This window comes from Malus domestica, chromosome 12 (genome assembly GCF_042453785.1).
Source record: "Malus domestica chromosome 12, GDT2T_hap1".
NCBI classification, from domain to species: Eukaryota; Viridiplantae; Streptophyta; class Magnoliopsida; order Rosales; family Rosaceae; genus Malus; species Malus domestica.
The window spans coordinates 25354662-25426406 of record NC_091672.1 but is presented as its reverse complement, the minus strand read 5'-3'; the positions used below and the strand labels follow the sequence as shown (position 1 = coordinate 25426406).

Below are 71745 nucleotides of genomic sequence, written 5' to 3'. Positions count from 1 at the left end.
GCCGCATAATGGGCTAGCCACTAATTAGGTGTCGAACTAAACACATATGTAAAATGTTCTTGCCATCTATATATATGAGTTGAACCTGAAACTTCTCATTTACAAATAAAGAAATACCACTAAACTTACTATTTTTTTTCTGTAGTGCATGATTCTTACTAGTTTTTTTTTCTGTAGTGCATGATTAATGATGTAATAAGTTTCACAAATGATATTTTGTTTTTACAAAGGCCTATTTGAGCGCATTGATTATCCGACATTATCTAATATAATTAAGCTAACATTTGTAACTATATGATTACTTGAACAGTTCATTGGCCCCAGCGGAAAGAGGGGAATATAGCTAGGGGATAGGACAAAGAAACAAAGGGGTAGAAAGTGCAGCAAAAGATACAATACGTATGAAATATAGGTCAGTAATCTTGCTCACTGCTTGTGCTCCAAGTTTGAATAGCTTGCAAGACTGCTTGTTCCACCGCCTGAGCATCTATGCTATCAGCCCCCTGTTCAGTGCAATGGAAATGCAACATAAGTAAAAAGAATTTGTATAAATTCTAGATGATCTCAAGCAATATACATACCTCGAGTGCCCTCGTTTCGACAAAGTTAAAAAACTGAGTTCTAACTCGCTGATTGAATTTTAAACCATGCAAATACAAAATTTGATTTAAGATATTAAGATACTAAATTATGAAGTCAAGTCATGCCACAATAATTGCGTCAGAGCTAGCGTAGTCGCAATAAGGAATACAGAAGGTGCAGTTAAGACCATGTTTGTACAACTCACGCGCGTGATGTTAATTTGTACAATAATATACGTACAAAGTTAGAGTGCATGACCCATATATACATATATGTATGCTGGCATAATATACACATTAAAAAAAATAAAAAAAATAAAGGGGCCAAAGTGAAGGGTTAAGTACAATGGGGCTAATGTGAACGAGACTAAGGGTTTTTCTATAGGGACCTGGCCTCTCTGCCCTCCCACTTCTCATACACTCTAATCCCCTCCTATTTGTGCAGTCACGATTAAGCTATGTCAATATTTTATATTACTATTGCCTTGTCTTATTATCTCTATAAAAAATCAATATAAAATATTGACGTGACTTAACCATGACCGCACAAAATAAGAGGGGATGGGAATGTATGGGAAGTGGGAGGGCAAAGAAGACGGTTCCTTTCTATAGTACATTGGTGTATGCACCGCTTTTTGGATAGCTAGGTTATGACGGTTGAAATTCAGCCATGCAAATCCTGTTGTCCACTACACTGATACATCTCATACTTTATTGCATTGTAGAATTTTTGAGAAATTAAATTTGATAATATAATTTCTTACTTCTCCAACAGCTTCTAGTTGGAAAGTGTCTGAACAAGAAACCCTAGCATCCAGCACATCGAGGCCCAGTTCCTCAAAGGCTTCGAGAATGGAGACCAGCAAACCCGGGCATTTCTTTTCCGACAACACATGAATTTGGAAACCCTTTTCCAGGGCTTGAACTGTTACCTGCTGGAAATTATAACAGGAAGGACAATTAATCAAATGAACAAGAACTATGTTATGATAAGGTGTCCCAAAGAAAATAAAACAATCTTCAGTAGTTTATTTGAGCAAATATGCACCGCGGGTAATGGATTTCGGGCAATCGAATTCTGGGAAGTTCCAACGCCTTGGCTCAGCATGTCCACTTTGCACTTCAACTCCTTGATATATTTGGATGCATCAACAATAATTGAAGTTTTGTTCAGCTGCCAAATCACAGAAAGCAGCAACAAATTATGAAAATTTGGACGAAATATATTGGAATACTTTATATCACTAATAAAATTTGGATATACATATATAGTAACTAATTCTGGCTAAAGTAAGTAATAGCTTATTTTAAGTTAATTACATCACTGGAATTGGTGGCAGCACGAAGTTGCAGCAATTTCTGATACAGAGCTGCTTTCTTTCGTTCCTTAGAACTCATGCTTCTTCACCCCTGCAGTCTTTCTTGATCTTATGATTGATTTGAGGGCTTTTAAAGAGAACAGGGATGTTGCATACTCTGGCCTCAATATTCCCTAGATTTTTCTCCAGTATATTGACGTAATTGACCTTTCTAGTGAACAATTCAATTATTTTGACATATAACAGGGCACATATTTTGTTTTTACAAGCAAAAACCGGGCGTTTTTGGTTGGCAGCGCATGTACTGTTAGTGATCATATTTTAGGCAACAGTATCAAGTAGTTACAAATCATGCATGCGTTGTGTGTGATGGGGGGTAAAACAAAATCATGTGATAGAGATTGAAGTGGGAAGAGAATATATAATGATATATATGTTGGACTGGATTATTGTAGTATCTATGTTGGTCGTATGAGGAAAATAAGAGTCATATATATGCATGAGCTGTAATTAGCATTTTGAAAAAAGGGTACTTAAACGCAAAGACGGTCCTATAGGTAGAAGATGTAAACCTAGTAGAAAGCGTGAGGAGGAAGATTTTGATTCAGCCCATGTTAGAGAGACCACTTATTTGGATTAAAGTTCATAAACAAATTGACGTGTTTGTTAGATTAGATTATTATGTGTTGATTAACGTGCTTATTTCTTATCGGTGATAAATCACACAATTTGCAAATTTGGTTTAAAAATTTAGTCTATCTAACATTACTCTTTGAAAAAAAAATGATCAAAAGCTCATTTCTTGTAAAAATTAAATATACATGTATATCTTTTTAATTTTTTATTATAGAATAATTTTCTTGTATGAGATTTGAAGACAACCTCCAACAAAGGTGGATTCTATAGCCAATTATATGGCCACTACACCAAATGGCTTACAGTATACACTACAGTAATATAACTTTAGCTTTGTAAGAGTGTTAATATGGATTTGAATCCTCTGTTTGAATGCTAGGGTCTCCTTGAATTTTCTTCTCCACATGCCACCTCATTTAAATAACATCTGATGGTTAGAAAACTAGTATCGTTAATGATCATCGGTTCTTTCTCAAATCAATTTCTTCTAACCTAGGGTTTAGTCTAGTGGAAAGTCAGTTAAGGTTTGAAACTTCAAACCAAGTTCGAACTCCTATGGATATTTTTATTGGGGCCACCGGCACTGCCTTAACAATACCGTTTCTCATTTGTAATGGGGCTTCATAGGGAACTATAGCTTTTCCCCGAGGAATTGTAAGCTGTGGACTTCGGGATAGATCTACCATAAATTAGTCTGAATGAACCAGTAATCTAGTGGCAGCGGCAATGGTGGCATTTCATTATCAAACGACATTGATTTTGTTTTTTGATCCAACGATGTTATCTACACTAAAGGGGTAGGGGAGAAAGCTAAGTCTCATAATGGGCCAATAATAATGTGGTTCAAATTCGTTTTTGGCAAGAATCGAACCTAAGACCTCTCACTTATAAGTGAAGGGGAATATCACTAGAGCGTTGTACTATGTGGCTCAAACGACAGTGATTTAAACTAAAGAAAATGGAGTGATGTTGGGCAAGTGAGAGCTAAGGACAAAGGGACGACGGCAATCGAGAGAGAATAAGTACGTACGTGCGGGAGAGAGAAGTGAAGAGAGTGAGTCCCGTGAGTGAAGAGTTTTGGAAGGATTGACAGCTAAACAACATTTGACGCGTCCTTTGCACCTTTTGGATGCCTCACTCACTCTCGTCCTCCCTCCTCATCTCTCTTCTGATCACGCGTAGATTCTCTTCCGATGTATTACTTAACGAATTAGTAACTTTTTCATTTGAATATTTTTGTTTTTTTTTAGTACTCGCCTTATATCCAGATCGTTTAATTTCTATGCAACTTTCTAAAGATCAACTCTGTCAATAACCAACCAATTCTAAAATTTCTTAATCATCTAATAGTAATTCAACAAATAGACAAACCTTGTTATTAACTTAAACACTAAAAGGAGAACCGAGAAAGTAGAACGAGAATGACCGACTGAAAATGTTGATAACTTTCTCATTTAAATATTTTTTTTTTACGACTCTTTATATCCGAAATTAATTCAATAAATATCTTAATCATCTAAAATTAATTCAATAAATAGACGAACCTTGTTATAAACTTAAGCACTAATTTTTTGACATTGTTAATCAAACAGTTAAACAATTTTCAGTTTTTTTTTTTTTTTTTTTTTTTTTTTTTTTTTTTTGCAGATATTTCATATTTGAAGTGTGAACTAGAAAGCAGACGGTTCTAATCATCGTGCAACATTGCAAGATGAAAACGAGAACCGAGAAAGTAGAAGGAAAAAGTCGGACTGAAAAAGTTTGATAGTATCTCCCCTTACTTATTCACCTTAAGTATGGAATATTACCGTCTGAAAATCTCTTTTGCACTTGCCCTTCGTTTGTGGTTTTTTTAAAAGATTCAATCATTCAAGAATCAAGCTGCAGTACTACAGTTAACAATTTCGACGACATGAATGTTCTAAATGTTTTTCAAGAACATGCAAATCACAACTAACAGTTTGCTGCATGTATACTACTCCTTTGCTTCAACTGAACATTAATTAAGGAACAATAAAGCATGAAAACCTATTACTAAGATATGAAAATGAAATAAAAATTCTCTAAGTTTGATAATCATATATAGCTAGTTAATTAGTAAAAGCGATTGAATATTTTGTTACTGGGATAAAAATGGATTTGGATATCTCAAATATATTGCTTCAGAATTGTCTTGCACACAAACAAATAAGCAAGTACCCCTATTCACATGTGTGCCTCTTTAATCATCACAACACAACAATGTACAAAGAACACATAGCAGCTCCGACCTTGTCTCTTTGCCTACTTTCAGTTTCTGTATTTCTTAGGACGGGCTTTAAGGATCTATCATGCTCTGTAGTCATTATATATACGTGTGTGTGTGTGTGTATAAATATATATATATATATATATATGAATTTTTTTCTTAAATTGTATCCTTTAAGTACAAGATATGGAGGTCAGACGATCGGACTGTGAGATCCCATTTTGGGCGAGATAGCTGGTTGACACCAGTGGACCGATTGTCTCACATTCGGAAAAAATTCAAATATAAATTTAATTTTGTGAGCTATTATTAGGAATAATCCTTTTTTTTTTAATTATCTTTTTGTTAAGTTTGTGATAAAACTGAAAATTTTAAAGAATGCAAAATCCTAAACTATAAGATTAACAGGAAAACTGACATTTGAAACCTTGAACTGTTATTTCAATTGACATTGACCCCCGAATTATTTTTTTGGTAAATTAACATTCTGAACTATTTGAAATTAGCTAATCAACCCCTCACCGTCAGATTCGATGAAATTTCATCAACTTTGCCGTCAGATACTGGTACGACTTGACCCCTCAAGAGTGAATCACGTGTTGGTTACATGCTAGTATTTAACAGTAGAGTGGATGAAATTTCATTGAATCTGACAGTGAAGGGTTAATTGACTAATTTCAAATAGTTCGGGGGGTCAATTTCAACTGGAGTAACAATTTAGTGGGTCAAACGGGAGTTTAATCTTAGATTAATACTTAGAATTAAATTCTTTCGACTCCTATATCACAATTTCATTTATTTATTTATTTTATATACCTATATCATACATTGTTCTAAAAATTCCCGCCTAAGCGCTAGGCGGCTGACCACCGACCTGATTAATCTCTAAGCGTTTGAAAATTAAGAAATGACGCTTAGACTTGCTTAGTCACTTAGATCCGCTTAGGTCGCGACTCTCACTTAGATAGAAAATAGATAAATTTCATTGTGCATTTTATTTTTCAATAAATTGTAGGAGACTTTTTGAATAATTAGATGAACATTAAATCTAAAAAACAAACTTGGAATTTTGAACTTGGATCTAACTGCTTTACATATATTTTGATCTAGAGTTCATTATTTAGTATATATACAATATTATCTCAATCAAACATACCAGTGTATATTATAGTATAAATACTCTGTAAACACAATATACGTGCTACGCACTAATTTTAGTCAAAAACATATATAAATCCTTGTTGCGGATCCAACGAGATGGTCCCATCATATATTGCATCAATACATTATGCAAAAGAACTTTGTTTCAAGGATAATCAGCATGCTGCACATGCTCTACTACCTTGACTTATGTAATGACATGCTATTTGTTGTTTTCTACACAGAAATTCCAATCTAAACTGCTACAAACTAGATAAAGTGACACATAATTGGACATCATTATTGGTCTTGGAAATTCAACAGCGGTCTTCAATCTCGTTTCAATTGTCCCAACAATCATGCATGTAATTACAAAGTTGTCAGCCAATTAACCTTCATTTTCTTATTAAATTATAATATATATATTACGAAGTTACAAAAAATATATTTATAAAGACCTAATAAAATACTCTACCCTAACATAAAAATAAATCAAATTGCTAACTTGCAAACTTTTTGTATTAGTGGAACTTAATTTTCAGCCACATGTACTGGTGCTGCATGGGTTTGTTAAACAGCAGAATTGATTGTTTCAAACCACATATTTAAATGCAAGAAGGATGGAACTGTGAAATGATTAGCTGTAGCATATTTACAATATTATTACAACAAAGCTAACAGGATCGATTTATATCTCTCGCGGTCTGTGTGTGTGCACGCCAGCAGATTGTGAGGTGCATTTTAACTGTGAACTAATTTTAAGTTTTACATGAACCGTGGGAAGAGTTCTTTTTAAGAAGCATGATTGGATGTCCAATCAGACAATACAGATATTAATACAAATAATGCAAAATTTGGAAATGTATCTCGTGACAAACCCTATTTCTTTCTGGATATAATTTTCTTGCAAATTGAGATTTCAAAACCTTTGGAAAATTAGTCACTTAATACCACAATATAGTAATATTTCTCTTCACTTGTAAGTAAGAGAAGTCTTAGATACAATTATCGTCAAAGATGAATTTGAACCACATTATTATTGGCTTATTGTGAGACTAAACTCACATACTCTTCTTATTTAAATAATATTGTTTATTCAAAAAAATAAAAAAACCCTTAGAAAATTAACGGAAGAAAAAACATAGCTAGCTAGCTCTATAAGTGATCAAATAGATTTTCGAGTTCGTAAACTAAATTATGTCTGCATACTACCGATCATAATGGGATCTTAAAATGGCCACAAAAAAAAACAACGAAATATTCATGCGGTTTCAGAGATCATATTATATAAACATGTACATGTAAAGCATTAGAAAATAATTAAGAACTATATATATCTAAAGGTCTAGGGATCAAAATTTTATTAATCCAGTCATGCAAAACTTTCACAAAACCAAATCATTATTAAGGCTATATAATCATAAGATCACAAGAAGAATTTATTGTAGGACAAAGTATGGCAACGGAAATTAGATAATTTAGCAGTTGCGAAAACACAGAAAGTTTAAGTTAAACAATAATAAAGGATAACTAGGATCACTCCAGGGCATCACACCCCTTGTTGGCATCTCAACAAGAATTTTGGCAGCTCACCAGAATCATCCCATCGCAGGATTAAAATTCCAATCTCTTAAAAACAACGCTTTTCTATTTATTAACTCTTCACCATTTGTTAATATGAATTACAAGGGATGTTTATAAAGCCTTAAACCTAATGAATTATGAAACCTTAAACCTAATGAACGCACAGAAAAGTAAACTTATTACAAGAACGAAATCCTTATTCAAAATAGAATAGAAAACTAAATCTAACCCTCATAATCAAACTAGAAAGAATGTTAATCCCTATAAGTAGGAAATCAAAAGATTAAAACCATAAATATTAAATTAAAGACTAAAACGCCCTTTAATTTAGGACAGCCACAATTTTTGTTCCACATCAAAATTGGTTTGAGGCTGCTTCCAAGTAGAACTCGGAAACACTGACTTGCATTTCTATTGTGAATCTGTGTGATGAACAACTCGGGGGACATTTGAGTTCACGGGCAAGGTTCTAGTCAGGAAAAAAGATTAACATAAATTTAATATATCATGTCATAAAACTAGATATGTCCCTAGCTAGATAAAGAAAATTTGGTAGGTTGGGACAACTAATATCTATAAAAAGGGACAAAAAAGCTTTAAAATATAATTTCCATCTCCATTGAATTTTAGAACTCATGGAATAAATATACTCTAGTACTAATTAGGCATTTTTTGTCCCTTTTCCTCACGTGTGGGATAGCCTGCAACATATCAGAGAACAAACCAAATGCATATGATAGCACAACGATCGATAAAACATCTTCAGACTTTTGAAAGATAAATTCTTGACTTGGGGCCGTGGACAGCTATGATATTGTTTGATCCCCATAAAATAGGAGCCCAGCCAATACCAATGTCTCTTCAACAAGACTTTGACAACATTAATATACCTTTTAAGGAAAACAAAGCACCATTTCATACAAAACACCATTTCAAACAAAAACCTAACTGCCTTGATAATTGGAAAACCATTTCAGTCAATTAGAACATATACAAGTTGATAGATGAGAGATTTTCTTCTTTTCTAATTGAGCTAAATGTGCAATCTAAAAGCTATAATTATTGGAGTACTTTTTCTAATTTATTATTAAAGAAAAAGTGACAGCAACTCCTTCGAGACATTCATCGCAGTGTATGATTAATAGTGTATCAAATTAATATTAGCTAGGTGAGACGAGAGGCCACCAACTCCAAACATATTGGCAGCAATTTGGAACTTCTAATTTGGGGTTATTCTATGAGCTTATGGTTTCAGAAATCATATGCATGAACATTAATGGTCATCTTGATCAGAAATGTATAAGGTACAATTCTTATCAAAACTTAATGATGGTTCTTGACCCTAAGATTTGAGGATAAGGTGTGTTGTTGAAAAGGGTCCTCTGTTCCCATCAATCATATATATCGGTACAAGGAAGGAAGGGCTGAAGCCCAACAAAACCTACGTACCTAGCTGATCTCGGAGAAGAACTTCCATGGAGTGGGTACGCAGTTACGGTGACGTCTTGTGTCAATACATGTGTAAATTTTATGTCCACATGTTCTTATTTCATTAGCACGAGACACATGGTGGTGCACCCGTACCATATAATTAATTAGTTGTTCTCCTGATCTAGACCAAGGGACCCCATTCATGTCAGTTATCCTATATTTTTCATACAAACCCTAGATAGTGAGTGGATTAGATTATCCTTCACATATCTTTAAACCCCAAGCGGTTTACAAGATTTGGCCATTGAAAGTTGTACCTATACCCATACAAAAGTTACATAACCTAACAGTTATCAATTAATTGAGTGTTTGCCCAAAATAATTGAATGTTTCCAATTTACAAGAACGAGAGGATGATCACTGTTTGTTCTCTTCTAGAGGGTGAGCTCCTATACGGATTTGGATCCTCTCCTGAGCCCAAATAGAGGACCCTCCTGACCAAGGAGTGTGGACCGTTGGATTTTCATCCAACGGCTATAAACAGGAGGGTCTCTTTAAAGTTATAATAATTATAGCCGTTGGATAAAAATCCAACAGCCCACACTTCTTGATCAAGAGGATCCTCTCCTTGGGCTCAAGAGAGGATCCAAATCCCTCCTTGGGCTCAGGAGAGGATCCAAATCCCTCCTGTACGATACTTTGTTTCTCTTCTATAATGTTTAGGATTGTTCTCAATTTTCTTGTAATGCAACACAATCAAATCAGACGTATGTATATGTAGAGAGAGAGAGAGAGAGAGAGAGAGAGAGGGAGGGAGATTTATCCTTAAGCAATGTGAGGGAGCAAAGTGTCAAAACCAGCGCCCAGACGCCGCATGAGTTCTGTCTAGTTCTTGACTTGAATGTGGAAGCGTATTAGGGTTCATGGTTTTGCGTATTAGGGTTCTTTGTTTTTTGGATCAAATAGTAAGGTTCTTGGTGGTTGTCAATCTTGGAATTGGGGGCCCCGCCCTAAATCCTATCCTCAAATGGGAGAATGGTAATCAACCCAGTGAACAACAAACAGTACTTGTATGATTGGGGTGGACATCTAGGTTTGACCATTGGACCCTAGCTTGGATAGTTGGGCTTCATATGAAACTACTAACTGCTGGTCTCGTGTATGAGTCGGGATTGTGGTCCTTTATAAGTGGGCTTCCCCGAAGTCACATTCACCTCTAAGTAAAGAGACAGTAGAATTAGCAGATCACCCATCACTCTAATTTCATCATTTGTTACATGATCAAGGAATCATAATAAAAGTCACTTAAACTACAGTCTAGCTGTATTTCTCTTTACTATTATTGCTAACCTATTGTGAGATTTAGCCCAATTCGCCACCCCACTTAGTGTAGATAATATCACTTGCTCAAAAAAAAAAAAAGTAACCGTAATTAAAATGTGTGTCCCATAACGACCTAGTCTTTAGTCTGATAGTATTTGTATTCATTTGATTGGAGAATGTATCAGATTTTAACTCGCATGGTAGCGATGAAGTTATATATTTGTGATCAGTTCAACACATAGTTGCATAGTTGCTCATAAACCATTGAAAAACTGAATTTAGCTTAGCATAAGCAATGTGGTCTCTTAACAAAGTTAACCCATTTAAAGAATAATATTTAAAAAATTGCCTAACCCAAAAACTGAAAAAACAAACAAACAAACAATTGGATTCGATTCAGGTGTTGCTTTGTAAATGTACTCTTTGAACTTAATCACATTGCTTCTTCTCTTATGAACGTGTCAAAAACAACCAAAATTCTGTTTCCTTTTCCTTTATAAATCGAAATCGAAGCCAAAAAAACAATGCAGTCAGTTGCTATGGCCATTAGGCAAATGAGTGTCTTCTTCTCTTCCTTACCAAGTAATATCCAAGCCCTCCAAAAACAAGAAGAATAATCAACCCATCAACCACTCCTACCAAGATCAAAACCCATTTCTTCAAATTTGACTTCCCATGACCCCCATGACCTCCCTTTGGAACCTTCACCATATAACTCAATAATCCACTTCCCTTATTCTCAACCTGTTTAACACCAATTACCATTCCATATATAAAGCACTCTTTTGCAGAAGAATACAATGCTGCTGTACAATTACAGTCCTCGAAGCACAAATTACCACATTCTTCTCTGCTCACATTAACAATCTTAGCACCTCCTCTCAAAACACTAGTAACACCCTTCAATTCACGCATCTCCACCTTCGTTTTCTTCCCTTTTTTGCAAAACCCTCCTGATGAAATTCCTCGTCTGCAGTCAGAAGCAGTAGTACTAGTACCAGTACCCGTCTCATTTTCGGTGGGCAAGAGTGGAATGCATGAACAAGCTCCGGACAATGTACAAACTCCGTAGGGCTTACACGCCAATGGAAGATCACATGTGGCGTTGAGCGCTTGAAAAGAAGCATCAAATTTCGACATACCAGGTGAGTAAAAATAGAGCCTCAAATTTCCTGTTTGGTTCCCCAATGCTAAAAACCTCATAGGCTGAAACTGAAAATTTTCATCAGATGGATGAATCTGTGCAATTTTCTTTTGATTATAACTGAATAACTCTAACCCCTTTGGACCCAATTGAATATAAGCAATGTTTCTGTTCTCGGTGGGCTTGAATTCCCAATAGGAATAGTTCCACTTACCAGAATTCAAGTAGAGAGCAATCCTGCTGGGTTCAATTTCGAGAGAATAGTATGAAGTGGAGTTGCTTGGGAATGAAGTCAACCTAGAAGCCACGCTTAGTCTCTGTCCCCAAAGCATTACATCAGTTGGAAAATTAAAACTCTGCCACTTTATTCTGCCTAGTGCATCAACTAGAACTAGATTGCCTGTCCTCAATATCTGTAATTTCTGCACCAAATTGACAAGACTAAAAATAAAAAAAAAGGAATATAAAGGTAGCGATTTTCACACTCCAATGTTAACCATCTACACTCCAAATTGAATAAGACTATTTTTGAGAAATGGTTTTCTAATTCCTTTTTTCTACTCCAATTCTCATTTTCTTTTTCTTTTCCTTAATTCTCGTTTGATTTATCAATACAACTGCTAAAAAGATAAAAGAGAAGTGCAGGGGAGAAAAATAGAGTGTGAAAGTGCATGAGGATAAAAGATGAGCGTTAAAATTATCATTTGCAGAAAAATAACCATTTTTACGGTACCACTTTACACTTTAACCATATGCACACTTACAAATGGAGTGTAGAGGTTAAAGGATGAGCGTTAAAATAACTTTATCGGTATAAATTTACCTGCACACCTTGTCCAGAAGTCCCACTTCTCCATCCCACTCTACCTTTTGGGCCCTTCAATCTCAAATCTCCGTCACGGGAGAGCTCAAGAACACATATTTTTGAAGTATAAAACTTTGAGTAATGGCCAGAACACCACACCTTGACATCTCCAAGAAAGACTTGCAAGGAGCATGAGTACTTCGCACTCACAGGTTCCACACTCATTCCAACTTTAAAACTTGGTTTGGTTTCATTGTTCTCAATCAAAAAAGCGCTGGATCCCACACTGTTCTCAAAAGGCACTGGCAACCTGAATTGGTATCCGAGAGGAGCATCGGTTTTCGAGTAGCCGTAAGTGAAGCAAATGGTGAGGGAGATGAAGAAGTATAGCTGCATGAGTGAATCGCAGGCTCAAGTTTCAAGCATGAAGGCCTTTTTATGGCAGGAATTTGATGAGAGACAGAGTGGGGGGAAGGTAGGCACGAATTGTGGAGCTTTTGCAAAAAGGGTTTGTGCTTTCATTTTGCTTTGTTTTTTAGCTGCGTTAAATGTATACAAATGCGGGGGATGTAGTGGGGTTGCTCATTCGCACGCTGGAATGGCTTGTGAGTGTGAATATTCTTGTTAGGGTTTTAAAAAGTAAATAAATATAAGGTGATGATTCTCTACTGGGTGTCCACGTGAGGTCGTTTTTGGTCACGAGGAATACCAATAACATCTTAACATTCTCCAAGTTTTTGTTCACTCTGAGGTGTGTTAGTGCCTTTTAAAGCTAGTGTGGACCCCATAGAATGAGAGTGATGTGAGAATTTATGAAGTGTCTAAAATACGGAATAAAACAACATATATCATTATATAATTAAAAAAAATTATTTAAATGTCCCTCAAATTGAATGAAAATGTATACTATTTAATATCGTATTTCAAACACACTGAAAATTTCTCGGTTACTAAGACCGCCCATCTATGATTCTTTTATAATGCGTTTGGTGTCAAATGAGTGCCAGTCCTCGTAGTGGGGGCAGCAGGCCAAGTTGCATGATGAAAAAGCATGGAGCCTCCTGCCACGTGTACGATCATTATGTCCTCCACATTTCCATGCTGACATAGTTCTCGCGCCACATTGACGTGTAGGGTTCCCAAAGGACCGAACCAATTGGGCGATTTTGGGCTTCATTGAGCGACCCGACCCGAGACAAATCCAGGTTCATCTGAATTCTTGCAGCTGACGGTTCGTATATTTCGGTGTCGGTCCGGCTTCGTCGTTTCGGGATATTAATGGAGATCGGATATGCGGCTCTTCCTCCACCGTACGACCTCTAATTCCTCACCGCCTCTTCATCGTTCGCTATCGCCGCCGTTCCTTCTCCGCCAAGTTCTTCCGCCGCGGAAGTGGATGAAGAATTGGAGGAACGACGGTCGTACGACGAGCTCTGAAGCGCCGGGTTCTCCCGTCACTCCCGGTGGCAATTCCGTAATTCGATCTGATTCCGTGAGTTTTTCGTAATTCTGTTTTTCTATTTTCAGAAAAATACTCTGTATAAATTTACCGCTGAATGTGCGCTATAAAATTAAAGAATTTATTTACTACATTATTACTTTACTTTCCATAGAGGATAAGTTGTTCAGTACGCCGGGAACACCAACTGTCATAGCATATTTTTTAAGTCTCCGGCCATTTGTGTTATGAAACTCGATATACAGGCCGTGTTCTCGACACGTTGAAAAATTAGAGTTTAGAAATTTTGTTTGGTATTCAAATTATATATGTGTATGGTATATGTTATCTTTGATGTTCTTTTCATTTCCTTGTGCTTCTTGTGTCTCCCTAAATTGTTGTTAATGTTATTTAAAAACACTCCAAGAACAAAACTTTAGAAAGAATAAAAAAAACGCACATAGCGAAAATGGTGCTTCTAAGGTTTTTCAAATTGGGAAGAACCCTATTTAAGAAAGTGTTTGATACTAGAAGTAAGCTAAGAAGTTCACTAAAATGTTGTTCAAATTTCCAGAGATGGTTTTTTGAATTCGCAGTATTTAGTTTATTCCCGCCACCCCTTACTTCTTTTGAATTTTAAGCAAAACTAAAAAAAGGGGACTATCTCTTGTAAAAATGAAACCAATGGAACACATTTTGGTTTAGAGTTTTTGCGAGATTTTATTTGTACCAAATTTACTGATCAAGTTACCAATCAATTTTTAGGCCTAACATGTGTTCGTGTTGTGCTTTAGCTGCTTCTTGTTGTAAATGTACAGATTTAAGGTTTGGTAGTTAGTACTACATTAAACTTTTATCTATCAGATTAATAGCAGCCCAATCATTGGATTCTTTTAATTATTACGTATTTGGATATCATTTTCTTAATTAAGTTCTTTTTCCTGTTCTTTAAACTCACAGGTGACCAGCTGTGGCTCTTCTTCAAATACTTACGATGGTTTTGTGAGTGGAAATGGCGGAAACTCAAACGAAAACTGGCAGATGATAAGGGTTGGAAGTTTTTCAATTGATTACAAGATTTTTGATGTCCCATCTGGTATTAGATCAACGCAACTTGTTCCCAAGTCTGCATTAGATCCTACTGATAAGGCACACTGCTACTCTCTCAGTTCGTTTATTCATTTCAATAAAAGGAAGTATCGAATCGATTTAAGATCAAAGCTAGTTAATATGGAAGATGCTGCTACAAGTTCAAGCTCTAAGAATATAAGTAAACTTCCACATGAAAGCTCAAATATGTCAGATTGTCAAAGAGATAACGATATATATTCATCTTTACCTACAGAATTTGGGAAAAAAAGAAAGCATGGCCTCCCAGAAAAATCTCAGTCCGCACCAAGAAATATGAAATATGTACCTGTTAGCAAGAACTCATATTGGTCTAAGGGTTCGCAGGAACCGTTTGATATATGCATGTCTCTGACCAGAAGTTCTGCACCTAAAGATTCTTGGCATGCAAGAAAGATAGAAAACCTGAATGAAGAGGAGGACATGGTGGAATTCGAAAATCCAGCACACACGGAACTCACAAGTTCAATAGTACTACTGAGGTCTGGGATGGTATTGTTGAAACATTTCGTCACCCTCAGTGAACAGGTTTTGCGTTCTTTCCCTTCTAGATCATAGATTAGCAATTCTAAACCGGAGAAGTAGTCTCGTATGGTATCAATTTCCAGTCATGATGAGCATTTGATCAGCGATATAGTATTAGTAGTGTATTTTGGTTTCCAAAATCATTACTGATAATTAGGTTTTGGATATTAGTGCCACTAACTGAATCCTTAGTTAACGGTTCAAGATCTTCTGATGATTCTGGTCTGTGGTGACACATTTTACAGTTTTTTGAAAATTGATTGTTTTAGATTTTGTACACTGCAAACTTGTTACTGATACCTTGGTAACACTTAAATTTATAGGTTGAAATAGTGAAAAAATGCCGGGAGCTCGGTTTAAGTCCTGGAGGCTTTTATCAGCCAGGTTACCATGATGGAGCAAAACTTCGTCTACAGATGATGTGCCTTGGCTGGGACTGGGATCCTCAGACAAGAAAGTACGGAGATAGGCGAACAGTAGATGGTACTCGGCCTCCTGGTATTCCTAAGGAATTTAGTTTGCTGGTAAAAAGAGCGATTGATGAGGCACATGCCCACATTAAAGAGGAACTCAGAGTTAGCAGAGCTGAAGAAATACTCCCTTCAATGACTCCTGATATATGCATTGCCAACTTTTATACAACAACTGGCCGACTTGGTCTTCATCAGGTATTTACTCAAAGTCTCAAATACACTTTCAATAAAACCAAACGTATATATGCATTGCAGGATCTTGAATCGATGTAAGTAGAATTATAAATTTACATTTACACATCAAGATTACTCTTCAATGCTGTTAATTCGGTTAATCTTATTCTTAAATTTGTGTCATTTTCCACGAGCCCCAATTGTTCCTGAAAGCAACAATTATTTTTTTATACTTTTTGGGTGATCAGACAAGCATTGATTTGCAGGATCGCGATGAAAGCACAAAGTCTCTCCATGACGGATTGCCTGTGGTCTCCATCTCTATAGGTGATTCAGCAGACTTCCTCTATGGAGATCAGAGAGATATTGCAAAGGCAGAGAATGTTGTTTTGGAATCAGGTGACGTGCTGATATTTGGAGGACCTTCGAGGCATATTTTTCATAGCGTGACATCCATCCTACCGGACTCAGCCCCAAGGAGTTTGTTGGAAGCAACCAGCCTTCGTCCTGGACGTCTCAATCTTACCTTCAGACAGTATTAATTAAACACCTTTCATATGTTACCACAGGTCTGGCATTCTACTTACACACCTTGTTTAGTTTTCGTCATTATCCCCCAATACAATTAATCGACTTTGCGATTTACGCTGTGACTGCAACTTGGTGCATTCACTGATCTAAAAACAATTGCTGCTATAAACATATTCAAATTTTGTATGGTATTAAGCTTCTTCGAGATATCAAGATTCGAGGCTTCATTCAATCGCGTAACATTCGAACATAAATCGATTAACTAAATGCTTATGAAGCCTATTTATTAGTTCCCTGTTTGTATATTAGGTTTGATGTGTACACCTAGAAGGTCATTTTTGGCTGTGAGGCTGTTTGATTGGTTTAGTTATGAGCTTAATATTCCAATTAAACATAATGTGATGTTGATCCAGTGGCTCATTATTTAATTATGAGTTAAGTGATAGAATTAGCAACATTCTACTTCTCAGCCGCTGCTTTTGATGCGTGCACTGCATCATCACTGTCCTGTTAGATGATGCAATTATCTTATGATTTTTATATTCTTGAACTTGTCAAAAATCTGTGTTAATCTGTGGGCTTATCAATAAAAATATTATGCTACTTGTGCAAGGAATCTAATTGGAGTTGTCAAGATAAGATATTTGCCTCAAGGACACAACATTTGGCTTTGATCTGACGTCGGCCCTTGTCTTTTGTTGATCGATAAAAATAAGGAATGATGGTTAGACACTTTCACATAAATATGTGGCTTTGATCTGACGCAACTAACTTAATGGTTAGACACTCTCCCAAAAATTCAACAGGATAACAGGTTCTCTCCGGATCTTTTTTATGATGATTTTGAAGATTCGTAAATCGTGTTTGTTCATTGTACATCACAGTTATAGAAAATAATGAACTTTGCTTGTGCTTATAGTTAGTTAAGCTACGCCCTATAGTATTAATTTGTTTTATGACGGGATCTCAACTTTTTTTGTAGTATTAGAACAACTTGTTCCACATGTGAAGCTCAACAGCTATATGCGCTCCATATCATCATATTCGTATTGTTTATGTGTTAGGCAAAACATGTGAAGCCCAACAGCCACAATCGTTCCCCGTCACCCTTTTAGTGTTGTTCGCATGTTAGACTTGAGAATTCGCGATACACGAGGGGAGGATGTGTTAAGGATCGAATCCCACATAAAGGAAAGGATGAACCTTGCATCTATTTATAGTTAGTTGAGCTGTCACTTAGTACTATGGTCTAGTGGTATTTTTCTTCACTTGTAAGTGAGAGATTTTAGGTTCGATTTTCGTCAAAGGAGAATTTGAATCACATTGTTGCTAGCCTAGTGTGAGGCTTAGCTCACTATCCCAGAGCAACTTGTTCCATGTGTAAAGCTCAACGGCTATGTGCACTTCACATCATCCTATTTGTGTTGTTCATGTGTTGGCCAAAACGTGTGAAGCCCAACAGCCACAGATGTTCCTCATCACCATTTTTGTGTTGTTCTCATGTTAGACTTGAGAATTTGCGACACGTGAAGGGATGTGTTAAGGATCGAATCCCACATAAAGGAAAGGATGAACCTTGCATCTGTTTATAGTTAGTTGAGCTGTCACTTAGTATTATGGTCTAGTGATATTTCTCTTCACTTGTAAGTGAGAGGTTTTAGGTTCAATTTTCGCCAAAGGTGAATTTGAATCACATTTTTGGTAGCCCAGTGTGAGGATTAGCTCATTATCCCAGAGCAACTTGTTCCACATGTGAAGCTCAACGGCTATATGCGTTCCACATCATCCTATTTGTGTTGTTCATGTGTTAGGCTAAACGTGTGAAGCCCAACAGCCACAGGCGTTCCTTGTCATCCTTTTTGTGTGTTCCCATGTTAAACTTGAGAATTTGCGACACGTGAGGGGATGTGTTAAGGATCGAATCCCACATAAGGAAGGGATGAACCTTGCATCTATTTATAGTTAGTTGAGCTATCACTTAGTACTATGGTCTAGTGGTATTTTTCTTCACTTGTAAGTGAGAAGTTTTAGGTTCGATTTTCTCCAAAGGAGAATTTGAATCACATTTTTGCTAACCTAGTGTGAGGATTAGCTCACTACCCCACTCCCTTAGTGTAGATATATCGTTTGTTAAAAAAAAAATATAGTTAGTTGAGTTGATTCTTATTGACAATTCATTTTATTTGTGGAGCTTGAACTTTCTTCACACTATGCATTATATTAAGGTACCATCTAACCTTACGTAGGTACAATTCTAGATGGACACGTCCCAATCTTAATTTGTAAGTTGCTCAGGCTCCCCAATTAAAGATTCTCCCGTCAATTAGCTTGGGCATCAATTATGCTATTCCATCCTTGATAACAATAGATGATTGTATCAAGTTAATGTGATATGTATTTTGTTGTTAGGCATGCATGTTATATTACTAAACTGTCAATTTAAAAAATTTACATATATGTATTTTGTTCAAAATACGCATTTAAAATTCAAATTAACGGTCTGACAACATAAATTATTAACTTACCGCTTTTTTTTAACGAATTGTTTATTGAGGAAAGATGTTTGGAATCAAAGCAACAACGGTGACATATAAAATAACAATGATAGGCAGGGATGTCTTTGAGATTTCGGAGGCCATGTGCGAAATTTGAAAGAGGGCCCTTCCTTAAGATAGTTTTTTATTTTTTTATTTTTATTTTTTAAATGTACTGATGCTAGAAAAAAGTCACTTAAATCAAAACAAATTTTAACACTCACTGAATGCAAGATTACAAATGTCATTAATTATAAGTAAAAAGAGTTACATACATAACCTTCACTAAATAATCAAAAGCAGTTCATTCTTAAATAACCAAACATGAAAAACAAAAAACTTCAAAACTTTTAACTTTGAAGTTTCACTTGAACATATAATATTATTATATATATCATTTTTTGAGTGTTATTACTGGCACACAAAATATCTCATTGTACTCCAAATTTTTATATTAGAAAGGAAATAATTACTCTTATAAGAGGTGCACAAAGAGATTTTGAAGTACTAACAAAAGCAATTGTTTTTTTTTTAATATAAAACATTATTACATAATATTAGATGACAAAATTTTTTAGAGTTCTTATAAATTTGGAGCCCTGCGTGACCACATCTTTCGTTCCCCCTCAACTCCCCCTTTACTGATATGGATGTGGAAATCCTACGCAGAAAACACGTAATGGTGGCATCTAATCAACTTGCATGTCAAAATCCATTTTGTTACTTGTAACTTGTAATTAGCATTTGCCTACACACTTTGTGTGTATGAACACATTTTTTTAGAAAATGAGAAGGAGAGAGAGAGAGAGAGAGAGAGAGAGAGAGAGAGAGAGAGAGAGAGAGAGAGAGAGAGAGAGAGAGAGAGAGAGAGAGAGAACGTGAGGGGAGTGAGAGGTTTTTTTTTTTTTTTTTTAATTTTAAATATTAGAGATATTTTAACATCACCTATAGGTGATGCTTCAATAAAAACAGTAAAATTTGAACTTGTAAAATTACATTATTGCCCATCATTTTTTTTTTTTGTGATAGAAGACTAAGTTGTCTTTTCACCCTCTTTTGGTTGATAAAAAGAATTTCATTAATTAATAGAGATGAAGATTTCGTTTGCACTTGGGTCATTGTGTTAATAATTATTTAATTGAATCTTCATAGTTTAACAGTTTAAATTGCATTATTGCCCTCCAAATACTCAAACCACAGCCACAACTTCAAACCTTCTTTTATTAAATTTTAACATGTACGTTGTTTAATAGTTCTTGAATATGATTAGCACTAATCTCCAAACTTAGAACTTACATAAACTTCCCACCTTATTAGTGATTGTATTCAAGATATCCATGGTGTCGTGACTCCCCTTAGATAAACCGATATTACGTAATGTACGTAATTAGCTCTCCTTTGGCTTTGATTTTCGACTATGTTCATCGGAGGATGGTTTACTAATTAATCCTATTTTGGGCTCATGTGAAATCTCATTCTTGGATTTCACTATTTAAAATTACGTATCTCACATTTCGTATTCATATTCGTAGTTTCGACGCGTTCATATTTACGGCGTATACAATTTTTATTCGATAAGTAAAAAGATGAAATTGCCCCTGTTGTGTTAAACAAGATTCTTTGTGGACATATTTGATCCTTTCATAATTTTTCAGATTTCTTTACATATTTGGATAGTACGTATTGATACGAACGCGTGGGCGCAAACGGAATGTAATTTGGAGTTATTAACTAACAAAGTCAAGGGCAAAATGGCCATATAATTATTAAATTTGGAAGGCTCCAAATTTGTTGGAGCAGGAATGGCTGGGATGAAGCCACGTGTGTGGCTGTGATGGAGAGAAGAGAAGAGAAAGGGGTGTAGAACTGCCCAATCGAGAGAAAAGGCGGACCAATGAGATGAGAAAGCTAGGAGGGGAATAATGTAATTTTACGATGGTTTTCAGTCAAATTTTCGATGAATTCTTCGAGCAACCACCTGGAAAACCTTCCTTGATCTTCCCTCTCCCATTTGCACCCATAATCGAAGAAGTTTGGCCCTAATTTCATGAAGAACGGAACTCGTCTGCATTAATGGGTGCACAACGGTGATTCGCCATTTCTACAAATATCACCATTGACCACCACCATCAATCGACTCCTCTCAACCCCAGGAGCAAGGCCTAAGTATTGGATAAGGCGTTGGAGTTTGTTTTGGTGACGAATCGAAGCTCACCCTTTTTAGGGTTTCCGACGCTTCGAGGGATTTTCCAGCCACTTCTTGACCGAACTAATCTTCGGCCCAGGTATGAAAAATGTTCCTCTCCTTGTGTTGTACATTTCTGCAAATTTTGGTGAATTTTAGTGTGGGTCAGAATTTGGGGTTTCCGTTCGTCGGAAACCGCCACCCGTAGCGGTGCGTGCTCAATGGGCTGACGCTGCCTTTTTAAGTTAAATTTGATGTTCTGATTTCAAATTTGTTAACTGTTTGATATAGTTCGATAGTTTGACCATAGTATAAAATACTACGCCACTTGATCATTTTATGAATTAACGATCAAACCGTTAGATCGTCACCAAACCTTAACACATTATAGTACATAATATTTGAGGACCATAGGAATTGACGGATTTGAATTTCTAAATTTGTAAAACCAAACGTTGATAGCAACATAATTCTAGTAATTGGCGGAAATCCAACCGTTGGATCGTTCCGAAATTTTATAATATTGTTCTAGAAGATAAATGAGATCCTTAGGAAGTTATGGATCAGAAATCCATGGGCAGATGTTCTAGATTGACTTGTATAGGTTTGTGGACCCCACCTTTGAGAGAGGCTTGACTTTTGGTCAATATGCTACGAATTGATCTTAAATATTAAAATCAGCATTACTAGAGACTATGTAGGGTTTAGTGGGCCTATATTGGTTAGTGAGTTACCCCAGACAATATATACATCGGTTTACGTGTATGGGACATCATATTGTGATATATATATATATATATATGTGTGTGTGTGTGTATGGGATGTCATATTGTGATATATATATATATGTGTGTGTGTGTGTGTGTGTGTGTGTGTGTGTGTGTGTGTGTGTTTAGTTATCTTCTTAATAATGTGAATGATAAGTATGATAAATGTTATGACAATGTGATCCTATAATCCTATTAGATGTATTCGGTAGAACTTATATGCTTGTTGACATATTAGTTGGTGGCCATGAGAAGTTAACGGTGCAGGTGACTACGTTGTAACACATAGGGGTTGAGATATAGGTAGGTTGTGTGTTGAATTTACTGCATCATGTAGCAGTGGTACATGGATGGTCCTGCTTGGTATTTCTGCAATGGAGGACCATACGTATTTCAAGGGTAATCATGCTTGGTATATCCATGATGGGTGATCACCGCATGCACGATTAGACTTTGCTTATGGTTCTGCTTGGTATATTCGCGATGAGGGACTATACTCATTTTAGGAGTGATCATGCTTGGTATATCCACGATGGGTGATCACTACTTGGTATATCCGCGATGGGGGACTGTTAGGGGTGATCATGCTTGGTATATCTGCGATGGGTGATCGCTGTCTACGTTATTAGACTATGCATATGGTTCTGCTTGGTATATCCGCGATGGGGGACCATACGCATTCTAGGAGTGATCATGCTTAGTTTATTTGCGATGGGTGATCACTACCTAGAGCTATATGATACAGTCCTACTTGGTATATCCGTGATGAGAGACATTAGGGGTGATCATGCTTGGTTTATCTACGATGGGTGATCACTACCTAGAGCTATAGGATACAGTCCTACTTGGTATATCCATGATGAGAGACATTAGGGGTGATCATGCTTGGTATATCCACGATGGGCGATCACTGCCTACGTTATTAGACTATGCATATGGTTCTGCTTGGTATATTCGCGATGGGGGACCATACGCATTCTAGGAATGATCATGCTTGGTATATCCGCTATGGCTGATCACTATCTAGAGTTAGGATGTGGTCCTGCATGGTATATCCACGATAGGGGGACCATACGTATTTCAGAGGTGATCATGCTTGGTATATCTGCGATAGGTGATCATTGTTTGCACACTTAGATTATGCATATGGTTTTGCTTGGTATATATGGGGGACCATACACATACTAGGGGTGATGAGGATTGGTTGTACTTGGAACATTTCGATAGGTGCCATATTTTAGTTGGATTCTGTTGAGTGGTCCGGAATCCTTGCTCTTACTCATTTTCATAAGGTTAGTTCGACCCTAGATTCGAGTGAATGGGGAGTAACCACAGTAGACCTTGTGAATATAAATGAAATTCACCATGTTATTACTTATAATCCAAGTGACGATTTATGTAGAGTTCTTTAATAAAAATCATCAAATGATATATTATTTCATTGATTGATTAACATAGTTAGATGTTAATATCATGCATCTTTGATTCATGGATTTGATTAATTGACGTGATTGTGGAGTGTTGTTGGATATGATTGTTATTACTATGAATAGATCAGTAGATCAATGTGGCTTGAGAATAATATTGTGCTTTGTTGGTTCTTTGATATGTTACATGTTGTGGATTGAGGTATCATGATGAAAACATAGTGATTTATATGATGGATGGAATGAAAATCTTGAATATCAAGTGGGTTTGTTATGTAGCTCTGGACCTAGTAATTTCATGCTTGGCAAGTTCTAATAAATGATTGAGGAATGCTATGCTTTTCTGCTTGAACGTACTGTGATAAATGTCGAAGTGTAGTGAATGGTGAACTACGAATGACTTGATCTCTATTTAGGGTACGTAGGTAGTTTAACGAGGAGGTTAGATGCATTCATAAAGTATACGGAAATTACTAAGCAATTCGAATATTGAATTATGCTTTGTACATATCCCGGAGCCAAGGACTGTTGGATATACAGATACTTGGTGACATCACGTGTCGATCCTAGACGTATGTCGGGATCGGGGCGTGACTTGGCTAACCACTTCTTTGGAAATGGTATAGAGACGCATGTTAGTACTTTGCTTAACAATCCTTATCATACGGTCTAAGTGCATTTTTGCTTGATAGACATGGATCCGTTTTTTTGCATACTCCATTGAGGTTAGGTTTATGGATGCTTTGTTGGGATGCACTGCTCAAGCAAACACACATTTATGGTTTTGAGTGCGTGATTCACAAAATTACATAAACAATAGTTGTTTTAAGGGGGCAAGAAGGGTTATCGTGATATAGGCCTGCTTCTGGCCTAGGTCAACTTAAGTTATGGATGTTTTGTTGGGAGACATTGCTAAAGTAAACACCTGTTTATGGCTTTGAGTACGCGATTCATAAAACTATATAAACATTAGGTTTTTTTTTAAGGAGGTAATAGGACAGTCTAATCATGTGATTAATCAAGTTATTCTTATAAAGTAACGGTTATTTTGTATTTGTGTATTGTTGGGCCCAGCATGGGTGCAATCCTCAATGCAGGAAGTCCCCTTCTCTAAAAGAGTGTCTAACCAACCACGGAATCAGATTGACCTATTGAAATTTTAACGTGTTTTAGGGCCTAACAAATACCAATGAAGTAGACGTAGGTTTGGACTTATATCAGAGTCCTTGGAATTGAAACATCTTTGAAAATGACTTTCACCTTCACCTCAGTTGTCTATTTGATTATATTATTATGAATAGGGATGTCTAACTTTCCTTTGCATCATAATCCATGGTTCTTTTTCTTGACTTTTGTTGCGTGGTATTCGGTATTCCAAATGCCATTTGAGTTTATTATGCGTATAGTGTTTGCTTCACATGCTCGTTAGGCAATCGATTCTTAGGTTGAGTTATGCATTTTAAATGCGTTTTCAGGTACAAATAACAGTAGTTATACACAAGGAAGAAAATATCGGTAATATCGGAAATATCGGTAGTCCGAAAACACGGAAATATCGATGGAAATATTGGGATAATATCGATATCGATAAAAATTACATGGAAACCACGGAAATTGTAAGAAAAACTTGGAAATTTTTAATGAAACTTTGCAGGATGTTTATTTAGTCAATTATCTATTAGTTTATCACAAAAAATTGGAAGGAAATGCATTGCATGATGGATTTAACTGATTTAAGTTGATTATATAGCGAGCTGACAAACATTGTGAGTGTAGAAAATATGTAGTAATTAATGAAAGAAGTTTAAACACACCATAATCATTTATATATAATGAATTAGTACAATATTTTACACTTTATACATTGTATGGTAAGATACATGAGTGACTTAGTATCACATAGAGTGAACGTGGTGAGTAGTTCAAAAGTAGATACTTGAAAAGAAATTAATCAAATTTTAATATGATGTAATTATTTGGACTTGATTTAAAATAGAAATTTATCATATATAATATATGTAACTGAAAAAAAATTAATCAAATTTTAATATGATGTAATTATTTGGACTTGATTTCTCTTTATACATATATTCTTCTTCCAAATTAATCAAATTTCAATATGATGTAATTATTTGGACTTGATTTAAAATACAAATTTATCATATATAATATATGTAACTGAAAAAAAAATAATCAAATTTTAATATGATGTAATTATTTGGACTGATTTAAAATAGAAATTTATCATATATAATATATGTAACTGAAAAAAAATTAATCAAACTTTAATATGATGTAATTATTTGGACTTGATTTCTCTTTATACATATATTATTCTTCCTATTTTCAAGTATTTCAGTTTAGTAAGTGATTTTAAATTTCAGAGACAAAATTCTTTTAAGAGGGGTAGATTGTTACACCCACCCCCAATTTAAATTGTATTTTCACTAAGTTTGAGTTTATCTTACTTTTAAAATTATTTTTGGATCTTAATAGGTGTGCCCAGGGGGCCCACCTTGCTTTTGTGTCCCCGGTCTCTCTTTTCTCTCAGTTCTCTCTTTTCCCTAACTCTCTCATCTCTACCCGTGCTTTCTCTCTCTGCACTCTCTGCACTCTCTCCTTCTCCCCGTGAATCAACCTACACCCTTACTTCCACACCACATCAACGAAGGCGATCTCTCTTTTCCCTCACTCTCTCATCTCTACCCGTGCTCTCTCTCTCTGCACTCTCTCCTTCTCCCCGTGAACCAACCCACACCCTCACTTCCACATCAACGGCGACACCACCTCATCGCTCTCCTCACCTTCTCCCTCTTCGCCATCTCCGCCATCGCATCAAGGCCCTGCAAAACCCTCTTCGTTTCCTCCTACTCCTTCTCCCTCCGCCGTCTCCCCTCCTCCTCTTCCCCCCTCCGGCTTCGTCACCGAAATCAGTCGGCTCCGCCCCGCTCAGAAGCCTGCGCGATCGCACCGAGGACATCCCAGCGTCGTCGTTTCGCTGCTTTTCGGCGTTAGCTGCGGCACGCTCACCGTCGATTCTTAAGATATTATCGATATTTTGACGAAAATCCTTTGGATACCTATTAAAATATCGGTCCGGTGAAAAACCGATAATATCGGCGATATATCGCCGATATTATCGGCATTTTCTTCCATGGTTATACAACAAAATAATGTAACAGTGGCAGACTCACATCTTTTAGGTTCTTAACATGAATTTTAACATGGTATGGGTCGAGTACAATGATAAACACATGGACCTACTAATTATATAGTACTACTAAGGAAGCACCTAGAAAAAGATTCCTTTTCTATAGCTAATAAGGGCCTACTTGGTGGGTGCGCAACTCCCCGAAGATGGTTTACCACATTTTCATGATTTCATTCACTAATATGTTTTGGACAAACAACTTTCCAATGTCTGTTTTCATATTTCCCATCATTGTCGAAATTTGAAAGAACCACTCCCATATTACATGTACCCCTTACCCCAGCCAAAATATAATAGAATCGGTGAGATCATCACAAGAAAGTATTTATGACCAAGTATCGCGACAATAGACTTAAGCGTAGTTGCATTAATTAGAACGAATATGGTTTTTTTTGTGCTCGAGTTCAAATCTTGTTTTTCACAATTTAGATTAGTTTAAATTGTTTTAGCATAAATAAACTATTATACTATTGAGAAAGTTGAGGTTTCACCATAAAACCAATTAGCATAGAGAGTTATTCAATTACGTATAAGCACACGCAATGTCACTTCTTTCTCCAATGTGAGATTCATCACATGCAAGTTCCCTTCTTTCCCTGATGTGTGATTCATAATCTCAACACGCACATCACGTGTGGCGAATTTCAGGCCTAACACGTGGACAATACAAAATCGGATGACGTGGAGCGTGAGTGACCCTTGGACCTCACATGCAAGACAACCTAATACCATGAAGAAAGTTGAGGTTCCACCATAAAACAAATGGATAATATGGGAAATCATCCAATTACTTCCAAGCACATGCAATATCTCTTCTTTCTTCGAGATGGGATTCATACTTCAATGGATATCAATAAATAATTAAAATAAATCTGACAAGGCTCTTATGGGGATAATGATAAGTAATAGGCACAAAATATAAAGGCTTATTAGTCGAAATGCCCATTGAAACTGTCATTGAGTTTGTTTACCCCCTAAAACTAGTTTTGTTTCACTTTCCCCCCCCCCCCCGAAACTGACATTTTTAACTCTTTTATCACACTTTACCCACTTCCGTTAATGGATTGTTAAATTCAAGGGTATTTTAGATATTTCAGTTTTTGCATATTTATTTACCTCTAACCCCCAAACTAAACAAGTCTTGATTTTATTTTTGACAACTCTAATTCAAACGCATAAATTTTGGGCATTTTTAAAAACAAATTATTCAATCAATAGAAAAATTGACACACCCCGACCGGAATCAAGGCATGCTGGCGGTCACGTGAGGGTGACATAACCATGAACGCAGAGCGGAAGTGATAGTGATATGAAAATGTGAGTAAATAAAAACCAACTAGCTAACTTACACTAGGTAAATATATATAAGTGCAAGTGGAGGTACTTAAGGTGTAGATACACATATTCAGAGCATAGGTAACCTAGATGCAGTCCAACAAGCTAAGTATGAATTATACAAGACATGAAAGAAATTCCTACATTAATTGAAGTCTATTAGAACCGCCGTAAAGTCCCACCAACACGAACATCTAACTAGAACCTGGAGGGGCGCAAAACAAAAAAACGTGAGTGGGTAAAAGCAAAGCTTTTTAAAACCATTTCTCTTTCCAAAAATAATAACCCTTCACCGTAAAACCTGTATAATTTCCCAGAAAATAGTAATACATACATATGTAGAAATCATGCTCAAGAGTAGTGAAAACAACTATATGCCATGTCAAGTATCTCAGCAATGAAATGAGTAAGCCAGGTGAAATAAATCAATGTAAACTGATATGTCAGCCAGAGTCACCTAACGTGACTTGTACGGCTGAGCCTATAACTCATCTACCAATTCCTGCACACGAGTCGGAACCACCTAATATGGTCTGTGCGACAGGCTGTGTGCAAATAAATATGCTCAAGTGCTACGATCACGTGAAGGCTATGCGAAGTATCGCAAGTCACCTACGAGTCGGAACCACTTAATGTGGTCTGTACGATAGACTGGCACCTGTCTTGGATCCAAGGTGAGCGTGTGGTGTGGGAGATGAACGATCACGTGAAGGCTAGGCCTTGGCCTCGGGCGGAGCACTAACACCGAGGTGCAAGATAATAAGCACTAAATGCATCTAAACATAACCATAAACACTGCAATCACTATCATCAATATGTACTCACCTGAAGCTTACTTGGGCGTCCGCAACGTCATGCAATAATAGGCATATCTATACTAATGCATATACTAAAATGTAATGCAATTGACATGGCATTTAAAAACGTAAATCCATTTAAAACAATTTCTGGGAAAATGGAAAACACATATACATATATAAAGAAAACCAAAAGCCCACTCACTGGTATGTACCAGGGTCATAACCCCTGCGTCTTGCCTAGTTACGCTCGTCCTCCGGAAACATCTCACATATATGTGAAACAACTAATTTAACGTTAAGTTTAAGCACATAACCAAAACTGTATAATAACTTTTCATATGTTGCTCAATTTGGGTGTTTAAATATACCATTGTGGCCTACTCAACACCACGAGCATCCCCATATTTTTAGAAAAAATTTCTGATGTCTCATGCGCCCTAACGCGCCAGCCAAGGCAAGGCCATATGCATCCGCCACGCGCACACTGACAAAATCCCTAACAGCGTTAGGGAATATTCCGTTTAAAAACTAACGTAGTTACCTAACGCCATCAATATATTCTGTCAAAGTTGACGGAATATTCTCTGTCTTTTCCGATGGTTTTGCTAGAGCCACCACCGGCCGCCATCTACAATGCTGGATTCTAGAAAATCTTAAAACCTTAGTTTCTACTTCATTTTTCAACCAAATTTCACAAATCTTATATAGATTTGAAGCTCTCAACAAGGAGAACATAATCTTACCCATTTGGGGACCTAAAACCTTCAGGAACTGGTCGAAAAATAGCTCAACACAACCGGCCAAAATTGGAACTCGACAAACCTAAGTGTACTGACATTCGAACCATTCCAAAACTAGCCTAAGATCCTTATAGAGTCGATTAGGACCCTTTTATGCCTTAAAATCTCGTGAAATGTCTACGGTCACGTTGGAGTAACAGAGTACCTCACCGAAGCTTATGGTTATTCACGATTCCGACGTCCTTTCTTCGAACAAAGGGTATGGTTAGGCTTGCAAGCTTGCAAGAAGTTCGATCTGTGAGATTTTGATGGTGTTTAAAGATTGGTGGGCTCGGGTCATACGGACGAGAAAGAGAGTTCAAGAAGGAAGGAGAGATGAGGGTTGCATGTGTGTGTGTGTGTGTATGGTCACGGGTTTGCCAAAAGAAGAACAAATCTCAGGCCCTAATTGGGTTATAAAATTTAGGGCTTAAGAAATTGAGTCCAAATGGAAATAAAACCAACCCCAATTCCACTTATTCATTCGTAACATTTCCGTTATGAACCCGATTCGACCCTAACTCGTGTCAACACACTTGTGACAACGCGTACAATTTTATTACGTCAACGAGAAAAATAATTTAAAACTATATACGTACATCCACGTCATTAAGCCTTGAGGGCATTATCATCAACTTACACTCTCGAGGATAAATATATATATAATTTGGGACGGGTCGTCACAACTTACCCTCTTAAGAAAATTTCCTCCCTGAAGTTTCTGTGCACTAGCACAAAACATATTAATAATCATAAAACATACGTGGATATAATTCTCGCATGCAATCCTCTGTCTCCTAAGTAGCCTCCTCCATTGAATGGTTGCTCCACAAAACTTTAACCATGCGCACAATTTTGTTCCTAAGAACCTTATCCTTCCAATCTAAGATCGTCACTGGCTCCTCGTCATATGTCAAGTCTGGATTAATTTCTAATGGCTAAGGAGGGGTCACATGCGATGGATCAGAGACATAATGACATATCATAAGCACATGAAAAACATCATGCACCTTTGATAGTTCTGGGGCATCATGCACCTTTGATAGTTCTGGGGGTAACTCAAGCCTATAGGCAACTTAACCGATTCGCTCGGTGATTTGATACGGTCCAATGTATCCAGGACTTAACTTACCTTTCTTACCAAACCGTACTACGCCCTTCCACAGAGATAGCTTCAGAAATACCCAATCTCCAACTTTCTACACTCTATCAGTGGCGTGTTTATCGACAAGGCTCTTCTGTTGATCTTGGGCCGCTTTTAGGTTAGCCTTAATTACCTGAATATTTTGGGTAGTCTCATTAACAATCTCAGGGCCTACTAACACCCTCTCACCAACTTTTGACCAACATAGAGGAGTACAACAAGACTTACCATAAAGTACCTCGAAATGTGATATACTGATACTAGAATGGCAGCTGTTATTGTAGGCAAACTCCATCAAATCTAAACGCTTATGCCAAACGTCGCCAAACTACAGTACCAAAGATCTCAGCATATCTTCTAGTGTCTGGATAGTTCTCTCAGATTGCCCGTCTGTCTATGGATGATACGCCGTACTATAAAGTAATCTCGAACCAAGAATTTCCTGGAAAGCCACCCAAAACTTAGAAGTGAACCTAGGATCTCTATTAGAAATAATACTAACCGGAACCCCGTGGTATTTAAAGATCTTTGATATAAATAGCTCAGCTAATCGGCTTAAAGAATAGTTCTCTTGAACTGGTATAAAGTGTGTTGACTTAGTAAGCCGATCCATTATCACCTGGATGCAATCGTAACAATTTCGCGTACGAGGAAGCTTGTACACGAAATTCATGGTAATATTTTCCCATTTCCACTGGGGAATAGGAAGTGACTGCATTAATCCAAAAGGCTTCTTCTTCTCAGCTTTGACTTGCTGACAAATGGCACATCGACTCACATATTCATCAATCTCTCTTTTCATGCCAGGCCAGTAGTAGAAAGGTTAAATAATGCGATACATCTTGGTATTCCCATGATGCATCGCATAGGCCGCTATATGCGCCTCATCGAGTATATCTTTCTTTAATTCTGTAATATTCGGCACGTACATCCGACTTCCCTACATAAGCATGCCATCAGATTCCCTAATCCCAAGATCTTTCTTTTTCCCCTCTGAAACTGCCTAAATTACCTCTTGAGATTCCTCATCGTTCATTTGAGCCTCGAGCACACGATCTATCAAGATTGGACTGACCTGAAAACTTGCAAGTAAGGCTTCTTCTAGATCTATCACTCCCAAATCAACTCTAGTAGATCTCAATTATGTGAGAAGAGGGATACGGCAAGCATGTAGAGCATTAAGTCGGCCATGTGATTTCTTACTAAGTGTGTCTGCCACTGCGTTCGCACATCCAGGATGAAACTCAACCGTGTAATCATAGTCGCTGAGCAATTATATCCACCTCCACTGTCGAAGGTTAAGATCTTTCTGGGTGAAAAAATATTTGAGGCTTTTATGATCCTTGTAAATCTTACACTTTCCCCCCATAAAGATAATGCCTCCAAATCTTCAAAGCAAAAATAATGACCGCTAATTCAAGGTCATGCGTAGGATAATTCATCTCGTGAGGCTTCAATTGTCGCGAAGCATAAGCAATCACTTTACCATGCTGCATTAATACGCAACCTAAGCCATTTAAGGAAGCATCACTGTAAATCTCAAAATTACCACTAAGTGAGGCAATACTTTAGTTGGTGGAAGCTCTGCTCACAATCATCATCCCACTCAAATTTAACATATTTTCTAGTTAACCTCATCAATGGTAAAGCTATGGTTGAAAAATCTTTAACAAACTGTCGGTAATAACCTGCCAAGCCAAGAAAACTCCGTACCTCGATGACAATTCATGACTGCTCCCAATTCTCTACTGCAACTACCTTATAAGGATCCACAAGAATACCCTTTGATTCAGCCAAAATTGACATTTACTAAACTTAGCATGCAACTGATGCTCCCTCAATTTCTTCAAAACCAGAATGAGATGTCTAGTATGCTTTGCCTTAGATTTAGAATATACCAAAATATCATCAATGAAAACAATCATGAACCTATTGAGATACGGTCAAAATACTCGATTCATCAAATCCATAAAGGCTGCTGGAGTATTCGTTAACCCGAATGGCATCACGAGGAACTCATAATGACCATAACGAGTTCGAAACGCTATCTTTAGGACATCCTTACGCCTGATCTTCAACTGATAATTCCCATATCTCAAATCAATATTGGAGAACACGCAGGCACCTTGAAGCTGGTCAAATAAATCATCTATATGTGGCAACGGATAACGGTTTCTAATCGTTACCCGATTCAACTGTCGATAATTGATACACAGCCTCAAAGTTCCGTCTTTCTTCCGTACAAATAAAACTAGAGCTCCCCAAGGTGAAGTACTAGGCTAAATGAAACCCTTATCAACCAATTCCTACAACTGGGTTTTCAATTCCTTCAACTCAGCAGGAGCCATTCGATAAGGAGTTAAAGAAATAGGATCTATACCTGGAAGTAAATCAATAGTGAACTCTATTTCTCTATCTGGTGGTAATCCAGGTAAATTGTCAAGGAAAACATCAGGGAAGTGCCTAACTACTTGTACATCCTCCACACGGATAGAAGTATCTTCATTTAATACCACGTGAACCAAATAACCCTAACAACCTTTCCTCAGTAGCCGTTTAGCCCTCACGGCAACGCTGTGTTTCAGTCCACTACGCACACCCACAAAGGTAACCACAGGCAAGCCCGGCCGATGGAAAGTAACCAATCCATGCCTAGAATAATATCGAAATCAACAATATCTAATGGAACAAGATTAGCTGGCATAACGATGTCTTTCACCAGAATAGGACATCCTTAATATGCCCAGCTAACATAACATGTTTCACCCCTAGGCATAGAAAATTCTAATTCATAACCAAAAGGTGTAGGATATGGTTGTGTCTTCTGAGAAAATGTATAAGAAATAACAGAGTGTGTGGCACTAAAATCAATTAATACTCTAGCAAAATGGCCAAGAATATTCAACATACCCATAATAAGATCAGAATTACTCTGAGTATCCTGCGGAGTAATGTGATGAACACGGCCATGTGGCTGCTGCCGTCCTCCATGACCCTTGTTACCTTGGTTTCCACGTCCCTGCAAACCATGTCCCTAACCAGGTTGATTAGGCTGCCTCGATGATCCGGCACTGCTAGAAGCAACCTCAACATTCTGGGACTGCCCTCCAGGATACCACTGTGATCCACCGCCTGGATATGGTGGATATGGCGTGTAACCTCCTGGGTACTGGGCGTAACCACTCTGATGATACGGATCATGTGGGTACTGATACGATTCTCCAGAATATGGAGCTATATCTCTCTGATAATGATATTCACCCCCATAACCTGTCGGGGGATAACCACTAGGCCCTAGGACTTGCTGAATAGGAACTGGTGGTGGCAAGGTAGGTGGCTGAGGTTTCTGCTGGCTTTGTGGGCATTGATTAGCCCAGTGTCCTATCTGACCACAAACAAAACATCCTGTGCTACCCTGTCTACATTCCCCAAACTGTCGACTATTACATCTAGGGTAAAATGGACCACCATAACCACTAAAATCTCTCTGTTTCTGAAAGTGAGAACCTTTTAAACGGCCGCCCCTCTGCAGCGCAATGGAACTTGAGCCCCCACTAGAAGAACCAGAACTAGTACCACTTCTTTTAAAACTCTGCGTCTTGCGAAGTCCCTATGATGACTGGCCTTTATCTTTTTTATTATTTTTCTTCTGGTTATTATCTTTTTCTTCTTCCTCTTCACTGTCATATGGAGCATTCTCAAAATCCTCAACCCGAAGTAGAAATTCATAAAACTCTTGATATGTAGAGCAGGGAGTCGTAGTCGCCACAGAACACCACTTCTTTCGAGTACCCCATTTAAATCGTCAAAGCATTTCAGCAGGATTTTCAGCAATCTCTGGACAATATCGGGACAAATCACTAAACTTTCTATAGTACTCATTAGCTGACATTTCCCCCTATTTCAAATATGAGAAATCTTCCTTCTTACGATCCAAATACTCTGGAGGTAAAAATCTCTTCTAGAATAGATGCTTAAAGACTTCCAAATTTGCAGCTTTTTTCGGTGACAACTGAAAAGATTCTTGCCTCCACCCGGATGCAGCCTCCTCACCCAAAAACCAAGTAGTCGTCTTAACCCATCTATCCTCAGGGAAATTCTCATGTCGTTACATCACTTGATAGGTTTTCTCAACATGATTGAGCCAACGCTCAGCTTTTTCAGGCCCCTCAGTACCAACAAAATTATTCAACTTTAAGTTATATACAGTCTCCAAGGGAGTTCTCTGGGAATGGCGAAGTGATGACTGAATGGCATTAGCAATGGCTTCACCAAGTTGGGCAATATCTGGAAAATTAGACTCAGAAGAAGTACGTGGCTCTGTACGAGGAAGCATGGTTCTGACATAAGACATCCAAAATGATTAGAATACTCACAAAATATACAGGACTGCCAAACCTAGGCTCTGATACCCAACTGACACACCCTGACCAGAATCGACGCATGCTGGCCGTCACGTGAGGGTGACGTAACCATGAGCGCATAGTGAAAGTGATAGTGATATGAAAATGTGAGTAAATAAAAACCAACTAGCTAACTTACACTAGATAAATATATATAAGTGCGAGTGGAGGTACTTAAGGTGTAGATACACATATTCAGAGTATAGGTAACCTAGATGCAGTCCAGCAGGCTAAGTGTTAATTATACAAGACATGAAAGAAATTCCTACATTAATTGAAGATTGTCAGAACCGCCGTAGAGTCCTCGTAAGCCACCAACACGAACATCTAATTAGAACTTGGAGTGGCGCAAAACAAAAAACGTGAGTGGGCAAAAACAAAGCTTTTTAAAACCATTTCTCTTTCCAAAAATAATAACCCCTCACCGTTAAACCCGTATAATTTCCCAAAAAATAGTAATGCATACGTATGTAGAAATTATGCTCGAGAGTAGTGAAAACCAAGTATATGCCATGTCAAGTATCTTAACAATGAAATGAGTAAGCCAGGTGAAATAAATCAATGTAAACTGATTTGTTAGCTAGAGTCATCTAACGTGACCTGTACGGTTGAGCCTATAGCTCATCTACCAATTCTTGTACACGAGTCGGAACCACCTAATGTGGTTTGTATGACAGGTTGTGTGTAAATAAATACGCTCAAGTGCTACGATCACGTGAAGGCTGTACGAAGTATCGCAAGTCACCTACGAGTCGGAACCACCTAATGTGGTCTGTACGACAGACTGGCACCTGTCTTGGATTTAAGGTGAGTGTGTGGTGTGGGAGGTGAATGATCACGTGAAGGCTAGGCCCTGGCCTCGGGCGGAGCACTAACACCGGGGTGCAAGATAATAAGCACTAAATGCATCAAAACATAACCATACACACTGCAATCACTATCATCAATATGCACTCACCTAAAGCATACATGGGCGACCGCAACGTCATGCAATAATAGGCATATCTATACTAATGCATATACTAAAATGTAATACAATTGACAGGGCATTTAAAAACGTAAATCCATTTAAAACAATTTCTGGGAAAATGGAAAACACATATACGTATATATAGAAAACCAAAAGCCGACTCATTGGTATGTAACAGGGTCGTAACCTCTGAGTCTCGCCTGGTTACGCTCGTCCTCTGGAAACATCTCACATATATGCGAAACAACTAATTTAACGTTAATTTTAAACACATAACCAAAACCGTGTAATAACTTTTCATACATTGCTCAATTTGGGTGTTCGAATATACCATCGTGGCCTACTCAACACTGCAAGTATCCCCATATTTTTAGAAAAAAATTCTGATGTCTCGCGCGCCCTCACGCGCCTGCTAAGGCACGGCCACACGCAGGTACGTGCCTGGCACACTAATGAAATCCTTAACGGCGTTAGAGAATATTCTGTTTATAAACTAACGGAGTTACCTAACGTCGTCAGTATATTTCTTCAAAGTTGACGGAATATTCTCTGTCTTCTCCGGTAGTTTCGTCGGAGCAGCCGCCGACCGCCAGATTATGGAAAATCTTAAAACATTAGTTTCTACTTCGTTTTTCAACCAAATTTCACAAATCTTATATAGATTTGAAGCTCTCAACAAGGAGAACATAATCTTACCTATTTGGGGACCTAAAACCTTCAGGAACTGGTCGGAAAATAGCTCAACACAACCGGCCAAAATTGGAACTCGACAAACCTGAGTATACGATGTTCAAATCACTCCAAAACTAGCCTAGGATCCTTATAGAGTCAATTAGGACCCTTTTTTAGCCTTAAAATCTCGTGAAATGTCCACGATCACATCGGAGTAACCGAGTACCTCACCGAAGCTTATGGTTCTTCACGATTCCGATGTCTTTTCTTCAAACAAAGGGTATGGTTAGGCTGGCAGGCTTGCAAGGAACTCGAATGTGGTCCTTAGAAGTTCGATCTGTGAGGTTTTGATGGTGTTTGAAGATTGGTGGGCTCGGGTCGTACGAAAGAGAAAAAGAGTTCAAGAAGGAATGAGAGATGAGGGTTGCATGTGTGTGTGTGTGTGTGTGTGTGTGTGTGTGTGTGTGTGTGGTCACGGGTTGGCCAAAAGAAGAACAGATCTCAGGCCCTAATTGGGCTATAGAATTTAGGGCTTAAGAAATTGAGTCCAAATGGAAATAAAACCAACCCCAATTCCACTTATTCATTCGTAACGTTTCCATTACGAACCCGATTCGGCCCTAACTCGCGTCAACACGACGCGTACAATTTAATTACGTCAACGAGAAAAATAATTTAAAACTATATATGTATATCCACGTCACTAAGCCTCAAGGGCATTATCCTCACTTTACACTCTCAGGGATAAATATATATATAATTTGGGACGGATCGTCACAAAAAATCCGAGCAACTAAATTATTGTATCAACCAAAATAAAGGTTAAATTTGCCCGTATAGTCATTTCACTTGCAAGACATCCATGTATTGGGTCAAAACTTTGCAGCTGAAAAATATTCATTACAACAAAATCATTATACCATTAAGCTATCCTATCCAAAATACTTCCCAAACCAAAAAAAACATTTAAAGCAAACGTGCACATTTTGAAACAAAAAATTTCGCATTGTTGAGTACTGATTCCACTAGGCATAAGCTTGTTCAAATTATGCACATTTGCTTTAAATGATTTTTTTGGTTTGAGAAGTATTTTGGATAGGGTAGCTTAATGGTATAATGATTTTGTTGTCACGAATATTTTTCAATTGCAATGTTTCGAGCAAATATATGGATGTCTTGCAAGTGAAATGACTATACAACCAAATGTAACTGTTATTTTGGTTGATATAATAATTTGGTTGCTCGAAAATTTTCTATTGATTGAATAATTTATTTTAAAAAAATGCCTAAAATCTATGCATTTGGATTAGAGTTGTCAGAAATAAAATTGAGACTTGTTTAGTGTGTAGGTTAAAGGTAAATAAATGTGTAAAACCTGAAATGTCTAAAATACCTTTAAATTTAACCGTCCATTAATGGAAGCGGGTAAAATGAGATAAAAGAGTTGAAATGTCAGTTTCAAAAAGTAAAGTAAGACAAAATCAGTTTCAAGGAGTAAATTGAGATTGGATGGAGTTTCAGAATATTTCGACTAATAAGCTAAATATAAAAAAGGACAAATAGTTTTTTCAGTCAACATTTATCACATGGTTCACCACGTTTTGTTGATGAAAAATGTGGCAACTTGCCATACCATTATTCAATTGCTCTTTTAGACTTTCAGTTTTAACAAGCCTGTGGTGCACACACATCTTTTAAAGACAAGCTTTGTGAAACAAATTGGTATCGTTGTAGCTTAATATGTTATGTTGTCGAATTACAAATCAAACTAGTGACTAAGTACGAGTTATTTTACTATCGTCACCCATGTAACCCTTACACTTGTTCTATTATTTTTCTAGACATGTTTTTTAAGACACGTAAACTCTACTCACACTTATATTTTTGTTAGTAAGACTCTACCACCACTTAAAACTAACAATTTGACAACGCCTCGTGTTGAACTAGACGAAAGACATTTGACATTCAATGCGAATAGATCATGAATTTAAGCCATTGCAATCAGATCGAGAGGGAAATCAAATCCCCCATATTTTGCATTTCACCGGATAGATTCATCTTTACCATCAATAACCAAATACAGACAGATTAAGCTAATTAATCCTGCTTACCACAAACCAATTAAGCTAATTAATCCTGCTTAAAAAACTAACCAATTAAAAGCTAATTAACAACAAAAATCCAACACGTCTTCAAAATCTCCCTATATATTTTCCTCCGCCTTCCCCTCCATTATCTCCACCTCCCTCCACCGCTCTCTCTCCTCTCTCTCTCTCCTCTCTCCTCTCTCTCTCCTCTCTCTCTCCATTTATACTCTCTCACGTAACCACAAAACGAAACCAAAAACTCCTGTATTTTCGGAGAGAGGCAGCGAAGGGAAGAAAGTTTGAGGAAAAAAACAGAAAAGAAAAAAAAAAAAAAAGATGCAGGGATTAATAGGGAGAAGGGTTTTATCGAGAACTGCAAAATCCCTGCGGTGGCAACAACAACGCTGCTTCTCTCAGGTGGCTCAGAGGGAGGAAGCCCTTCTCCAAGACAATGGCGTCGATGTTCCCAAAATGCCCCCGTTCGACTACTCCCCTCCGCCGTACACCGGCCCTACCGCTGACGAGATCCTCGCCCAGCGCAAGGAGTATCTCAGCCCCTCCATGTTCTACTTTTACAACAAACCCGTGAGCCCCGCCGCACCCGATTCCTCCTCCTTTCCCTCCCTATCTAATCACGTGTTTCATATGTATGATTTATTTTCTTTGTTTTGTGCAGCTGAACATAGTGGACGGGAAGAGGCAGTACTTGTTCGACGAGAACGGGCGGAGGTATTTGGACGGATTCGGGGGGATTGCGACGGTGAGCTGCGGGCACTGCCACCCGGACGTGGTGGAGGCCATAGTCAACCAGACCAAACGCATACAACACTCCACCATCCTCTACCTCAACCACGCCATCGGCGACTATGCTCAGGCGCTCGCTAACAAGTTGCCCGGCAATCTCAAGGTTGGTTGGACGAAATAAACTTTAATATCACGGTGACGATATCTCAACTGGTGATGCATTTTTATTAAATTGAAATACAGTCACTATTACATAATTAATTTATCATGAGTAATTTGACGGTCTACATTTTTTTATAAATAAACTTACTTGCATCAAGAATTATACTGTGACAATTAATTCATCTTAGTATATTCAACTGTCACAATTTTTAGTGAAAAAACTTACCTATGAGATAATATTTACTCATCTCAACATATTTATCTCAACGTATTAATGGAGTGATACTAAGTTGGGATATCGTTGCAATATCTCAATTTCACTTCAACGTATTTGTATAGTGATATTGAGTTGAGATATCGTCACAAAATTTAATTATATAATTAATCAAGCATAATTGATCTGACTGTGTCTGTTTTTTCTGTGAATAATTGTCATTATTATCACCGACGACGAGTGATTGTGATAATTTTTGTTGGTAGGAGTCACAATCACACCCATAATAGAATCAATGCCTAGTTCATCATGATATTGTTCTCCTAGTTATTAAAATGACAAAAAACCCATTCGTAATCTTTGGGATTTTATGTGTATTTCTTATTCATTTGTGGTAAATTTGTTGGTAGGTGGTGTTTTTTACAAACTCGGGGACGGAGGCAAACGAGTTGGCGATGTTGATAGCGCGGTTGTACACTGGATGTCACGACATAATCTCGCTAAGGAACGCATATCATGGCAATGCTGCTGGTACCATGGGTGCCACCGCCCAGGGCAACTGGAAATTCAACGTCATCCAGGTCATTTTCTCTACTATTTTCTACTTTTTACTTCAAAAAATTTTAGATGCTTCAGAATATCGAGTACTTCTGATATATAAAGATCTAAAGATTAAAATATTAGATACTCTAGAGTACCCTTAAAAGTTTTGTCTACGCTTTAAATATCAATAAATTAATATTCACGTGAAGTTATCAAATTGTAGTGGCTAAAGCCGAAAGGGGCCAAGACATTTGTTAATACGTTATCATTCTCGATTGGCTACATACATGCATACAAGCTGACCCCATGATACGATATCGACACCACCTAACGTCATCCAAATTGGAATGCCTTCAATAATACCAAAATGGACCAAGTACTATATAAATATGACTAAACGATAAGGATGTCCAAATCATTGCTTGGTGATAATATTTTTTTTCTCTATTGTTTTTCATTTGGGTGGGGATATAAGTCCATTCCAATTCGTGCATCAAATACATTCCCCATGCGTAAATTATTTTTCAATTATGTATTCACCAATGAAGAACGGTGACGCATTAATCAATATCTTTCTTTTAATTCTCCTTCTAAAATAATATCATGTTAAATACGTAACTATTAGCACATGCATATCAGAAGAAAGAATACTTAGTAGGACATGATACACACTGATTTTGGCTTGTTTGCTTAATAATAAGGAAAGTATTACATTTCGCGTAAGATTTTTACTGCTTAATAATAAGTAGGTTAGTCTAGTTGGTCAAACTAGTGTGTCAGTCTCCTTCTATCTAAGTTCGAATTCTTATTTTCTACAGATTAAAATAGTTTAGAATATTGTCTTAAAAATAGGTAATACTAGGAAAACTAACTTTGTAAACAAAACTTGCAAACTAAATTATGTGTCAACCAATAGGAATGAGCACACGTTTATTAATGTTAAGTCATGATTCAAGCATCTTCTATGTCATTTAATTTGTAAAATTTTGTCTAGAGGCTAATTTATGCTTATCAATATTATCAACGCTAAGTTATGCATTTATGAGGTTACCTGTAATTGACTCTATTATTTGTTTTTGCATTGTTCCCAAATAAAATTATTAGAATTCCCAAAGGGGAAGTTAGATGTTGAAAGCAAAGTTCAATAGAACCATCACGGGTGGTCTAGTGATTGGGACAAATTCTAAGTCTTGTATTTTACACAATTCGTCTTGAGTTCGATTACTAGTGCTAGTGAATCACACGAAGGTGGCCTGGGAGATGTTGAAATGCTTCTATGAGTCTACCCGATCCCTGGAATGGTGGACAGCCCTGGCTTCGCCACCGGCTAGTCCTCTTTAAAAGAAAAAAAAAAAAAGCAAAGTTCAACAGTTCGTATATTATACTGTTTAGGCTGTATAAAGAATAGTAGAGCATTAGAGAATCATTAAGTAAAAGACGCAAATGTTTCATGAAATTATACGTTCTCAAAATCTTTTGCTTCTCCAACAAAGATATTTAGATGGTTTTTTAATACTTTAGTTAAATACTTAAACCAAGTTCTGTTTCTGTGCCGTTAAATGAGGATCGTGAGACGTAGGAGAGAGAGTTGTAGATGCATATACTCATTCGCTACGAAAGTTGTAATTAGCATTCTGAAATATTCTTCAGTTTTCTCTATGGAGTGCAGAATGACGTTTTTGCTGATACCTTAATGATTTTACATTAGGAAAACTAATGAAAATGATTTGAAAACTTCGAGTTTTAACGATAAGGACAAAATAAAAGGTAAAGTGAATAGTACCATGATTGATTTTTTAGTGTAAAAATGTGATTTTTCGTTAAAGTGAACAGTACCAGAAACTTTTCGTTAAAATTCCCTTTTACATTTGCACCAAATATATCAGTTCTATATTGGAAGGGCTTACTGTAATTTGCATTGTTCAAAGTTTGCTAACGAAATTATATTGGTTTGATCAACAGAGTGGAGTTCATCACGCGGTAAATCCGGACCCATACAGAGGAGTTTTTGGTTCAGATGGAGAGAAGTATGCAAAAGATGTCCAAGATCTCATAGATTTTGGAACTTCAGGCCATGTTGCTGGTTTTATGTGTGAAGCCATACAGGTATGTCATCTGCCTAATAATCAAGTTATTACTAAAACCCTTCGAGCAAAATGCGGCAAAAGGAAGAAAAATCCATGGATCAACCCCCATTTTTTAGTACTAATTTTTTAATTATGTTACAGGGAGTAGGCGGAATTGTAGAACTAGCTCCGGGTTACTTGCCAGCCGTTTATAATAGCGTGAAGAAAGCCGGAGGACTTTTCATTGCTGATGAAATCCAGTCTGGTTTCGCTCGCACGGGGAGCAACTTCTGGGGATTTGAGGGCCATGGTGTTGTGCCTGACATTGTGACAATGGCAAAGGTCAGCCGAAGAGTGACTTAATAATATCATCATTCTTTTCTTCAACCCCAAGAAATAATATATTTGAAGCTGGTCTTCTGTGTTTGACTTAAATCTTTGACTGCATTTTGCAGGGAATTGGAAATGGCATTCCCCTTGGTGCTGTGGTAACCACTCCTGAGGTTGCAGAGGTCCTAACTCGCCGCAATTACTTCAACACCTTTGGTGGCAATCCAGTGTGTACAGCTGCAGGACTGGCGGTTCTAAAAGTGATTGAGAAAGAAAAACTGCAGGAGAATGCGTTGGTTGTGGGATCGTATCTGAAAGAAAGACTCAATGCTCTTAAGAATAAATATGAACGTAAGCATTCACTTGTACATCAGTATCCATGGAGTCATGACAGGCAATTATTTCCTTTATAATTACAATAGATCTTATAAACTAATTGCTTTATCTCAACTTCCGGTGATGGTTGCGTATGTAGTTATTGGCGATGTGAGAGGAAGAGGATTCATGCTGGGAGTTGAACTTGTTACCGATCGTGAGCTGAAGACCCCTGCGAAGGCTGAAACTGTACATGTTATGGACAAGATGAAAGGTTTGTGTTAACCTCTTCGATTCTCAATCCCTTCCATGTTTCAATGCTACCTAACCTGCAAATTAATCTTTTTTTTTTTTTCCTTCCGTTATCAGATTTGGGAGTCTTGATCGGAAAAGGTGGCTTCTATGGAAATGTTTTCAGAATCACACCTCCCTTGTGCTTCACCAAGGAAGATGCAGGTATATATGCCTTAGCGAAAATAGCAAATTAGTAACATGTCATTCCGAAAAGTTTGTAGTACCAATCGGGTTGTGTTTTCTCTGGCCGCAGATTTTCTTGTGGATGCAATGGACTACACGATGTCGAAAATTTGAAGGCTAGCTCAAGTCTTATTGTAGATAAAGGGTGTAATTAATCATTCACCAATCGGTCTAAGCACCAACGAACTGTTATCTGTTGAAAATAAATTGTCAAAATATAGTAGGTTTGTGCTTCAATAATTCGACTACGATCACGAAGAGTCAACAACTTGTTGTCTCTCACTCAGCACAAACCTTGACGCTTCTTTGGTTTACTTCTTATGATCTTTATGAATATTTGAGGGGTGTCTCCATTTATATATAATGCATATGTTATTAGTTTAGCGTTTGTACTTCTGCCACCTTTTTTCGTGTTATTATATTTTCGGCAACTGAAACTGCAAATTCATGCGAGCTTTGCACTCATGTTTCCGCAACGTGTAATGCAGGTGAGTCCCATTAGAGATGTGATCTATTGGGATAGTATTTTGAAATTACAATTCAGTTATATACTACAAGTTTAGATAAGTTTGTTGAAATTTGAACTGAATGCTATTTCCTGACCATTTCCGCCCGTCGAAGGGGAAGCAACGGTGCACTCTCCGTCGAGTTTTCGATGACATGATGCATTTACTGCATTAATGCAGAAGACAAAGAAGAAGAAACAACACTGATGTGGACTCGTGACTAAATATTTTTTTCCCCTTGCTGTACTTGGAAACGAAAAGGTAATGTCCAAAAACAATTAGACAAAGTTGTGAAGGATTGCTCCAAGGCAAACCCTTGAAATTAACCCCAAATCGTTGACGTCATAATGTTTATTTGATGTGATCATCTTAACCATAGATTAATATTTCGCTTCGAATACAACGATAGTTTTCTAGTGTTTCCGTTGTAATCAAGGAGCAAGTAGCTCAGTTTGGTGTACTTAACTGCTTATAAAAGTCCATTTCCTTTAGTTTCTTCAATTCCCGGTCTGCACAACCATGGCGTGCACATCATTTACTTTTCTGGCCTCTCCATCCTCCTCAACTCTAAGGCCGAAAGACATCTTCAAAGAGCATATTCGTGTCCGAAGATTTTACTCAGTTAACCATCTTTGTCATTGCATCAATCATATCCAGGTCACTCAATCAAAACTACCAAACAACAACCGTTCCATTGGAATTTCCCCGTTTCAAAGTTTAAGTTCCATGGTCCCAAATTTGCTTAGATCATTTTTGTTTGGCCCGACCATGAGTAAGCATATGAAAATGCAGAATAGCATGCATATAATGGAGAAATTTGGAGAGAGTAATAGTGATCAAGGGGAGGAAATAAAGGAAGCCAATTGGATGGAGGGGCTTGTGGCACTCGGTGACCTGTGGAGCAATATTTGGAAGCAAAAAGAGGTGACAGACGAAGACAATACTCACGATGAGGGTGAAAACGGTGGTTGTGGAAGTGGTGGAGAGGAAGGTGGCTGTGAGAGAGTTGTAGTTTAGAAGATAATGATGGGGAAATGAGATACAGATCATACGACCAGGAGTCTTTCTCGAGGTTTTTAGTTAGAGTACCATGGTCAGATACCAAGCTATTTTCTAAGCAAGCCTTCTTGTGCAACATGGCTTGTGTGATACCAGAGATCAAGGTATGTTTTTGTTAATCATGTACTTATAACCATAATAATGTTGGGTTATTAAGCGTTTTCCATCCGCAATACTAATGCGCATGCAGGCTGAGGATTTGAAGATATATGGCCTACAATTTGTAACATCTTCATTAGAAAAGAAAGCACAAGTAGCTGTTTCTTTGGAAAGTTCAACGATGACAGAGTACTTCAAGCAGCAAGCGAAATGGCAAGACAAGAGACGGAAAATGACCTTTGGTCACTCCACCACCCCTTGCCTTGTGAATGGTTTGTTTGTGATGACTCCAGTACGTCTACTCGTTGCTTCGTGATTCAGGTTATTTCTTATAAGCCCTTCATTACAATCTGTGTATGACAGGTCCTTACTAACTTTATTTAGCATTAGCTAGCTCCTCCAATGGTATTTGTTATATCTATGTATATCAAATTTTCGAAACAACGAGATGATGTACCACAGATTGGAAAATGCATAGCTGAAAATCGTCCTTCATTTGCAGGGCATGAACCCCCTTGCTTCCCGACAGGCATACCTCTTTTTCGAACCCACCAAATTTGAGGTAAGCATAGACATTCAATGCATAACCTTATAATATCTGAAGGGGAAGAAAATGCGAAATTAACCATTGACAAACTAGGCCTAGCTAATAGTGTCGTCCCTGTGTAGGAGATGAATGTACATGTTCACAGAGGAACCTATGAAGCGGCACAGCAAATGTACCAGCAATTCATGCCAGATATATTGGATCACTTACATAGAAATGGTGAACTCGCAAAGCTTCAATTTACTGGCCATTGTCTTGGAGGAAGCATTGCTCTTTTAGTCCACATGATGCTCCTCACTAGGCAGCTTGTGAAACCCTCTACTCTTCTGCCGGTTGTCACATTTGGATCACCATTTGTGTTCTGCGGAGGCCACAAGTTACTTGATCAAAAATGGTTGGATGCGAATAATCACATCCATTGTGTGATGATGCATAGAGATGTTGTCCCTAGAGCTTTCTCCTGCAACTACCCCAACCATGTGGCTACACTCCTCAAGCGTTTAAATGGTTCATTTCAGTCACTCCCTTGCCTGATAAAAAAAGTAAGTACCAGTACATTAACTTCGTAGAAACGGGCGAACATTCTGTCAATATTGTACCAATAACATGTCAATGACAAAACGTGCCCACAGGTCATTGATGTTATCGACAATATAAATAGTGCTAAAAGTCCGTCACCTAATAAAAGACGGACGTACTGCACCGAGAATATTGTTTAACTCATAGAATCCTCCACATTAATAAATCACTTTTTTCTGATATATATGTTTTTATGCAGAATACGTTGTACTCTCCAATCGGCAAACTATTCATTCTTCAACCTGATGAAAGGTTTTCTCCTCCACACCCTCTACTCCCTATGGGGAGTGCCCCCTATGCCTTGGACAACACGCAATCTGGTTTCTCTTCAGATATCTTTAGGGCCTTCTTGAACTCCCCACATCCACTAGAAACCCTTAGTGATCCTACAGCTTACGGTTCAGAAGGTACAATCTTACGTGACCACGATTCAGACAACTATCTAAAGGCTATCAATAAGATCCTACGGAAACACACAAGGATGGTTGTGAGGAAAGTGAGGAAGCAGCGGAATCTCCTGTGGCCGCTGCTCACTTCACCCTCTCCACACCGGTTGAACGATGAAGGTGAAAGTGGTCTGAAGTGAGAAACAAGTTACTAACAAGACATCATACAGAGGTATTTAAAAAAAAATAAAAATTCCTGCATATAAATATAGAGGATTCTCAAGAGGATTTATCTCTCTCATCCACTCCCCTAAAATCTTGAACAAAGGCATAACTACAATCTATCAAATCTGGTCTATAAGATATATTGAGAAGTCAGGTAAATTCAAATGACAGTGCAGCTGCATGTGTGATCTCTTGTGACCACCTCAACCATTTAAGTTGGTATGCAAGGGGCATGATTCTGTAAAACCCTTCCCTGCTCATCTGTTTCACTCACTCTCTGCAATTAATATACAAGTTCATCGGCTCTATTTCTACATTCTTCTTGTATTCTCTCTCCTCTTTGATTTCTCCTTCACGAAACTAACTGATCCAATACTCTTAATATAGTATCATTCGCCTAAGTTGATCGATCTTGGTTTCGTTCATCGTTTAATATCATGTTGATTTACACTCAGTAATAATTAATCTAGTAAGTTAAACCATAATTATTGGCAGAATAATTCAGCTTAATGAGCCCGAAAACAAACTGGTAATGTATAAATTCTGAATCTGAAACAAAAACAAGCTCACTACAGCACCACCAAAATCGAGTGATATATATATTGTGGGTTTATAATAAGGCACAACTTACAGTTCAAAATATTGAGGCACGAATTTAATCTGCAGACAACTACCGATCATTTCAAGCAAACATTGACGACATCGGAGAAAGCCTGCCTCCGGCAGCAGAAACTCTTGTACTTCGAAGCAAAACGAAGCCCGAAAATTGAACCGTTGATGTTAGAATCGAAACAAAGTCTATTACCAAAACCCCGAATTCCTCGTACACTTGTATGCTCTTCCTAAGAAATATTATAGTCATCACCGTTGACATGACATCCTTCAATCTAGCCATTTTCTTCTTCCTAAGCTTAAGCTCTTAAGCTGTTCTTTCTCTATGATGACAAAACTTAGATTTCATATGATGTTACATCAAACATTGATTATGTTATGCTTGTACTATTACAGTCGTATCAAATTAATAGTATATGTATTAAGTTAAATTACTGATACCCCTTGGTTTTACCACCTGAGATCTGAACTTTTTTTTTTCGTGGTTTGCATGATGCATGCGTACAAGAGTTCAAACGCTGTTGCTTTCGAGATCAAAGCACTCATTTTGTGTATGACTTTTATGTGAAATCTTTCACAAAACTTTCATCTACATGTATAATAACATGTAGAATACCTTCTCGTGTTCAGAGCACACTGAAAAATATCTCATTCTGTAACTTCTGTCATTGATTGACACGTATTAAGTTTATAACAACAAAATAAAAAATAATCAAATTTATTAAAACGTATATATTAATGATAGAGATCACTAAAGTAATCGGCCGAGTAGCATGTCAGAGAAACAAAACGTTGAAAAAAGATGATGACATTGTGGACTCATCCTTTGGTGCATGTAGGCTTATGTGTGCTTTCCGTACTGCAATTTCGAATAACTTGCTTGAAAATGTCGACACCCGATGTACCCCTTTTACTTTACGCCAAACCTATTATTCAATTTGTATTTATTGTTTTGGTAAGGAGAAAATTATGGATAAATTAAGAAAGCAACACTCCTTGTCCTTGCCCACCAAATGTACCGAAGGGACTGGCAGAGTGACGACCCGACAGTGGATTCACCACCAACAGGCCTAGCCCAAGGGTCATGAGACTTGACGTCATTCCCACCTTCCTCCTGTTTATCACTGGTAGTCCCTTGTGAGCGCAGCATGCACCTTTAATTTGTTTCGTAACTAACACATATTCGATCTCATTACCATCTCCTTTCAATCAAGCTACTTCGTGTACTATATTACTAAGAATCATTTTTTTCTTCTCCTTGTTGGCTGTGTGTTGATCGTTAATTATTTTCTTCTCCCATTTTCTTCGGTATACTGTGCGTGAGTTCTACATCCTCTTATCCATTTTCCAATACCAAAGCCAAACTTCATAATTCAGACACAGCCAAACTTCTTTTTTTATTATCATCCCATTGGCAACCAAATGTAACAAATCGAAAAGTTGGATATTTCTATACTTTTTCTTTTTGAAGTTCACTATTCTATTAACCTTTTCTTCTCTGTCTTCAGATCCATTTTCTATGGCTCCAAAAAGAGCTCTCGAAACAAATGGTAAAACCTTGAGTCAACAGTACGAAATGTGGCAACCATGTAAGGATGACAAGGATCGAGCTACGTTCAATGATCAAGATGCTGCCATTTGTCAACATATTGGCTAGTGAAAGCTGTTAAGTTGTGTTTGTTGAGAGAAAGATTACTTAGAGAGTACAATGTAACTAGTATAAAAGGAAAGATTACAGTTATCAAAACAGTTAGTGAAAATATACAGGAAGCATTTCTCATTTCTCTCTCTCTCTCTCTCTCTCTCTCTAGTTTCTCTCTCTATAATCTGCACACTCATTGCCTCCATTGATAACCTTCAAGCTCAAGTTGCTGTATTCTCATAAACCAAGGATGAAAAAGTGTTTATTTGTCTTTGTGCATTCTGTTAATCTGTTGTTTTAAATTTGACTTTTAATCTAGTTTAACAATATTTGACTAGGCTCACTACAAGGTCCAGACTGATCCTACAGTAGAAGAAGTGAAGAAACTTTGTAATACATGCCGCATATATGCCAAGTCCGAGAGAGTTCTTTTCCACTATAATGGACATGGCATACCAAAACCAAGGTTTTTACCAATTTGATGCCTCCTGTGTTGTTCCGTTGCTACCTTTAACTAAATTCCGTCTTGGTTCTCATTTATCGTTTTTTGGTACAGAGTTATACACAGTATATCCCCTTGCCAATTAGTGACCTCGATTCCTGGTTGAGGACACCTTCAATATATGTGTTTGATTGTTCTTCTGCCGGTATGATTGTCAATTCTTTCATTGAGGTATCCTGCACTGCAGTTATGAATGTGTTTGGACCCAAATTTACACCATCGGCTTGTGAAATCAAGGCCGTTGAGTGAACATAACTCTTGACAGTTGGATCAAGAAATAAAGGTCATTATTAAAAGATAATGATTTTTAAAGTTATGATTTTTATCATAATTATCTTTTAATAATGATTTATTATGAGATATATATCTTGAAGTATAACATCACGGCATCAGATAAATGAGGTCACTTGGAAACTACTGAGGGGATTGGATTCTGGTCAGATTATTATCCATTTAAATATGTTGATAATTAAAAGTGAATTTAATATTCATAGGGTCAAGTTGCATGCGACAATGGGGTAAGGAAATAGCTACTTTGGGTGATGATGATGTGACAAGACCTAGAAAAGCTAGTTTTTTTTTTTATGGTGGTGTTATGATGACATAGGAAAGCCTAGCTAGCCTAGGTTTCTAGTCATGATAAGATAAGTCAGACTGGTTTTTATTATTTTGAAAAGTCAACCATATGAAGATAGACTATAGCGCCTATGCCGTGGATCAGTCACTTTACGAGTTTCAGTTTCAGTCGTTTTCTGCAACATTATCTGACCATGGAGAGCAAGTACTTCAGTTCTATAAATACAAAGGCGATGTGCAACGTGAAGGGCCCATCCAATTCAACATACAACTGCCCTGCGCAAACTCTCTCAACAACTGAGATTTTTTATTTTCTCTTTTCGATGACACATCTTCCATTGGCATCAACAGCACTGTGAAAGCAACCGGTGATATCTTAAGTCGGCATAGATAGCTCTGTCACCGTAGAATCAGTCGATCTCGCAGCATCTTCTATTGGCATCAATAGCACTGCGGCGAGGACGGTTGATTACCTATCCAAGTCTCGATCGAGAAGGATTTCTAAATCCTTATTGGTCGAGGTTATCTCATCAGCCTTCTCGGCGAAGTGAGGTGTTACGAGTTACTACATTCGGCACATTGGAAGCCGAATTGGATATTGAACTTCGCTAAGTTAGCAGCCTTGTCTTCAGGCTCTAGAACCCAAAGGCCGAGACGTGTTCCTTCCTCGACCACAATCGTAAGATCAAGAAATCAGCAGCGCACCCAACGTAACATCAACAAATTTTACTCCTCGGTCGAGCTCGGCCGATGAGTTGGCACGCCCTGCATTTAGCCGAATGACGTAGTTAGCTCATAGATTACTCAGCATGCGCGCCACGTAGGCTTGGTAGTTTTTAGGGTCAACATTTTGGCACGCCCATTGGGACACAGTGCTAAAACTACGAAGTTCACATGATCTATCTCGATTAGGCTTCATGGGATGAGTGTCATCGCTTATTAAAGAAGCAAAAACAACTCATCAAGAGATTGGGAAAAATTTCTGAAAGGCAAGAGGTCGGGGGGCAAATTTTCACTCCGGCCACAACCAATATTCGGCCTAAGAAAATTGTTAATTTGGCCAAAGAACAAAGGCCACCTATTTTTTCGGTCGAGACTGGAAATGTGGTAGGCCTGGAAGAAAATGTTCAAGTTTCTGAGCCACAAATTGACTCAGAAACTGATTCGTCAGAGGAGTGCTCCAATGACGAACAAGGCCGCAACATTGGCTTAGCCCAAGAAACCATGACAATTGATATGATTATTGGCGATAAAGCCGATATGGAGAAATCTCGTTCGGCCAAGATATTTGAATTAAAAGCCGAAATTATTATGCCCGGGGGGCATAGTAATTGTTCAATACATTCAGCAGCCGATGATAAAAAATATTTCGCCAAGTCAAAAATATTTGGAGGAAAATCTTTATTCGGCCTAGAGCGAAATCAATGTGAAGATTTTGTTATTACAAGATCTCGACTTGGAATAAAGCATCGTTGGCCTCCTCCTAACTATGGTTCGGCCACTTTTCTTTTTGTTTGTTAAATATATATGTATGTTATTTTCTTAAACATATGGCTATGCAAGCCGATGCATAAGAAAATAAGGGGGCAGCAACATTCTGGCCGAATATAAAATTTGGTCGAATACACATGTTTGACTATTTTGGCCGAAAGCATTTATTTGTGAATTTTGCTTACAAAAGCCTTGGCCTCGGCCCCATTAAAAAACAAAGCTTGGTCGAAACATATATATATATATATATATATATATATATATATATATATATATATAGGAGTATATAAAAAATAAAAAATAAAAAAAAAGCTGGCCGAGGAGTTTAAAACAGGTTGGCCGAGGAAGGCAATTCATATATATATATATATATATATATATATATATATATATATATTAGTTGGCATATATATATATATATATATATTAGTTGGCCGAGTATAGAAAATGGAGTGAAAGACATGATGGCAGCATGGCAGACGGCATCATGTCAGAATTTGGGTTCATGGCTATATATATATATATATATATATATATATATATATATATATATATATATATAGCTTACATCAAGATGTCACTATCAAGAAGAAAGGAAAAGTGTGTGGTGGCAGGTGGGGTATTTTATATATATGTCAGGATGTTCTTACAGAAGTTTAAAGGCTATAAGTCTTAAGTGTTGGTCTTATATGGTGCCACTATCGAGAAGAAAAAAAAATGGCATAGATACATATATGCCAAGCTCGATCCCAGTACCTTTCTACCTATATCACACATGTCGAGCTCCACGACTGATGCTCGGCAGAGGTTCATTTTATAAATGTGTGCTCGGCCAGGATGCCATTTATATATGTATATGCCAGCTGCATGGTTGGCAGGTTACATCAGGCAATCTGGTTTACATGTATATATAGGCAGGCTTGGAGATTTTTATTGACCTCGGCCCCAATTACTCTCAGCCTCGGCCCTGCTTTATGATATTGCCAGAACAGAGGTGACTTTAATGCCGAGGAACAAAATTTGTTTCGGCAATACGACAAGATGTTGTTGGCTATGAACCAGTTAATTTCCTTAATCATTCGGCTTACGAGCCGAAGCTCAAGGAAACTGGGGGGCAATGTTTGGACCCAAATTTACACCATTGGTCTGTGAAATCAAGGCCGTTGAGTGAACATAGCTCCCGACTGTTGGATCAAGAAATAAAGGTCATTATTAAAAGATAATGATTTTTAAAGTTATGATTTTTATCATAATTATCTTTTAATAATGATTTATTATGAGATATATATCTTGAAGTATAACAGCACAGCATCAGATAAATGAGGTTGCTTGGAAACTACTGAGGGGATTGGATTCTGGTCAGATTATTATCTATTTAAATATGGTGATAATTAAAAGTGAATTTAATATTTAGAAAACTTCATTTTAATCCTTAGCAAAGATGATTTTTTGATTAAAACCATGAGTAAGATCAAAATCTAATTTTAGTCACTTGATACATTAATAACCTCATTTATTAATTATATTTTGATTTTTTATTTATTTATCTTTTTCTTTCTAATTTTTAATGTATTAATTTTATTTCATTATAATTTTTATTTTCATTTCATTCATCGTAATATATTTTGTTGTGAACATTTAGATAAACTAATTTTTGTTATACAATATATTTTGATGTACTTTATCTTCTTCATTTAGGTATATTAAATTCATTATAATACATTTCGGTGCATACATTTAGGTACACACATTTCGATACAAACATTTAGGTACATTAATTCAATATAATACATTTTCGGTACTAACATTTCAGTGCATACATTTCGGTACATACATTTATGTACATTAATTTAATATTAATACATTTCGGTGCATATATTTAGGTACATACATTTCGGTACTAACATTTAAATATATTAGTTCAATATAATATATTTCGGTACTAACATTTATGTACATTAATTGAGTCTTTCAAGTTTGAAGAATGTTAAATAAAATTAATAATTAAAAAACTCTTTTTTGGTCAAAAAATAAATTAATATTTGTGTATTAATAAATTTAAATATTTAATGGGAGACATTAAATAAAATGCACATTAATTATTTTGAATTAAGTGCACATTAGGGACTAAAATCAATATTTAATCTAACACCAGTTTTTTTTAAATTTTAATCTTCTTGAGGGATTAAAGTTCAAAAACTCCTTTAATATTCATAGGGTCAAGTTGCATGCGACAATGGGGTAAGGAAATAGCTACTTTGGGTGATGATGATGTGACAAGACCTAGAAAAGCTAGTTTTTTTTTATGGTGGTGTTATGATGACATAGGAAAGCCTAGCTAGCCTAGGTTTCTAGTCATGATAAGATAAGTCAGAATGGTTTTTATTATTTTGAAAAGTAAGCCATATGAAGATAGGCTTTAGTAGAATGGTTTTTATTATTTTGAAAAGTAAGCCATATGAAGATAGGCTTTAGTGCCTATGCCGTGGATCAGTCACTTTACGAGTTTCAGTTTCAGTCGTTTTCTGCAACATTATCTGACCGTGGAGAGCAAGTACTTCAGTTCTATAACTATGTGCAACGTGAAGGCCCCCTCCAATTCAACACACAACTGCCCTGCGCAAACTCTCTCAACAACTGAGATTTTTTATTTTATCTTTTCGCTGACACATCTTCCGTTGGCATCAACAGCACTGTGAAAGCAACCGGTAATATCTTAAGTCGGCATAGATAGCTCTATCACCGTAGAATCAGCCGATCTCGCAGCATCTTCCGTTGGCATCAACAGCACTGCGGCGAGGACGGTTGATTACCTATCCAAGTCTCGGTCGAGAAGGATTCCTGAATCCTTATTGGTCGAGGTCATCTCATCAGCCTTCTCGGCGAAGTGAGGTGTTACGAGTTACTACATTCGGCACATTGGAAGCCGAATTGGATATTGAACTTCGCTAAGTTAGCAGCCTTGTCTTTAGGCTCTAGAACCCGAAGGCCGAGACGTGTTCCTTCCTCGGCCACAACCGTAAGATCAAGAAATCAGCAGCGCACCCAACGCAACATCAACAAATTTTACTCCTCGGCCGACGAGTTGGCATGCCCCGCATTTAACCGAAGGATGTAGTTAGCTCATAGATTACTCGGCCTGCGCGCCACATAGGCTTAGTAGTTTTTAGGGTCAACAGAATGTTATGCTAATTGATATTTGAGGTTTCCATTATGTTTGAAGTATAGTGGTATTACATATTATATAGTATAGACTTCATTGTAATGTTTTTATTTTCTTTCTGTTAGCTTCATGATTGGGATGGTTCTAGCTCATCTGGATCTGCAAGGGATTGTATCCTGCTAGCTGCCACGAGACTCTTCCGCAGAGTGCTGAATTTCCTGCCGATGTGTTTACTTCTTGTCTCACAACGCCCATCAAGATGGCATTAAGATGGTGAAGCTTGCCTTCTTGTTTTATTGGAAGTTTTGACTATCAGTTTTAAGTTTTGTCTTACTGTTAGTAGTCATACTTCATCCATATGTTTGTTGTACAATTACTGTATGCAACCCTTGATTATAACATCTCATGCTTTCACTATTTGCTTATCTCCTTGTTATGTTCTGGCTTGCTATATCATTTTACTTTCATCCTCTGGCTAAGTGTACATCAGTGCTACTTTTCTGCATTGATTTATGTATTCATCTGATGCTATTGTGGTTTCAATTGATGCTTTGGACTGTTGATAAAGTTTGGTTATACTCAATGAGCTTTGTTTGTAGGCGGGTTTCATTTAGAAACTTCGCTGTTGCGCTAATGCCTTCTCCTTTTTCTTAAAATCCATGTTATAGTAGGGCTTACTACTTATTCGGCTATTATGTACTCTCAGGTTCTGCACACGATCATTACTTCATGAGTCTCTTGATTATTCGCTAATAGATGAAATCTCTGGCCGCCAAAATGACCGGGAAACCCTGTTGGGCGAGTTGAATTGGATTTTTACTGCTGTCACCGATACGATTGCATGGAATGTTCTCCCTCATTGTAGTTTTCCTTTTCCACTTACTGTTCTACTGTTCCATAATCAAATGTTTCGTGGTGGTACATCTATCCAATACTCAGTTCTGTGTTGCAGATTTTTCCAGAGACTGTTCAGACAAGACCTGTTAGTTGCCAGCCTTTTTCGAAACTTTTTACTTGCTGACCGAATTATGCGATCTGCGCACTGCTCTCCGATCTCTCACCCAATGTTGCCTTCAACCCACCAGCATCATGTGGTACTAAAGGAGAGAATTTGGTGGCTGTTTCTTTTATAGAATTACCAAGAGCAGAAGGAGGCTACCCTTTTCAACGGCTTTGATAACCATGATTTTCCTGACAAAGGAATCTCCAAGCTTTGCCTTGTGAATGAGCTTGATGACAACTTGCTGCTGCTTCAAGCAAGATTCTATACGACCAAAAAATATGCTTCTTGGTCAGGAAGGGTGCTATTATTGAACATTTCTAAATAATTTGCACCTTTTTGCGGTCATATAATTAGGTGATGGAAACATTCGAATTTGGAAAGATTACACTTTGAAGGGTCAACAGAAGCTTGTCACTGCATTTTCTTCAATTCAAGGTCATAAATCTGGGGTGCGAAGTTTGAATGCTGTTGTGGATTGGGAACAACAATCTGGATATCTGGTACTTCCTCTCTTTAAGACGTAATAGGTTAGGGCTATAGGACAAGTTCTGTTTCAAATTTTGTGATTCTTGTTCTTTGTTGTGAATAATGTTTTTTTTACTTCTGCTTTGCTTCATTTGCTAGTATGCTTCTGGTGACTATCATCCATTATGCTTTGGGATCTGGATAAAAAACAGCTTATTAATTCTATTCCTTCTTCATCACATTGTAGCATCTCAGCACTGTGAGTTTTTTACCACCTCAAATTACTTCCAGTATCTATTTGCAACTCCTTGTATCACCTTTTTTATTAATAAGAATTGTAGCTGTATCATTTATATTTGTTTAACTTAGTTGTAAAGTCAATCTGGCTCAGATGTTGTCCGTATGGATTAGGCTGTTGATTTTGCTACATATGTGGTATGTTGGATCTCAAAATGAACGGTGTAATTATGACTGTTTCCTGCATTGTCTGTGTAGTCTACTTCTCAAGTTCATGAGGGTCAACTTGCAGCTGGTTTTGTAGACGGTTCTGTCAGACTCTATGATGTGCGAACTCCTGAAATGTAAGCTCATCATATCTTCTTCTGGAAAGCCAGACTCTATGATGTGCGAACTCCTGAAATGTAAGCTCATCATATCTTCTTCTGGAAAGCCAAAAAGTATGAGTGGTGATATTTCTGATAGTGTCGCAACCATTAGAAAAGGAGAAGTTACGAAGAGTTACATTTGCCTCCCGGATTCATAATTCCTTTATATGTTTTAAAAAAGGATAAGCTCTTCTTATCTGCTTCTGTCACTATACGTTTGTCCCACTATAAGTAAACATTAAACATGAATATGCTACTGGGTGTATCTGGAAGCATTGGTAGGTGACGATTTGGTGGTGTTGATAGTGAGGTTGTACACTGGGTGTCATGACATAATCTCATTAAGCAACGCATATGATGGCAGCGCTGATGGCACCATGGGGGCTACTGCCTAGGCCAATTAGGATTTTATCAGTATCTCGACTTCTGGTGATGGTTGCTTACGTAGTTATTGGTGATCGTGAGCTGAAGACACCGGCAGAGGCCGAAACTGTATATGCAATGGACAAGATGAAAGGTTCGTGTTAAGCTCTTCAATTCTCAATTCGTGCTTTGATGCTACCTCATCTGCAAATTTATCTTTACTTTGTTTTTCCTTTTATTATTGAGATCAGGGAGTCGCGATTGGCAAGGGTCTTGTATGAAATGTTTTCGGAATCACACCTCTGCTGTGCTTCACTAATGAAGATGCAGGTATACATTCTTTTCTACCATCTTAGCAATCATAACAAACTGGTGACTGGCATGTAATTTCAAACATTTCTAGCAATTGTGTTGCTTTTGTTTTGTCCTGGCTGCAGATTTTCTTGCGGATACAATGGACTACACGATGTCCAAAATTTGAAGGCTTAAATCTAATTGTAGATATAGAGTGTCTAATTATCATTCACCAATCGGTCTAAGTAACTATTGTTTGGGTGGATATTTAATGTTGGGCTTAGAGCAGATGAAGGCCCAAGAACGCAAAAAGTAGAAGGAGAATTGGGCTCAGACAGTTAACATCCCATGAGGAATTAAAAATCAATTTTTTTTCCCAAGAAATAGGCAGCAAGTCTATGTGAAGTGACAAGTGACAAAGGACGGCTCACCCTCAGCAAAAAGTATTTTTCCATGACATGGATAGGTAAATAACAAAAGTAGATGGTGACTCACCATACTCTTTGGAAGCTATCACCAAAAGGGGAGGCTTGGACAATCGGGCTAGAAGGTCTATAAAAGTAGTAAGGGATGCAAACAGAAGGGCTCTCAACTAATCAATCAAAAAATATTCAACTTTGCGCTTTAACAGACCAGAAAGTTTTAGTTTGTTGAACCTTTACCCCTTTCTAGTCACAGGTCCACCATAGAAAGCATCTTTTGTCAAGTTTTAGCAACTATGCTACCTTTCCCTGTGTTGTAGTATCGAATATCTTTAGGTAAACCCGGTTTATGTTCCATTTTCTAAGATTTCAACACCTGTAAAACACAAAGTGAAGTGGCTGCAAGAAGACGAACTTTGCCTGATAAGGTTGTAATCTTGCCCCGAGTTTCTTTTGTTTGTACTTACATAAAATAGATCTGTCGTAATTTTATCTTTCATTGGATCTTACATCATTTTCAACTACCTTCATTCAAAGTATCATCTATGATTAATCTTGCTAAACTAATTAATCTTGCTTCTTTATTGTTAGTCTAAAACTGTAACTAAAGAAATAACTTGAAGGCTCTTAGACTCCCCTTAATTGAACATATGATATTATGAGTAAACTTTTTGTTTACCAGGCAAGAAAAAGAACTTTAACATTCTTAACCCATCTATGGACAATCTAATCAAACTAAGAAGTCGAAATAACTTGTGGCGCAAGTAATCAATCCATTTAATAACTAAAAAGAACAATCTGTTATACAGAGATAAAAGTGGCAAGCTCAGATTCATATTAGTTTTGATTGTGAGCCTCAAGCCTAACAAAGGCCCCACAAAGGTACCATTCAAACTAATAACAAACTCATATTGCAGTACACCAAGCAGCAAATCTTGACCCGACAAGCAGGGCCCATGGGGAATTGTCCGAGGAATAAATCTTGCCCGAACATAATTTTGGCATGCTTGGTGGGATACATTTTGTAATATTGTATGCCAAGACGAATGAAGGATCGAACATTCAGGTGGAAGGTAGAATTTGGGCAACCTCTTTGCCCTCTAGAAGTAGATATGACTAATCATCTAGAAGATTTTCCTTCACCACACAGCCTCGGGATTATAGAGAGCCCGACCTCTTATGAGAAGTCGGGTGGAAAGTTCACTAATGAAGATTTGCAAGCCACCATGATGCAAGTACTGAGAAGTATGAAGAAAATCTTTCTGGAAACCAGATGAAAGGTTAGCAAGCTATGTTCCTTAACAAGGATGCTACAAAGAAAGTTGGAGTTAGAATACTCCACACCGAAAAATGGCTATGCCAGTGAAGGAGTCGTGGAGACAAGCCTAGAAAAAAAGCCAACAATTCCTCAGTTTCCCTTACTTGAAGAAAAGAAGAACAAAGGGAAAAGGAAGGAAGGGGCTGAAACTAGTTATCAACAAAACCCTAAAGAGGAGTTCCAAGAGATAGGCTTGCCCGATCTTTTGCCAACACCACCAGATGTTAGAAGGCAAATCGGGCATGAAGGAATAAAGATCGGTGCGTCTAACTCGGTTGGAGAAACAAGTGAAAAAGGCTTATCTACTGCTGGGGACAAGTTTCCTCCTTACAGGCCACCATCATTGATTAATAAGGGAGGGGGAAAAGCTAGATGGAGGCAGCCTGACATACAGAGGTAAGCTTCCTCGGGCATCGACCATGGCCCAAAGTGGGGGACTTCTTATACCCTACACAATAATATGGTCACTCAACAACTCAGGGATGAGTTGGCAGAGTTTAAAATGATGGTGATACATAATGCTCAACCTCAAGCCCCCCTCCCTCAGATGTTCATAATAACATATCAGAAGCCTTATCCTGAGTATATTGATAAGCAGAATCCTTTCCCTCTCAATTTCAAAATGCCCGTGTTCCCAACTTTCATTGGAGAAGACTATAATGTATATTCCAGATATCACATTTTTAAATTTTTAAATCACTGTGTGGCATTCGAGGACAACCCTAACTACAAACTGAGATTGTTTGGGAGCTCGTTAGTAGGATTGGCTTCCCAATGGTACTCTCTGTTACCTCTTAATTCCATTGCTAACAGGGGGCAAATGGAGATGACCTTTCATGAGCAATTCCATAGGGTGGAACCTGAGATGACCATTAATGATCTGGTTGAAGTAAAGCAATATAAACATGAGTCCACAAAGGATTTCATTATGAGGTTTAGAAAGACCAGGATGAGATGCCGGTTCCCAATCAACCATGCTCAATTCATAGCCATTGCCTAGAAGACTCTGAGACTACCTTTGAGGAAGAAGTTCTATGATGTGTAATTTAATGAGCTTCAAGAGCTGGTGGTTGTGGTCACTAAATATGAAAAGTGATTGACATTTGAACAGCAAGCGAAGCATTCATCTAAAGTACCTCATTTTTTATAAAAATAAAGCACCAATACATCAACTAGAGTTTGAAGGCCTAGAGGTGGGAAAAGATGACAACAGCATGACATAAGGGATATAGCTATGTGTTGCATAGATGACCACTCCTTTCAAACCTTTGATGGTGAAAGGATTGGTTTAACCCATCAAGGACTAGAATATAGTGATGAACGATGTAGGGTTTGTACCCATGAAACCTCCAAAGTATCAGTCATATTCCTTTAACTTAACTAAGGCTGCAGACATCTATGAAGAACTAGTACTGGTCTAGTAATCTTGCCAAACAACACTAAGAAGATGACTAAACTTGAAGAACTCATAGGGAAAAAGTATTGCAAGATCCACTACACTTTTAATCACTTCATTGCTAATTGTGTGCAATTCAGAAATTGAATCCAAAACCTTATAGTCAAAGGGAAGTTATTGTTGGAAAAAACCCCAGGCTAATATGACGATTGACACAGACCCTTTCATTGAAGCCCCAATCAACATGATAAATCTTAATTAGATTAAAAAAGGGAAATGAAAGGTTATCCTAGATGGTATAAGAGAAAGTAGGGAGGCATGTAGGCCAATGGAAGGCAACTGAAAATTGCTCGACTGGCCTCAAGGAACTGTGGTCAAATGAGTGGTTTTGTGCAGTAGATGCCAATGTGAATGTGAGCTCGAGGTACCAGCATCAGGTGCCATCACTGATCGAGAGTTGGTAAAAAAAAAAGAGGTAGAAGAACAAGATGCATGCAGAAGTATTTTCCAAGCTAGTGAAGCAAATAAGGAGACTACTAAGAATATGTTCTAGAGGTTATGGGAAGATTTAAAGCCTAAGAATTTATTTGAGGTATTCAAAAACTTTGAAACCTCTGAAGAAGTGAAGGATAGAGATGCAAGGTTACCACGCTAAGTAGATGTTAAGGCCCCCTAACCAACCAACCATGACATAATGGGACAAAGGAAGCTAGAAAGAACCATGAGCCTGATACCACCAGTTACAAAGGTGAACTTATCCCGACTTGGCCAAAAATGGTACATAGTAGGCAAAGATGGAAGACCTATCAAATAAATGGGGGCAATCATGATAAAAAGGGTTTAGAGGCAACACAAGGCTTATATGAACTTGCTAAAAAATTCTACTATTTCAGAAGCTTCTGAGAATGTTAAATTTAAGGAGTTTACCCAAGGAGGGGAGAGACAACCTAGCTGGAGGAGCAGGAAATAAGTAAAGTAGGCTAATAGCAAGGCTGAAGACGAGGGGAAATGGGGGAAGGGGAGGGGATTACGTCCCTCAAACCCTTTATCTAAGGAAATATAGGGTATTAAGAAGAATGCAAGATAGTATGGTAATGGTACCTACACTAGGTTGGTATCCAGAACCTATTTGTTTTGGAACCATATCTCTTGAAATAAGGGTGCCTTTGCCACCATAAAAGGGTATTCTCTTTAAGACTCTAGAACAACTACTTGATTTCAACATAATAGAAGAAGAGGGAGTGCCCGAGTTAATGTTAAACAAAGATGCCCATGCCTGAATGGACCAGTGTTTGTGCTAGATTGGAGAAAATAAGGAATGAGCACTTGAACCTAGCAACTTTCATGTCAACATGACCTATGTACTGTCCTATATGTTCTATGCAGAACCAAATCAACCAGCAGTAATGGAGGATGATTATTTGGCACAATAGTCAATGATGGCTCTTATAAACATTGAAAAGAATAGTAAGAATGAGTCAAGCTTGGCAGACTTTACTGACCCCACACTAAAAGAGCCTGAGAGTTTATTCTGATAAGAAGGTGTTCAAAAAACCTAGTTTGGCCTTAGCAAACCATCTAAAGACCATATATGTGACAGCTCATTTAGAAGGGGTCCATTTTAAAAGAGTGTTGATAGAATGAGGCAGCAATTAATGTACTACCATTTAAAGAGATAAAGAAACTTTGAAGAGGTGAGGATGACCTTATTCCCACTGATCTCACAGTGTCTAGTTTTTCTAGGGCCATCACCAAAACACATGGGATACTGCTCTTAGAAGTAGACTTAGGATCCAAGAAGATCATGTTGGCATTCTTTATAATAGACAACAGCTTTACTTATGGGGCGTTGTTAGGAAGAGATTGGATAAACCAGAATTTGTCTATACCATCTACTATGCACCAACAAGTTGTTATCTATCATGAACCCACTAATGTAGGACAATGATTTTGGGAGATAGTAAAGGTCGAGTCACAGCTATTTCTCCCCACAGCTAATGTTGTTGAAGCTAATCTCTACAATCCCAATGTTATGATCCTACAATGTCTAGGTGCAGATCAGAATGACCACCTTACTAAGGTGACTCCCCAAAGCTCTTAGAACAATGACTTTCTCTCACTCGGGTGGAATAAGACATGCCTCATATTGTCCCTGCCCGCCAACACTAATGATGACAAACCAAAAAAGAAATGACCAGGTGATAGCAGTCAGGTCATTCATTAAGAGGCTACTGGATTATGGAGGAGAAAGAAAAGAGATCAAGAAAAGCTTAGCCAAAGAAATGGCAAAGTGGGAAGAGGGAATTTCAGGTACCAAAGATGATCAAGGAAGAGAAATTCTGGAATAAGAAGTGAAAGCAGCCATCCACATGGCCGAATATATATATATATATATGACTTGGATTGGCCACAGGATGAGCCCGAGGCTCTAAAGTCAGTAGAATTTTTGTCTACAGAGCCCGTTAAACCAACACCCGAAGTTCAAGACCCTTTAGAAACCATTAATTTGGGAACTGAGGAGGATCCAAGGCCAATACAACTCAATGGCCTGCTAGAAACAGAAGATTGGGTAAAGATAGTTAATCTTTTGCACGAGTTTAAAGACTATTTTGCGTGGCATTACACAAAAATGCCAAGATTATACTCTAGTTTAGTAGAGCATATAATGCCTATTAAAGAAGGGTACAGGTCTATAAAGCAATAACCAAGGAGGATATCAAAAGAAATAAAAGAAAAAGATAAGGAATAAATTGAGAAGCTAGTAAAGGTAGGCTTTATTAGACCTGCAAAACATGTAGATTGGTTGGCCAACATTGTACCTGTACTGAAAGCTTTAACTAATGCTATTCGATGTTGTATCAATTATACAAATATTAACGAAGCAACTCCCAAAGATGAATACCCTATGCCTATGGCCGACCTATCTATTGAAGCGGTTGCCAAACACATAGTATTATCTTTTATGGATGGGAGTGTTGGATATAATTATATAAAAATGACTAAAAAGACATACATAAGACAACGTTCAGATGCCTAGGACATATAAAAGCTTATGAATATGTTGTCATGCCCTTCGAGCTTAAAAATGTTGGTGCTACTTATCAAAATGCGATGAATGTTATTTTTCATGATTTGATCGGGCATAGCATGGAGGTATACATTGATGACATCGTGGTAAAGTCTAAAACTAAAGAACAACATTTGGAAGAACTCAGACAAGCCTTGCTGAGAATGAGAACCTACAAGTTGAAGACGAATACTAGAAAGTGTGCCTTTGGGGTGGGGTTAGATCGGGCAACTTTCTAGGGTTCTTGGTCCATCATAGAGGTGTGAAAGTGGATAAGAACAAAGCTAGGGCTATAATGGAGTTACCTACACTAACTAACAAGGTCCAATTGCAAAGGTTGCTAGGGAATATTAACTTTTTGAGAGATTCATTGCTAATCTTGCGGGTAAGGTCCAACCTTTGACTCATTTGGTAAGACTGAAGAATCAAGAGAAGTTTGAGTGGGGCGCTCAACATCAAGAAGCCTTTGATAACGTAAAGACTTGTCTAGCCTCTCTTCTAATGCTCATGCCTCCCCAGAGGGGGAAGCCTTTGAAGCTCTACATTTCAGCATTCAAGAAATCAATATGGAGTTTATTGGCTTAGAATAACGAAGGAGGAAAGGACCAGGCAATATACTACCTCAGTAAGATCCTTACGGAGGTGGAAACAAGATATACCCTAATTGAGAAATTATGCTTAGCATTCTACTTCACTGCCAGCAAATCAAGGCATAATTGCCAAAACTAATGTGATCAAGTATATGTTGTCCAGACCAATGCTAACTAGAAGAATTAGGAAATGGATCCTAGCATTATCAGAGTTTAGTTTCTAGTATGTATCTCAAATGGCAGTGAAGGGACAAGAAATTGCAGATTTCCTAGCTGAACACCAAAAATCCAAGGAGGAACTCATCAACATCCCTAGAACTTTGGAAGTGGCTGGCCCCTAGATCCCACCCAGTAAGGCTCAGTCGAGTAAGGATGAATGGATACAGCAAGAAGTAAAAAAGAATAGCTAGCATATGTATCACTCCCTGGAAGTTGTATTTCGATGGATCATGCACACAACATGTTGCAGAAGCTAGAATTGTCATGATTGATCTAAATGGAGTCTATCATTGCTACTCGTTTCTTCTGGATTACAAGGATACTACCAATAACAGGGCAAAGTATGAAACACTGATCATTGGCTTAGAAATTCTAATGGATTTAAGAGCAGTTGAAATAGAAGTATATTGTGATTTTGAGTTGGTGATTAATCAATTAAATGGATATTACAAGTGTAGACATATCACAATGGCATGATATTACCTAGCAGTTACTCAATTATTGGGATATTGGGGTAATGAAGCAACAATTAGCCATATTCCCAGAGAAGCAAACTTGATTGCCAATGAAATGGCATAGAAGGCTTTTGGAGCATAGGTTCAAGAGGAAGACTTGAGATGAAAGTAGAGAAACAAATTAGAAGTCTCCCCTCTATCTTTAAAAGAGGATTTAGCCTGGATGTAATGATGGAAGAGCCCGAGATTGAGGACTAAAGAATAGCTATCATCCAATACTTGAATGACTATTCTCTTCCCACTAGCAAGAAGATCAGACAACAAGCAACTAAGTTTGTTATGTGGGATAAAATTTTGCTGAGAAAGACTCCATAAGGGCTTTTATTAAAATGCTTGGGTCTGGAAGAATTAATGAGGGTGATGGCTAATGTGCATGAAAGTATTTGTGGAACACACCAAGCAGGCACAAAGATGAGATGGTTGTTAAGAAGATATGGCTACTTCTGGCCCAACATGGAGAAAGATTGCAAGGCTTATGCTAGAGGATATGAGGAATGTCAAAGGCAAGAACCCCTCCACACCATCAGTACCCTTGAATCTAGTAGTAAAGCCCTGGCCTTTTAAAGGGTGGGCCATGGACTTTATCAGGCAAATATACCCAGCTTCCAGCAAAGGACACACTTTCATAATTGTGGCAACATTTCACTTTACTAAATGGGTTGAGGCTTCAATTGTGAAGACAATTAATTCAGCTACTGTGAAGAAGTTCATTGAGACCAAAATCCTATACAGATATAGGGTGCCTAAAACGATTATTACATATAGAGGGCTATTATTCATGTCAAAAGAAGTGAAGGAGTTTGTAGCTAAGTTCAAGATAAAGATGATCCAATCTAGCCCTTATTATCCTCAATCTAATGGTTAAGTAGAAGCTAGCAACAAGATATTGGTAAACATTATTAAAAGAATGGTGGTAGATAGTCCAGAAAAATGGCATGAGAAGTTGGGAGATACTTTTTGGGCTTATAGAACCTCAAAAAGAGCAAGAACTGGGACCACTCCTTATGCATTTACGTTCGGGCAAGATGCAGTGCTCTTTATGGAGATTAATGTGAGTTTTGTAAGGCTTAAGAACCAATTTGGCCTGCATAGTGATGAATTTATTCAGACCATGTGTCAAGGAATTGAAAACTTGGATGTTGCCTAAATTGAAGTATTAAACAAGATCCAAGAAGGGAAAAAGGTTGTTGCATCGAGCCTACAATAAGAGAGTAAGATTGAAGACTTTTGAAGAAGGGGAATTGGTGTGGAAAGTAGGTTTGCCTTTAGGAGCTCAAGTTAGAGGTTTTGGGAAGGTACTTTTACAATTACCAAAGTATTAGACAGATGGGTATATTACTTGGCAGATTTAGAATAAGACTTGTAGAAACATCCAATGAATGCTAAATTTCTAAAGAAGTACCACCCAACTCTTTGGGATGTTAGAGATTGTTATATTAATGAAGTTTGATACTTAGAGAATGGGTGAAGAATTCTTTGTTTGTCTAAAGCAGTTGTTTCTTTTTAAAAATGGTGAATAAGTAAGTAAAATAGCAAAATAATGAGAGATATTTTCATTTAATAATTGGGAAAGTATAGAAGCCCTAAATTACAAGTTTACATCTTTAGCTAAGGCAGCTATCCTAGAATAATAAGTCTGCATTATGGTAAAAATGTGCTTGGCTCTTATAAGGCTATATTAATGTTGGCTAACTGGGCTTTAGACTCCTTCACTTCTTGGTTTACTATATTCACCTGCTCAATCTTCTTGTATAACTTGCTCGAAAGGGTCATCTGTTCAACCTTCAGAGTAGAAAATTGTTCTTCCAGCTTATGGATCTCTACAGCTACCACCATTATCCAATCCTTTATGGCTGAGCCCTCATCCACCAGTTACTGCAGTTTAGTGAAGGTTTGAGTGTGCTTTTCCTTTTAGTACTTTACCATGTTAGCCTGCATTTCAGCCTTGAGATGTTGATCCCTCAAAGCTTGTAAGTTTTCAAAAAAGGAAATAAATGACTCATACTACACCCTAGTCATTTGCTGAGCTTGATATAATTCAGTCAAGGTTTTCGCAGCATCCTAAAGAGCCTTAAGACTGAAGGAGGCAGAAAACTTTATCTGCATCCATTCTCTGAAGATCCTACATTGCTTTTGGAACTGTTGAGGCTCAAAAAGGCACCTTAGGGATCTCAGCTTAGTCCTAATTTTCCCGAACTCTTTAACTAGTTCGGGCAACGAAGCTATAGCTAGGAGAGAAGCCAGTAGATGAGGTATGACTTCAGAAACACCTGAAATAGCTGTAGAAATGGCAATGTCTTCATCAACAGTAGTAGCAGTAGAGGGGGAAACAGATCTGGTAACAGGCATATTCTTAGGCCCATAAACAGGAGTCTCTGAAGTTTTAATAGCCCAAGGGGGTCGAGAAGGAACTACCCTACTCACAGTAGGCTGAGAAGATTTGCCCAAACCTTTACCAGAGCCTTTTAGACGCAAAGAAAACAAATTAGTGGAGCAATCTTGACCCAAATTGGAAAAAAAAAAAAAGACTATGAGTATGTTTGTACCTTGGGGAGATCTCGTGCCTTGGGAAGATGATTTGTTGCTGCAGTTGCCTTAAGGGAAGTTGGCTTACTTGCTTGAGTGGTCGTAAGAGAAGTCTTAGGAGTAGTCACCTCTAGACAACTAGTATCTCAAGAACTATGGACTCCTCAACAATTATTGTTGGAAGTTTAATAGTTCTGGTAAAAGGAAAGATGGCAAAGAAAGATTTCAAAGCATAAATTCAAAGATTAAAAGACATTAAGAAAAGCTTAAAATTGCTTAAAAGAAGAGGACTTACATAGGTGTTGTCATCCTCTACAAAGTGAAGCATCTCTCCAGTTGTTGGATTAAAATGGGAGGTGGAGGTCCCTACCATTGCTGGAGGCATGAACGAAGAAGAATGAACTAGTGCTTGCTCGACTGAAGGTGTTGGGGTGCCTCTCCTTGCTTGGAAAATAATAGAAATAAAGTCAATGCTTAAAACTTAGCGATACAAGGTTGACAAGTTTTAAGAAGATGAATTTTACCTCTGAAGGCTCAGGCCGAGGAGAGGAAATGGGCATAGGTCGAGCTAGAGGTGAAAAAGGCTTGGCTTGGGGAAGTCCCTTCTGCTTTGGAGGCTTGCTTTGGAAAATAACATAATAGGTTATGTATAAGAGATGAATTTCAGAAATAATTAAGTACTAAAAGTTCAAGGAAACTACCTTAAACTCTTCTGATATCTTGGAAATGACCTCCTTATCACTTTGCTGCCTTTCCACAATTGCCTTCATCTCTTTACAAGGAGAATCAAGCTTCTTACTGATAACAGGTCCTAATCACTAGAAAGAATATGATAAGTTCAAAACTTGTGAAGATGAAATTAAATGAATGAAAATCAAGTTTGAATCACTTACTGGCAGACTTTTTTTTTTTTTTCTGTCCGCTTCAATGAAGAGGGCAGAAAGAGATTTAGAAACTTGGGAAGTCTGGGATCTGGTTCTTTTCTTGGTTGGGGTGGCCCTTAGAGCAAGGGCATCTCGTCTAACCTGGGACCTCTTCTCGGGCTAAGAATCATAAGACTCTACAACGGCAGATCTTGCCCGAAGAAGAGCTCTAGTCTCTACTTCAGGCCCAGCTTCTGTCTCCGATTCACTGAATATCTTAAAGATATTTTCAACTTCTCTGAGAGTTTAGCTTGGGCCAGCCTCTTTCTTAGTAGCTTCAATAACAACTTCTTGCAGAACTAAAGTACCAGCAACTTCTTCTTCTTCTTGCCCTATGACTACTTCATCAGGATTGCATTGGGCTGCAGAACTGAGTAGTGTAAACTTGCAAGTGCACAAGATAGTCGTAATATAACATTTTGCAAGTCCAAGTATCATTCCCACGAGGATTCTAATTCAACCTCCAATTTGATAAACTAAACTGAATCTAATTATATTGAAAACACGCAAACACGAAAATATAAACCCAAACAACAAACTAGACTCGATCTTAATTAATAATTCAGTCAAAGATGTGAAAAGTTTGTTGTGATGACTTTATAAACGAACAAAAATTGAACCTTAAATTAAAACTAAGATTAAAGAGAAGAAAACGTTGTGTTTTAAGGCAAGTGATGAAAATCTAAGGATTCAGAATCAACCACAAGCAATCTAGTTTAGGTTTCAATGCATTCAACGGATCTTTCAATTCTTTAGATGATAATTCTCGTATCTAAGTCCTTGTCAGGCACATTAGATCATAGTTTTCCTTAAGTGAATGATTATCTCCTAGTTCAGGCAGAGATCGTATATCCTAACATGCAGTCTATCCTGGTTAAGGCATAAATTTAACAAGTAGGACTCTTTATGCTCTAGAAAACAAGGGAACCAAGCAAACCATTATTCTTTGTCAAGCAATAATGTAATTTACCACACTTAACCACAAAGCTAATTGAATTATATTGCTAGTTCAGCCTCAAATTCATCTTCCAATCTTACTAGATGCAAAGGCCTAAGGTGATCAATTAGAGAACTTAAACAAAAAGTAACAATTCAAACAATGATTAAGCATTCATCTGAAAGAAATTAGAAATCCAATGAATAACATTAAAAATCATAAACATCCATGCCAAGGCATTATCCTAACCCTAGAAAAAGCGTTTAGTTACTCATAGAATATGAGAACATAATTAAAAATCTTAAAAACATGAAAAACTTCTGAACGATGAAGATGGATAGGAAAGATGGTTGGTAGCTGTGACCTCTCCTTTGCTCCTTGGACTCCCAAAAATCACGTTCCCAAAACCCTCTCTCTCCAAAATATCTCTCTATCTCTCTTTTATATAAAAATGTTGAAATCCTTACTTGAATAGGGCTCTTTAATTCTTTTCTTAATTGGATTGGTATATTAATGATGTGGCACACCAAACTAGTAAATATAGTAACTATTAACATTTTAGGATAGTCTTGAACTCTTCTAATAGCTCTCATTTTTCTCTGCACGTTTCCTTTTATTAAAGTTTGTAAATCTGAAATCTATTTGCAAATCCCACGTAAGCATTGATGGCAGATGTCTGGCACAAGAATCACTATAACGTCTTCTAAGAAACTCGGAATCATGAACTGTAAAATTCCTCTGAAAGCTAACTTCCATATCTTTCCAATGGTACAAGGCTCAACAACTGGTTCATTACGAGGAAACACAGTTTTATCCGTAAAGTTGGCTGAACTGTATAAATAGCTTCTGCTTTCAGCATGCTAAACTCATTTCTATTGCAAAAATGCTCATTTTTCTTCTTTCTTCATCTTCACTCTTCAAATCTAAGAAAAACATAAAACTAAGTGAAACAAACTAAATTCACTCGAAAACTTAACAAGAATCACAACTAAATAGCATGAAAATGTATGCAATTATGGTTATATCAAATACCCCCAAACTTAGACTTTGCTTGTCCTCAAGCAAACACAACAAAGACTCAAGATTAAATTTAAACAAAACACAATGCAGTTAGACTTTCCACATAGATTCCTCAAAGATGACATGGAAAATATAGCTCAAAAATATCAAAACATTGTAAGGATTCTACACATGATTCAAAAGTTAATAACACCTTACACATCCATTCTTCTGGTTTGTATATGACTAGCCAATAATTAGCACAACACTTGCAACTCGAATAGGTATATGCAATCAAGTGTGATATGAGTGCTCTCTGGATAATGAATGTATCGAACCCCATAGGCTTGCTCTTCATTTCATCTCTCCACTAATGTAAATCAATGCAACACCAAAGATCAAATGGTCTTTACAAGGGTTGTAACATTAGGCTAAGTTATTGGCTAAGAAAGAAGGGATGGGGAAAAATTAGAACCTGAGATATACCAAGACTTCTTCATATGTAATTTGATCAAGCCTCTTTTGAAATATGATTCTTGGCGTCCAGGACTCATGTTGTAAGAATGGAACAATTTCAAACTTTTTTTTTTCGTTTTTCATTTTTTTTTCTCTTTTGTTTTTCATTTTTTTTATTACAAAACTGAGTAGTAATATACAACTTAGGCTTGATCTTTTTCATCAACTTGGTATTCATCTCAAGCTATAGGGTATGGCTAATACAGGTTAAATGGGTAGGGGTTAATGTGGTGATGAAAGAAAAAGCTATATGTTTGGCTTCAAAGGGCTAACTAAGGATAACATAACATAAAAGGTTTAAACAGAAAGGCTCAAACTGTCCGAAGATGGCCAAAATCGTTTCCCTAATATTACATGATTTAGGATTTTGATTCGAGAGACATTGAAGCAAGTTCTAGTATTCGTTGAGATCTTAATGATTACTTAATCTGCATATAATTCTCTAAGCAAGCAAACAATTGCATTAACATTGGCTAAGTGCATGAGAAAGGGTGTAAAGAATGATCATATAAAGCATGGCTAACCCAAGAATCAAACAAAGAACACAAACAATGC

General features: G+C 37.5%; 5 protein-coding genes and 4 long non-coding RNA genes across 10 annotated transcripts; 6 read left to right on the top strand and 3 right to left on the bottom strand.

The window, feature by feature from the left end:
- Positions 1-184: 184 nt before the first annotated feature.
- LOC103450727 (transcription factor bHLH93-like) lies at positions 185-2365 on the bottom strand. 2 transcript variants are annotated; one of them, XM_008390098.4, is made up of 4 exons: positions 1902-2365; positions 1630-1755; positions 1346-1516; positions 185-503 (listed from the first exon to the last, which is right to left on the bottom strand). In XM_008390098.4, exons 1-4 carry the CDS (start codon positions 1977-1979, stop codon positions 414-416), a joined length of 465 nt encoding a protein of 154 aa, XP_008388320.1. In that variant the 5' UTR covers positions 1980-2365; the 3' UTR covers positions 185-413. The 2 variants fall into 2 exon arrangements, with proteins under 2 accessions (XP_008388320.1, XP_008388321.1); XM_008390099.4 differs by having other exon boundaries at positions 1346-1513; positions 1902-2331.
- Positions 2366-10629: 8264 nt separating this feature from the next.
- Positions 10630-12828, bottom strand: LOC108174935 (G-type lectin S-receptor-like serine/threonine-protein kinase SD2-5). The gene is made up of 2 exons (XM_029089714.2): positions 12230-12828; positions 10630-11828 (listed from the first exon to the last, which is right to left on the bottom strand). The coding sequence occupies exons 1-2, from the start codon at positions 12605-12607 to the stop codon at positions 10809-10811; spliced, it is 1398 nt and encodes a 465-aa protein (XP_028945547.1). The 5' UTR covers positions 12608-12828; the 3' UTR covers positions 10630-10808.
- Positions 12829-13172: 344 nt separating this feature from the next.
- Positions 13173-16693, top strand: LOC103450726 (DNA N(6)-methyladenine demethylase ALKBH1D-like). Its single transcript, XM_008390097.4, has 4 exons — positions 13173-13703; positions 14610-15305; positions 15626-15970; positions 16216-16693. The coding sequence occupies exons 1-4, from the start codon at positions 13503-13505 to the stop codon at positions 16489-16491; spliced, it is 1518 nt and encodes a 505-aa protein (XP_008388319.2). The 5' UTR covers positions 13173-13502; the 3' UTR covers positions 16492-16693.
- Positions 16694-38427: 21734 nt separating this feature from the next.
- On the top strand, positions 38428-44028 carry LOC103450725 (alanine--glyoxylate aminotransferase 2 homolog 2, mitochondrial-like). Its single transcript, XM_008390096.4, has 9 exons — positions 38428-39379; positions 39471-39701; positions 40325-40495; positions 42420-42563; positions 42686-42865; positions 42979-43204; positions 43329-43442; positions 43538-43624; positions 43716-44028. The coding sequence occupies exons 1-9, from the start codon at positions 39131-39133 to the stop codon at positions 43757-43759; spliced, it is 1446 nt and encodes a 481-aa protein (XP_008388318.1). The 5' UTR covers positions 38428-39130; the 3' UTR covers positions 43760-44028.
- A 1153-nt stretch (positions 44029-45181) lies between these two features.
- LOC103450723 (phospholipase A1 PLIP1, chloroplastic-like) lies at positions 45182-47358 on the top strand. Its single transcript, XM_029089713.2, has 5 exons — positions 45182-45314; positions 45401-45630; positions 45812-45871; positions 45979-46398; positions 46635-47358. Exons 2-5 carry the CDS (start codon positions 45520-45522, stop codon positions 47019-47021), a joined length of 978 nt encoding a protein of 325 aa, XP_028945546.1. The 5' UTR covers positions 45182-45314; positions 45401-45519; the 3' UTR covers positions 47022-47358.
- Positions 45764-48026, bottom strand: LOC139189939 (uncharacterized). The gene is made up of 2 exons (XR_011573711.1): positions 47678-48026; positions 45764-46386 (listed from the first exon to the last, which is right to left on the bottom strand). It is a non-coding gene; the product is annotated as an uncharacterized lncRNA (long non-coding RNA).
- Positions 48027-48642: 616 nt separating this feature from the next.
- On the top strand, positions 48643-49579 carry LOC139190237 (uncharacterized). Its single transcript, XR_011574326.1, has 2 exons — positions 48643-48785; positions 49167-49579. It is a non-coding gene; the product is annotated as an uncharacterized lncRNA (long non-coding RNA).
- A 6815-nt stretch (positions 49580-56394) lies between these two features.
- LOC103450722 (uncharacterized) lies at positions 56395-57135 on the top strand. Its single transcript, XR_003767308.2, has 3 exons — positions 56395-56535; positions 56660-56759; positions 56996-57135. It is a non-coding gene; the product is annotated as an uncharacterized lncRNA (long non-coding RNA).
- A 258-nt stretch (positions 57136-57393) lies between these two features.
- LOC139190236 (uncharacterized) lies at positions 57394-58146 on the top strand. The gene is made up of 3 exons (XR_011574325.1): positions 57394-57622; positions 57720-57798; positions 57906-58146. It is a non-coding gene; the product is annotated as an uncharacterized lncRNA (long non-coding RNA).
- Positions 58147-71745: the final 13599 nt, after the last annotated feature.

Excerpts from the sequence above, each read along its gene's own strand:
- LOC103450725 (XM_008390096.4), top strand. The coding sequence starts at position 39,131 with ATGCAGGGATTAATAGGGAGAAGGGTTTTATCGAGAACTGCAAAATCC. Across the intron at positions 39,380-39,470 it reads TCTACTTTTACAACAAACCC|CTGAACATAGTGGACGGGAA; the intron begins GTGAGCCCCGCC and ends TGTTTTGTGCAG. Across the intron at positions 42,866-42,978 it reads ACATTGTGACAATGGCAAAG|GGAATTGGAAATGGCATTCC; the intron begins GTCAGCCGAAGA and ends TGCATTTTGCAG.
- LOC103450723 (XM_029089713.2), top strand. The coding sequence starts at position 45,520 with ATGGCAAGACAAGAGACGGAAAATGACCTTTGGTCACTCCACCACCCC. Across the intron at positions 45,631-45,811 it reads CTCGTTGCTTCGTGATTCAG|GGCATGAACCCCCTTGCTTC; the intron begins GTTATTTCTTAT and ends CTTCATTTGCAG. Across the intron at positions 45,872-45,978 it reads TCGAACCCACCAAATTTGAG|GAGATGAATGTACATGTTCA; the intron begins GTAAGCATAGAC and ends GTCCCTGTGTAG.
- LOC103450726 (XM_008390097.4), top strand. The coding sequence starts at position 13,503 with ATGCGGCTCTTCCTCCACCGTACGACCTCTAATTCCTCACCGCCTCTT. Across the intron at positions 13,704-14,609 it reads CCGTAATTCGATCTGATTCC|GTGACCAGCTGTGGCTCTTC; the intron begins GTGAGTTTTTCG and ends TTAAACTCACAG. Across the intron at positions 15,971-16,215 it reads GCCGACTTGGTCTTCATCAG|GATCGCGATGAAAGCACAAA; the intron begins GTATTTACTCAA and ends ATTGATTTGCAG.
- LOC108174935 (XM_029089714.2), bottom strand. The coding sequence starts at position 12,607 with ATGCAGCTATACTTCTTCATCTCCCTCACCATTTGCTTCACTTACGGC. Across the intron at positions 11,829-12,229 it reads CTTCTGGACAAGGTGTGCAG|AAATTACAGATATTGAGGAC; the intron begins GTAAATTTATAC and ends AATTTGGTGCAG.
- LOC103450727 (XM_008390098.4), bottom strand. The coding sequence starts at position 1,979 with ATGAGTTCTAAGGAACGAAAGAAAGCAGCTCTGTATCAGAAATTGCTG. Across the intron at positions 1,756-1,901 it reads CTGCCACCAATTCCAGTGAT|CTGAACAAAACTTCAATTAT; the intron begins GTAATTAACTTA and ends GTGATTTGGCAG. Across the intron at positions 504-1,345 it reads AACTAGAAGCTGTTGGAGAA|GGGGCTGATAGCATAGATGC; the intron begins GTAAGAAATTAT and ends TGCACTGAACAG.